This window comes from Haliotis rubra, unplaced genomic scaffold (assembly GCF_003918875.1).
Source record: "Haliotis rubra isolate DU_JTF1 unplaced genomic scaffold, ASM391887v1 Scf555, whole genome shotgun sequence".
Lineage (NCBI taxonomy): Eukaryota > Metazoa > Mollusca > Gastropoda > Lepetellida > Haliotidae > Haliotis > Haliotis rubra.
This window is the reverse complement of record NW_025767252.1, coordinates 208,725-265,113: the sequence shown is the minus strand read 5'-3', so window position 1 is coordinate 265,113 and position 56,389 is coordinate 208,725. Positions and strand designations below refer to the sequence as shown.

General features: G+C 44.6%; 3 protein-coding genes across 4 annotated transcripts; all 3 read right to left on the bottom strand.

The window, feature by feature from the left end:
• Window positions 1–5,124: 5,124 nt before the first annotated feature.
• On the bottom strand, window positions 5,125–30,653 carry LOC124253843. Of its 2 annotated transcripts, none has more exons than XM_046687690.1 (6): window positions 30,533–30,653; window positions 22,976–23,056; window positions 11,158–11,292; window positions 10,539–10,725; window positions 8,680–8,916; window positions 5,125–6,977 (listed from the first exon to the last, which is right to left on the bottom strand). In XM_046687690.1, the coding sequence occupies exons 2-6, from the start codon at window positions 23,039–23,041 to the stop codon at window positions 6,889–6,891; spliced, it is 714 nt and encodes a 237-aa protein (XP_046543646.1). In that variant the 5' UTR covers window positions 23,042–23,056; window positions 30,533–30,653; the 3' UTR covers window positions 5,125–6,888. The 2 variants fall into 2 exon arrangements, with proteins under 2 accessions (XP_046543646.1, XP_046543648.1); XM_046687692.1 differs by lacking the exon at window positions 30,533–30,653 and adding an exon at window positions 28,121–28,243.
• A 1,927-nt stretch (window positions 30,654–32,580) lies between these two features.
• Window positions 32,581–47,102, bottom strand: LOC124253844 (vitelline envelope sperm lysin receptor-like). The gene is given in 12 exon segments (XM_046687693.1): window positions 32,581–32,784; window positions 33,095–33,271; window positions 35,131–35,182; window positions 35,944–36,097; window positions 37,193–37,277; window positions 38,289–38,434; window positions 40,659–40,702; window positions 40,705–40,815; window positions 43,755–43,939; window positions 45,033–45,078; window positions 45,411–45,453; window positions 46,960–47,102. Coding segments are annotated over 11 exon segments (1,188 nt in total). The 5' UTR covers window position 45,453; window positions 46,960–47,102; the 3' UTR covers window positions 32,581–32,638.
• Window positions 47,103–51,540: 4,438 nt separating this feature from the next.
• Window positions 51,541–56,073, bottom strand: LOC124253821. Its single transcript, XM_046687666.1, has 5 exons — window positions 56,005–56,073; window positions 55,218–55,366; window positions 54,163–54,305; window positions 52,932–53,177; window positions 51,541–52,084 (listed from the first exon to the last, which is right to left on the bottom strand). Exons 1-5 carry the CDS (start codon window positions 56,071–56,073, stop codon window positions 51,999–52,001), a joined length of 693 nt encoding a protein of 230 aa, XP_046543622.1. The 3' UTR covers window positions 51,541–51,998.
• Between the last annotated feature and the right edge of the window lie 316 nt (window positions 56,074–56,389).

Below are 56,389 nucleotides of genomic sequence, written 5' to 3'. Positions count from 1 at the left end.
AAATAAATTCATTAATTTAGTCACGGCGGGGTCCAAAATTCCTCCTCTCTTGTAACTGAGCCTGCTTGGTCCCGGCCTGGAGCTTCTAAACGCTTTGTTGTTGAGAGATTAGCTCACAGGTCACGAAACGTCGGGGAAGTTTACACACGTTCGAGTAGTCGGACAGACATAAGTCGCATGCGATATGTTTCTGTAGAATTTGGTTCGTCGACAAGCAGTATATGTTGGATGAGTGGTGTGCTGTGTAGAAGGATGCTAGTCCGAGGCAGTATTGGTAGTTGATGGCGGTGGCCATAGCGTTAACAGGGACACATGACATGCATACAATTTGGCGAACAGAATTTGCATCTAAGGAAGATACCAACTGTGTAAAATATGTATTGAGTCTCATATATAAATGTCCTTTTGAGGACCATACTCACCTCGCCTAAATTCAGCCTGGCAGGTTAAGTGAAAAGCAGTATTCCCTAAACAGCATATGTACTGTCAACAGCGTCACCGTCCTACGTGTACACTGGGGGAAACCGAGATAAGCATGGATGGTGTTTTTTAGTATGTGCGTGTTGAGTGGGTGGATATAGGACGTACAAGAGGGGTTAAAAGGGGTTCAGAGTGGTGCAAAAGTGATTCGGCAGAATAGATGGATCTGCCACATACTTAAAAGGTTTACATTTTCAAGTGAGTGCAAATTTGTTTTTTAAACAAATATGCCTGCATGCATTCCGGCGTTATCTAGCGTGTTTCTTTACACCTAACAATGGAGGTAGTGAAGACAGGCACTCGCCGCTCGATGTGCTAGATTCAAACAGTCTAAGGAGTTTGTCCTAAGCAATGGCGTCCTCTACAAATTCCGTCACGTCCACGTTGACAATGGCCCCGTGCAAAATTCAGACAACAATAAAAACCTCAGGTAATATGTCTGCTGTAAGTCACACCGCGGGGACTGAAGTCTTGACAGTCCCCTCCCCTTCCCCTGTTTAAAATGGAGCATAACGCGGCAAATTACCAGGTTTACCCTGATAGAGTACTGGGTTATAACGGTCGGCGTTATCGGCCGGGCCCCTGTAATCCACTCTTATTAAAGATAATCATCACACAGCTTTGCCCGTGTCGCTTTCCTGTGTACACTCAGGTTGTTCGTGTCGGCATTCTTCGAGTAAACCAAACCCTTCAGTTTATGAATCACTCAGCCAAAGAAATGAATAATTTTGTCAATTTCGGCGTTCTAATGGCCCCGTAGATAGCACTGTCTGTTAGTACTGTAACGGGATATGTAGTAATTTCACCCAATTTACCCCTTCCGTAGATCGCCTCGTATTGACACAGCAAACCCAGCCAAGTAGAACCCATGGAGGTATTCCTGAAGGTCGACATGTTTTGTCCTATACTATACCGTGTGTGAACGCCGAGTATTGTTTAAGGACAGTCAATAATTTGCCAGCTGTTTGGCGTCGGCTTGTCAATATTCCAGCATGGATCAGACAATCCAGTGACTGACGTCAAGAGTATCGATCTACTTAACTGTTTAGTTCTTCCTTAACGCCACATTCAGCAATTTCCAGCAATATGGCGACGGTTTGAAACAACTCGAGTCTGGACCAGATAGTCCAGTGATTGACGTCAAGAGCACCGATATATTTAAACGGGATACGATAACAAGACATTGCCAATCTATCCCATTAGCTTCCACTTACGATAAACATGGGTGGCTGAAAACCTGTTGTAGATCGTATGTCTTCATTGGGGGAATCAGAGGCTGGATGCATGGGACGCATTTTACCCGGCATGCCATATATAGAGTGTTATGTATATTTGTGTTGCAAACTTGCTGAATCGATCATGCAATCGGACGCGAAAACTACAATCTCCTTGTTCTAGTGCAGTAGGGCCCCTATGACAAATCTCTGTAGAAAATGATTTTGTGTAGTTGTGTATTACATGATCCGCCCGGCGACAGTCGTACACCTTACACCGCTGTTTACATAGTTTGCTCTTACGAAAACATGGAGTGCAGCTGTATACTTAACTTCTGTTCAGCACTTATATAACCCTCCATTTTTTAAAACAAAACAACAAAAGCAAATCCCCCCCGCCACCCAAAATACGGGCCACATTAACACGCGGCGGAAAAGAACGCAACCCTCTTTAAGGCGGATCAATTCTTTTGAGTGACATTTTAGAAGCTCGGATCTTCACGGGTTGACAAACTTTATGGATAACAACTTCTTTATTACGAGAGTGCGACGTTTCGATGCAGATTCTGCTTGACAACGGTACAAGAATCTGTATCGAAACGTCGTACTCTCGTTATAAAGAAGTTGTTATCCATAAAGTTTGTCAACCCGTGAACATCCGGGGTAGAATAGGTCTTCAGCAACTCATGATTGCCACAAAAGGCGACTATGCTTGTCGTAAGAGGCGACTAACGGGATCGGGTGGTCAGCCTCGCTGACTTGGTTGACACATGTTATCGGTTCCCAATTGCGCAGATCGATGCTCATGCTGTTGATCACTGGATTGTCTGGTCCAGACTCTATTATTTACAGACCGCCGCCATATAGCTGGAATATTGCTGAGTGTGGCGTAAAACTAAACTCACTCACTCACTCGCTTACATAATCATACTGTATTGTACAGTATGCCTGTCCCGCTTGTATTTACTACGTATCACAACAGATTAACTTCAAATATTCATATTGTTCAGCTCACTCACTTACTCATAAAGTGTGTCTTTTTTGTAATTCGGTTTAAGAACTCCACAGCTACCACACAGGTATTCTAGGAGTCACTGACTTAACCACATGGGTTCGAATCACTGTTTGGACAATAATTTTTAAAAATAAAACTCTAGATATTTGCAACCGTATATTGTTTTTATATGTTATGAGTAACTTATATTTCAAATTTGAACGAAATCAGTGAAGAATGTTTTAGAAAATTCTCCCGCTAATCACCGATTTCGTTCAAATTTGAACTAAAAGTTACTTATAACATATTAAAACAATATACGGTTGCAAACATCTAGATTTTATTTAAAAAAATTATTATCCAATCAGTGATTCGAACCCTGTGGACTAAACGCTCACCTTGATGTCTTGGCAAAAAATATACATAATACGAACGATCATAGTGAGAAAAACTCAACTTAAATGTTCATAATTGTATCACATTCTTGACTTGGGTATTTCATGTGTGTTGGAAGTGTTTCTGTGATAACAGCAAGTCTTTCGGGAATCCCACGTCAATCAAAAATACATGTTTCTAAAATTAAAAAGTTCCTCTTTTAAATATTCAAAATATTTATTGAAAGTATTATAGCATACCATACATAGACATCATGTGATCCATAGCATACTTACTTGAAGAAAACACCAAGCTAATGTGGTTTCCTCGTTATAAGAACGGGTTAGACGTGTAGTACCACACCGGACGGGCCAGTTAGTATCAAGGGAAACAATCTTTCCGAGTCACCATATATATGTTACCATGTACATTAACTTGTAGTTTCGTAATCATGATTCACTAGTTGATTAACTGTTGTATAAATTTAACAACAGTGTTCTAAACATTCAGTGATGAAGTTTCTCTGTCAAAGCTTCATCGATTTAAATGCAGTGTAATAACAAATATGTTCACTCAGAGTTACCCGGCCTCATGTGAAGGTCAGAACGTTCTTCAGGACGGTACTTAGCCAAACTCTTATGACACAGCTGTGCGCTATACGTTCTCAACAACGTATGGTATGGATTTACAACTTCTTTAATATTTACAACGCGACGTTTCTGGACTATTTCTTGCCCCTTCATCAGGTGCAAGAAGTAGCCCAGAAACGTCGCGTTGTAAATATTAAAGAAGTTGTAAATCCATACCATACGTTGTTGTGTTACCTCCCAACTTCTAAATGCCCACCAAGCATCTGACTATACGTTCTGTATTTTACGCCCGCTTCCATCACTAAGCGCTTCCCTGCTCTTTCGACGGCGTCTTTACAACAAACAACGTCCATCTCCTGAGGTGGTAGTTAGGTATAGCTATTATAGGATTATTCTATTGTGATATCGAGGTATTTGACAGACATCATAGTTGCGTTGAGTATGTCTCATTTTAACAACATTTTGATAACGTGTGTTACACGACAGTTACACGACAGTTTAGATTGTGGTCCAAACATCGATGGGGTGATTATTTAGACTGACAAAGGTTGGAAGGTTGATATTAACGATGTTCTGTATTTCCCCATCCATACATTGAGAGAGAGAGAGAGAGAGAGAGAGAGAGAGAGAGAGAGAGAGAGAGAGAGAGAGAGAGAGATATTATTTCCTCCAGATGTTATTCCGAAGATATACATTATGATTCATTTACAATCGAGCATGGACTATAAAAAAACAATATACATATGTACAAGTAAATTGAGTTATAATTGAAACATATCAATCATAACAAAGCAACAAAGGTTGTCTGATGGAATACACAAACGATGCAAATGTGATTATAATGTCTCCATACGTTCAATCGTGTAAGTATCACCTCCAAACAGGAACGACAACATGTCGTGTTCGTCCAGCATTTCAAATTTGACATAGCTTTCAACATCTAGGTGATCTATTAGATAAGAAAAAAATCTGTTTCTGCTTTGCAGAAGTTTCTCAAAGTGCAATAGCACATGACAATCGTAATCATACGCATGTTTGTCACAGAGTGTACATGTTTTAGAAACAATATTACGGGATGATATACGAATACAAAATTGCAGCATTGATCTGTGTTGTGGATAAAGAAATATGATATCCCATAGAATATGATATGTGAGGTTACAGTGGAGTTTCCAATACCGAAACATACCGGCGTTTATGGAAACCTTGTTGAGCCATAGTTGCTCCTCATAACCGTGAATTGTATCAAACACCATCTTTCGCCATTTATCTTTGGTAGAAACATTCCATGGTTCACATAGGACCTAACATTCGGTTGGTTATATATGATGATAACTAACGTTAATTAAGACTAGATCTCATTTACCGGCATCCGATTTAGACAAATTTCACAGTTCCAAGAGCATAATCCATTCTTGTAGTTCGGAGTGTCACCTTCCGATTGAGATTGGAAACAAAATTACAAACAAAATTAACAAAATGGACGGACTTTATTTCTCAGTATTTACATATATCACAGGGTGGCTTGATGTTTCCTATAGGTACTGTAAATAAATAACAATGAAAAGTAAACTGGAAAAGAGACTATAGTCTTACTGCAAAAAAACAAATTCAAGCATGAGAAAGACGACCTCGATGCAAGATAGATTTACATAGCAGTTAGATACACACAAACCTGGTTGACGGAGTTATCTGACCTTGGATGTACATGTATATGGATGTTCACCACAACGTCGTCCTCGAGATGAAGTTCTGAATGCTTGTCTACTATCCCTGAACTAAATATACCGATATGTGACTGGATACTAGGTTGAGTGAGTGAGTTAGGCCAAACCGTACTTCAACGCGTGCAACATGGGAGGGTACAGCGTTACAGAGACGTTCACGTCGTTTTTGGACCCACGAATTCAGGCGTGGGGTCATAATCGAGGAGAAGCGGGATTCGAACCCCGACCTGCAGATCCTGGAAACTAATGTTCGGATTAAACCAAGTCTATTTCTGAATAATTCAAAGGTAATTATGAATATATCAACTTTTTGTTTTAAAGTACGAAACAGTCTTCTCAGATAGCACATCTAACATATCACCAAGGCATTGTTGTAGCTCTGTTGTACCGCCTGTAGTTCAGCTAGTTCCTGTGGACGACCAGCGAGGACAATCGTGAATAAGATAAGCTGCGTAGAGTAAGGATGAAGTTATGAAGTACCCAAATTAGGTCTATCTCAACAGATTGGTTCTAGCCGTCCTATAAGTTCTGGAAAACTTAAATAGGACTCGAGTAAAGTTTCTCATATATTTGCGATTCAGGGACACATATGCCAACATATTAAATCGCGAAAGTAAAATGATATAAATTTAAAGGGAATCAGTTAAAATAGTGCTGTTCTCCAACCGCCACATATACACTTCACATGTGCTACTCAACGCTCGATACATATTCTTCCTCTATTCTGTTACATACCCAAACTGAATTATATTTGTATATGTAGTATGTAAATAGTGTGTCATATTTATGTCCCTTTCAATAAGTGATTAGTATACACTGTTTAAATAGATATGTAATAACCTTAGCACATACTTATAGAGCTAAGATCGTCCAGTTGAACAGAAGAATATACACACATAACCTTATGATCGAACTATTCCCCATTACGACAGTAGACAGCCTAAAGGTCCACGACTACATCTGTACATCATTATCTTTCCACCTGTACAGGGTAGTCTGCCCGATCACATTTGGTGACTGAAGCGACCTGTAAAAGGTGACTCACTGAGCAGAGGTGCCAACATTGTAATGATGCCGTATGTGAGTGAGTGAGTTTGGTTTTACGCCGCTTTTAGCAATATTCCAGCAATATCGCGACGTTTATGGGCTTCATACATTGTACCCATGTAGGGAATCAAACCCGGGTCTTCAGCTTGACGAGCGAATGCTTTAACCACTAGGCTACCCCCATCGTGTGTACACTCAAACACTAGAGCAATGAGAACAATCAGTCGAGATTGATAATTATTATAAGCATGGAAAGGCAAACGTTGTTTTAGGTGATGGGCCACGGCAACCATCAGACCAGACCTTCGCCTCTCTTTGACCACCCAACGCCGAAACAGTCTGGTGAATGATGCACGTGTAGCATCTCAAACATACACATTAACATTAAATAACAAATACAGGCAGTCAGACGTGTGTCCATTCACTGTAGTCGTCTCCACACGCCAGGGGTGTGACCAAGGCTATGGGCAGGCTCTCGGGTCGATTGTGAAAACTGTCGTCATTTCGTAAGCCAGAGAATTGTGAGTTTTTCTTAGGTTCTGGTACATATCTGTAAAGACAAAAGAATAGTGAGCGAGTTTAGTTTTACGCCGCTTTTAGCAATACTCCAGCAAAATATCACGGCGGGGGACACTAAAATGCCCTTCACACATTGTACCCATGTATGGAATCGAACCAGGGTCTTCGGCGTCACGAACGCTTTAACCACTAGGCTACCCCACCGCCTCGACAAAAGAATAGATTTAGACAATTCAAGGTAATGATTCATTTACAAAATGCTCCAAAGCCGTTTGCCTGGTTTCACAGCTGCAGACGTGTTCTCCTGAAGAGCCCTGGTGGATCGCCAGGCAGAGTTGCGGCCCTTACACGGCCAGGATGCTATTCACGACTATGATGAAACCCCAGCTGCACCTTGATTGGCGTCCAGTCCTGTCAGCACCATGCACAATATGCACATACTCCTGGATTTCACCAGGCAGGTAACATCTGATTCCTGTCTCACTTCTTCTGGCCAACACACGCTGATATTACTGGAATATTATTCGCCCGTGGAAGATACTGCAGTGTATTATTTGTACGGCGATAATACACTGGTGTGATACCGCTAGAAGCATGACGCGATACATGGTTTACGTTATGACGTCACAAAGCTAATACCTCTGTCATAATGACCTTGCTTACTTGCGGAAAGCCGAGAGTCATCACACTGTAGGCAGTTTCTATCAATATTAATGATGGAGAGTAATAAACAGAACACTAAAGTGGCTTCCGTGAAATACCATTCTTATTAAACTCGTGAAACATTTAGTATCAAAATCGCTTTCGCCCTTTTGATACCAAATCATTAAGTCGTTTGATAAAAATGTTATTACACGGAAGGTCGTATAATATCCTCTATATACTGCCCACTCCACTCACTGTACTGACCAGAGGCAATGCAATCACTGACCGGTATTCCCATCTCCTCAGTCACAAATGAGCAAGGCCTGATGCGCCGTAAAAGGACCATGCCACTGACGATGGTTGAGTTTTGTTCAAAACAATAACCTGTTGGTGATGGGTGGGGGATACCTCCACTTTGAACAACAGTCGGTACATTGCCGCCATGTTTCACAACACGTGATTTCAGTTGTTTGTTTGCATTTCAAACATGGGACATAAGGGCACAGTGCCGATGAAGGGATAAGAAGCGATGGCTTTATACAGTTGATTACATCTCATCAGGGGTGTGACTTAATCAATGACATCCCCGTGGTTCAAATGTCAGGGTAATGACAAATCACATCTTTGTCGTTCAAGGTTTCGGTTATATACCTCAGAAAAGTAATTACACATCCTCGTGGTTCAAGGGTTCCGCCTAGCACAGCAGGCTCATTATATCCTCGTGGTGAAGGGGTTTCCTTTCACACTTCAGCAGTAATAGCAAGCATCCTGGTGTACCATTCATTAAATACGCCAGTATAACCACCTATCATCATTTATGATATCATCGTCACATCTTCATTCAAGACGCCGGGTTAGAATTGGTCTTCAGTAACCCATGCTTGTCATAATAGGCGACTAACGGGATCGGGTGGTCAGACTTGCTGACTTGGTTGCCAATTGCATAGATCGATGCTGATGCTGTTGATCACTATATTGTCTGGTCCAGACTCGATTATTTACAGACTGCCGACATATAGCTGGAATATTGCTGAGAGCGGCGTAAAACTCACTCACTCATTCATTAAATACGCCAGTATAACACCTACCATCATTCATGACATCCTCCAGGTTGAGGGGGCTCCGGAACAGGTGGACGGTGACGATGTGGTTGGGGTCCTTGTAGAAGCGCCGGATGCCCATGACGCTGGGGGTCTGGACGACGTAGGGCTGGGAGTGGTACTTCTGGAGGAGGTCGGCGAAAGGCGTGGCAAAGTTGTGTTTGTAGTGCATGTAGGAGTCGGGGTCCTTCAGTCGGATCTCCGAGATCATGAATGTGTTCAGTGCTGCAAGGGAAACATCGGTAGTTCCCGAATACTGCCAATGTATGACGATAGTACCGATAATCAGGTATCCTTAGGAACCGTTCATAATTTATGGCTGGGGTGGGGGTTATGTAGGTGGAGAGAGGGTGGGGTTGGGGTTGGGGTTCGTGATGATGATGTTAAGGCTGGGGTGGGTCACCCATTTTGTTCTGGGGTGGTAGGGGGTCATAAATTTTGTGCACGTACTAGGGGGGTGTCATTGATTTTGTGCAGGATATGCAGGAGGGGAAGGGAAGTCACTTTCTTTGTGTATAAATTGTAGGAGGGGGGGCATTCACATTGTACATGCTTCTCCATATAAATTATCATCACCCTAGCCATAAATTATGAACGGTACCTAACCTCACATCGTCTGAAACAGGTATGTCAATATAACTAGCTGATTAAACACCTGGTCTCTCTGAAATGAACATATTTTACAGAAAAAACTGGTTTCTAAGTTGTGTTGATAAAATATAATAAAAACTGAGGTCATCTTGACTTGCAAGAGGTCAACTAGATCTGCAGTGGGTCTATTTGTCTCAGGGTCTGTGTGACAGACTACATAACAGACAAAAAGTCAGTGCTGTTTTCTCAGCACACCTTTGCCGATTTAACAGTTTATGTAATTTCTCCACTCACTTGCCTGAGGTGAGACCTCAGCTGATCTGACCTCGGTTGTAGAGCATACAGCACCAGTATACATACATGTTGACGATATAATATTTATCTGTTGGAACACATTGAAGTGCAAACACTACCTCGTATCTTCAGGGTTGGTTAGTGGAGCACGGGCAGCTGCGTCCAGTAATGTCCGCTACGTTAAGTGTTATTTCTAGTACAACACAACCCTACACCCTCTCACAGCTTTGTCATGAATCGAGTGACACGACTTGACGTCGATCATATTCCACAAACAAACAGGTGGAAAATACCTGATTGGTAATATGGATACGGTAACGTCCCCAAAAGAGCCACGTTTGAGAATGCATAGGCGGATCCAGAAGGGGTGGGGTGGGGGTGGGGGTGCGGTGCAGGGTTGCGCGCATCCCCTTTTGTCCTGAAACTTTATTAAATGACCATTGAAACTCGTGAAAATGAAGTGTGCACCCCTCCTTTCTCAATAGTGTGCACCCCCCCTTTCTCAAAAAGCTGTATCCGCCCCTGGAATGGGAATGAATGAATGAATGATTATTGCTCTATGCCGCATCAGCAATTTTCCAGCTATTCGCGTAATAGGGCCGGGGTATTTATCATACAATAACTACCCGTGAAGGTCCGGGTTAGAATTGGTCTTCAGTAACCCATGCTTGTCGTAAGAGGCTACTAACGGGATCGGGTGGTCAGACTCGCTGACTTCGGTGATACATGTCATTGTATCCCAATTGCGTAGATCGATGTTCATGCTGTTGATCACTGGATTATCTGGTCCAGACTCGATTATTTACAGACCGCCGCCATATAGTTGGAATATTGCTGATTGCGGCATAAAACTAAACTCACTCACTCATACAAGAACTGAAATAAGCACACTGGGTAATCAATGATGGGTCCACTTATAAGATTAAAGGTGAATCTATTATTGCAGCATATTGCCAGCCCACCTCCTTCGTTGTCTGGGGTGTAATGGCGGTCCACCACCCACGCCTGGCAGTGACCGGCACCCTGGGGGAAGTCGGGCTGCTTGAACTTGGCGTCGGACCGGAAGAACTTGTCTGCGGCATCACGTGACGGGAAGTAGAAAACGATGCAGCCTTCATCCATCGACGACTCGTAGCCATAACTGAACACCTTACAACAGAACAAAACACGTCGTTAGTATCATGGACAGATCAGCTCGAGTGGAAAGCAGGGTACTCTCTTAAACATCATATGAGGGTGAATTTACGTTCACTCTTGACCCAAATGATTGTATCCAGCTGAATAGTGTTGGTGGTTCAATACTGCCAAAACACTCGCTCTTTCATTAGCCAGTCTGGAAAAAACTAGCCAGTTTGTGGGCGTGGCCTATTCTTTTTTAGTTTCAATTATACAGTCAAATGCCTTAGCATTACTTCCAATGTATATATATTCATGAACATTTCTAGCACAAGCATAGTTCAGATGCAACTTCTGAACACATTAGCAATGCATCACAGTTTGTATGTGTTTGCTAAATATCCTAAGAAGTTGTGATGTCTGGTGTTCGCGATCAGTAAGGTGTTTCCTTGAGCCAGTACTCACCTTCCTGGCAATGCCGACAAACCTGCCGCCGTATATCCCGACGGTCCGACTGGCCCTCACACAGTCCTGCCCCGCCTCCTGCACGTTCTTACCCCCGTGGGTGGGGAACAGGATAAACAGGTAGCACCCGTCGGTCTGAAACAACAACAGCCATGACATAGAAGCAACCGCCAGCAATAATGATTAAACTGAAACAACCATCATTTAACACTCACTAAACTGAAATATTCAAAAGGGGGAAGTACTGAAACGGAAACAGGGAGATGTATTTAAGCTGAAACAAGCAGCAGGGAGAAGTATTTCAACTGAAACCAGCATTGTCACTAAGGTGACAAATCAAGCTTAAAAAGGTAGTGAAAGTGATGGTTGTAGTTCAAGATGGAGGTGTTAAATGTCAACAAAAGCATGACCAGTCAACCTGCATCTTCCCAATATGATGATTTGTGTCAAATATGAAGAAATACAGTGAATCGTATGTGACATGTCTCGCTGACAAGCTTAACATGCAGGTTAACATGCTGAAATCTTCAAAGTGTCGCTGTAACCTTGAAAACGATGTGAAGGTCACCAAAATTGACTGCGCCCTGCGCTTCCCTAGAAAAGCTTGGTGTCAAATAAGAAAAAATCCAGTGATTGGTTCTTGCGATATCTCGCTGACAAGCTTAACATTCAGGTTTACACGCTGAAATCTTTAAAGTGTTGCCGTGACCTTGAAAACTATGTGAAGGTCCTGCTCCTGCTCCTGCCCAAGATAAAGCTTGGTGCCAAATATGAAGAAGATCCAGTGAACGGTTCTTGAGATATCTTGCTGACAAAGATAAAACGTTTAAGTCCCCTTGTGACCTTGAAATGAAGGTCAAAACTTGACTGGGACCTTTTGCATACTGTGATGAACCTAGGTACCAAGTATGAAAAGAATTTAGTCAACGGTTCTTGAGATATCCCAATTCGTACGTACGTACGGACGGGCTGACGGACGGAGCTTAATACTATATTTCCCGCTTCGCGCTAAACGCGCGGCGGAGGATAACAACCAACAGGGAGAAGTCATTACTTTCCAATAACCAATAGGGAGAAGTCATTGCATTTAAGCAACTAACAGGGAGAAGTCATTACATTCAAATAACCAATAGGGAGTAGTCATTGCATTTAAACAACCGACAGGGAGAAGTCATTACATTTCAATAACCAACAGGGAGACGTCGGCACATGGAAACAACGAACAGGGAAAATATTTTAAGGGAAACAACCAACTGCTAGAAGTCCAACTGCCACATGTACACAATGTTTGTGACTTGTAATTCACTTTCAAAACACATTTCAAAATATTTACGTTGGTGGAAAGTAATCCCCAAACATAGGTGTGCTGTTTCTTTTGTACGTCAGTGTATGTATATGAACATATGTGATTCAGTAATAATTAGTAGCAAGGATTACTATCATGTACGACAAATAGGTACATGTTTCTCCCAGATGGAATCAATTTCATTTTCTGCCATCTTGAAGAACAAGTTTTGTGACGGTATGGATTCAAATCTTTATCGTAGGAAATGACATGAACATAAGCATTAGAAATACCGATAAAATTACAAAGAAACCATGTTGTACAGCCTGAAAGCTATAATACTTCGCTCGAACAGGTTAATCGTCAGTATTGGATATACCAGCGCTATAGTATTTCACCAATAAACGATGGTAATTACCCTGTTTGTCTCCAGGAGGTACGTCGAGGCGCCAAGTGACACAACATAAAACCAATACATACTTGTGTAGGGTTTTGCAGAGAGTTACAACAATGTACAGTATAGATTTCCGCAGCGTTAAGAAACATTCTGAAGTAAAATTACTAATTGTAGAAGGTCGCGGTGCTTTCAAACAACACAGTTGCGTGTGGAGTTTGATAAAGATGGCGACCAACACACAGAGATCCTATCACGAAGGCGTTGAGCCAGTCTACGTCATTGTGCGACGTTCGGTACATGGATTGTCGGCCATGTTCTACAGAAGGGGTTGTATGAAAGTGAATAGTTTGGACAATGGGGAATAAAGCGAGCTGGGCTGTCTCAGTCGTGGCCACAAAAGCCATGTTGGTTCTCGTGGCCACATTCAAAGTGAGGTTACCCGCTTGTACTTGACAATTAACCAGGTAAATCGCGTAACGCCGAGTAACACATGAAGATCAGCCAGGTAAATGGCGTAACGCCGAGTAACACATGGTGATCAGTCAGGTAAATCGCGTAACGCCTAGCAACACATGGTAATCAGTCAGGTAACTGGCATGACGCCGAGTAACACACGGTAATCAGTCAGGTAAATGGCGTAACGCCGAGTAACACATGACAATCGGCCAGGTAAATGGCATGACGCCGAGCAACACATGGTAATCAGTCAGGTAAATCGCGTAACGCCGAGCAACACATGGTGATCAGCCAGGTAAATGGCATGACGCCGAGCAACACATGGTAATCAGTCAGGTAAATCGCGTAACGCCGAGTAACACATGACAATCGGCCAGGTAAATGGCGTAACGCCGAGCAACACATGGTGATCAGCCAGGTAAATCGCGTAACGCCGAGTAACACATGATGGTCAGCCAGGTAAATGGCATGACGCCGAGCAACACATGATGGTCAGCCAGGTAAATGGCATGACGCCGAGCAACACATGATGTAATCAGCCAGGTAAATGGCATGACGCCGAGCAACACATGGTAATCAGCCAGGTAAATGGCGTAACGCCGAGTAACACATGACAATCGGCCAGGTAAATGGCGTAACGCCGAGCAACACATGGTGATCAGCCAGGTAAATGGCATGACGCCGAGCAACACATGGTGATCAGCCAGGTAAATGGCATGACGCCGAGCAACACATGATGGTCAGCCAGGTAAATGGCATGACGCCGAGCAACACATGGTAATCAGTCAGGTAAATCGCGTAACGCCGGCAGGTAAATCGGCGTAAATGGCATGACGCCGAGCAAACACATGCCAATCAGCCAGGTAAATGGCATAACGCCGAGTAACACATGACAATCGGCCAGGTAAATGGCGTAACGCCGAGTAACACATGATGGTCAGCCAGGTAAATGGCATGACGCAACACATGATGGTCAGCCAGGTAAATGGCATGACGCCGAGCAACACATGATGGTCAGCCAGGTAAATGGCATGACGCCGAGCAACACATGGTGATCAGGCCAGGTAAAATGGCATGATGAGCTAACACATGATGGTCAGCCAGGTAAATGGCATGACGCCGAGCAACACATGGTAATCACAGGTAAATCGCGTAACGCCGGTAACACATGACAATCAGCCAGGTAAATGGCATGACGCCGAGCAACACATGATGGTCAGCCAGGTAAATGGCATGACGCCGAGCAACATGATGGTCAGCCAGGTAAATGGCATGACGCCGAGCACATGGTAATCAGCAGGTAATTGCGTAACGCCGTAATTATGACAATCAGCCAGGTAACGCCGAGCAAACATGATGGTGACATGACGCCGAGCAACACATGGTAATCAGCCAGGTAATTGCGTAACGCCGAGTAACACATGACAATCGGCCAGGTAAATGATGTAACGCCGAGCAACACATGGTGATAAGCCAGGTAAATGGCATGACGCCGAGTAACACATGGTGATCAGCCAGGTAAATCGCGTAACGCCGAGTAACACATGGTAATCAGCCAGGTAAATCGCGTAGAGCCGAGTAACATATGAAGATCAGCCAGGTAACTGGCGTAACGCCGAGTAACACATGACAATCGGCCAGGTAAATGGCGTAACGCCGAGCAACAGATGTTGATCAGCCAGGTAAATGGCATGACGCTGGGCAACACATGGTGATCAGCCAGGTAAATGGCGTAACGCCGAGCAACACATGATGATCAGCCAGGTAAATGGCAAAACGCCGACTAACATATGACAATCGGCCAGGTAAAAGGCGTTAAGCAGTGTAACATATGACAATCGGCCAGGTAAATCGTAACCACCGGCTGGTTCCATGTTGAGTGATCACGGTTCTTGGAGACAGCTGATGGGTCAAGTCTATATGTTTAGTTGCTTGTACGGTCAGCTGACATCCAAGTTTCTGCAGGCAGCAGGAGTGTGTCCCCAAGCTGCAGGATCCGCTGCTCGTATGTTCCATGTCTTAATAAGCACAGGTTACGATATTTGTCAGCAACATTCCCTCCATTGTGGGCGATTTTCCCCTCATTGGCCTGCCTCATGCAAGTGCTGAACTACTATCCAAAGAGCTTAAAACCACACTCACTCACTAACTCGTCACTATATTTTTGTTTGTTTGTTGTTTAACGCCGCACTCAGCAATATTCCCGGTATGTTGCGGAGGTCTGTAAATAATCGAGCTGGACCAGATAATCCAGTGATCACAGCATGAGCATCGATCTACGCAATTGGGATACGATGATATGTGTCAACCAAGTCAGCGAGCCTGACCACCCGATCCCGTTAGTCGCCTCTTACGACAAACATGGGTTACTGAAGATCAATTGTAACCCGGATCTTCTACTCGTCACCACGACCAGTGACAGAAACAGTAGACGCGAGGGCTTCTAAACATTTTCTTTGATATTGCACTCGATATTGATCAGTTATTGATAGCTAGTCGCCTGGGTTAGCTTTTAAGTTGATTTAATTGAGTGTCAATCCCTTTCGATCCCAGAAACCCCTGAGTTTGATTGACACATGTCTAAGTACATTCTCCATGGCTACACCTTTACCCAGAGACCCGAGAGGGATACACGTATATCCCAGGGTCACCTACGTCTATGGTTGCTTGGATTACTTTAGATATGTGGGGAGACGGCGTTACGATTCCCCTGATGGCATGTCGGGGTGACTGTACTGTAAATCTAACACTTCACATACTTGTTTATGGATTGGAATGTTGTAACTCTGATATCGCGTCAAGTACCTGTATTTCAATCTTTCTGATTCGTGCATGTAGGTGTGAGCTCCTAGTAAATATTAAATTTTCTATGTGATGACAATGTAAAGTTTCATGGTCACTGCAACTGAACTATTATTTTTTGACGCAATACGTTCACATTTGGAATAATAATAAAGAGATAGAGTGACCTTCGGAATGAAATGTAACATTAGTCTTAAAGGAAACAGATTTGAATGGATGGGGATGATGTGTGTGTCCTGCTTCTAGGATCTGTTCAGTACAAGTCTGGATACGGTTCTGTCTATCTGGTTAAAAGCTGAGACATTATGTCAGAAAGGCGATGAGCGTGAACTTCAGCAGACCGACACGGTATCGATGAAAGACTTTCCGAGCCTTGCACCCTTTGAAATGTCCAGCTACTTTAGTGACCTCATAAAGTAACAGATGGTAATGGTGTGACCTCGTAAGTAACAGACGGTAATGGTGTGACCTCATAAAGTAACAGATGGTAATGGTGTGACCTCACCAAGTAACAGATGGTAATGGTGTGACCTCATAAAGTAACAGACGGTAATGGTGTGACCTCACCGAAGTAACAGATGGTAATGGTGTGAAAGTAACAGATGGTAATGGTGTGACCTCATAAAGTAACAGACGGTAATGGTGTGACCTCACCAAGTAACAGACGGTAATGGTGTGACCTCACCAAGTAACAGATGGTAATGGTGTGACCTCATAAAGTAACAGACGGTAATGGTGTGACCTCACCAAGTAACAGACGGTAATGGTGTGACCTCATAAAGTAACAGACGGTAATGGTGTGACCTCATAAAGTAACAGACGGTAATGGTGTGACCTCATAAAGTAACAGACGGTAATGGTGTGACCTCATAAAGTAACAGACGGTAATGGTGTGACCTCATAAAGTAACAGACGGTAATGGTGTGACCTCATAAAGTAACAGACGGTAATGGTGTGACCTCGTAAAGTAACAGACGGTAATGGTGTGACCTCATAAGGTAACAGATGGTAATGGTGTGACCTCACCTAAAGTAACAGATGGTAATGGTGTGACCTCATAAAGTAACAGATGGTAATGGTATGACCTCATAAGGTAACAGACGGTAATGGTGTGATCTCGTAAAGTAACAGATGGTAATGGTGTGACCTCATAAAGTAACAGATGGTAATGGTGTGACCTCATAAGGTAACAGATGGTAATGGTGTGACCTCATAAAGTAACAGATGGTAATGGTGTGACCTCATAAAGTAACAGACGGTAATGGTGACCTCGGTGTGACCTCATATGGTGTAACAGATGGTACATGGTGATGACCTCGGTGTGACCTCGTACAAAGTAACAGATGGTAATGGTGTGACCTCATAAAGTAACAGATGGTAATGGTGTGACCTCACCTGGTAACAGATGGTAATGGTGTGACCTCATAAAGTAACAGATGGTAATGGTGTGACCTCTCAACAGTGCAAGTAACAGATGGTAATGGTGTGACCTCTCGTAAAGTAACAGATGGTAATGGTGTGACCTCGTAAAGTAACAGATGGTAATGGTGTGACCTCGTAAAGTAACAGATGGTAATGGTATGACCTCGTAAAGTACCACAGATGGTAATGGTGTGACCTCGTAAAAGTAACAGATGGTAATGGTGTGACCTCGTAAAGTAACAGATGGTAATGGTGTGACCTCGTAAAGTAACAGATGGTAATGGTGTGACCTCTCCAAGTAACAGATGGTAATGGTGTGACCTCACCAAGTAACAGATGGTAATGGTGTGACCTCACCAAGTAACAGATGGTAATGGTGTGACCTCACCAAGTAACAGATGGTAATGGTGTGACCTCACCAAGTAATAGATGGTAATGGTGTGACCTCATAAAGTAACAGATGGTAATGGTGTGACCTCACCAAGTAACAGATGGTAATGGTGTGACCTCACCAAGTAACAGATGGTAATGGTGTGACCTCACCAAGTAACAGACGGTAATGGTGTGACCTCGTAAAGTAACAGATGGTAATGGTGTGACCTCATAAAGTAACAGATGGTAATGGTGTGACCTCGTAAAGTAACAGACGGTAATGGTGTGACCTCATAAAGTAACAGATGGTAATGGTGTGACCTCATAAAAGTAACAGATGGTAATGGTGTGACCTCATAAAGTAACAGATGGTAATGGTGTGACCTCATAAAGTAACAGATGGTAATGGTGTGACCTCACCAAGTAACAGATGGTAATGGTGTGACCTCCTCGTAAAAGTAACAGATGGTAATGGTGTGTGACCTCACCAAGTAACAGATGGTAATGGTGTGACCTCATGGTAACAGATGGTAATGGTGTGACCTCATAAAGTAACAGATGGTAATGGTGTGACCTCATAAGGTAACAGATGGTAATGGTGTGACCTCCTAAAGTAACAGATGGTAATGGTGTGACCTCATAAAGTAACAGATGGTAATGGTGTGACCTCGTAAAGTAACAGATGGTAATGGTGTGACCTCGTAAAGTAACAGATGGTAATGGTGTGACCTCGTAAAGTAACAGATGGTAATGGTGTGACCTCGTAAAGTAACAGATGGTAATGTTGTGACCTCGTAAAGTAACAGATGGTAATGGTGTGACCTCGTAAAGTAACAGACGGTAATGGTGTGACCTCGTAAAGTAACAGATGGTAATGTTGTGACCTCGTAAAGTAACAGACGGTAATGGTGTGACCTCGTACAGTAACAGATGGTAATGGTGTGACCTCGTAAAATAACAGATGGTAATGATGTGACCTCACCAAGTAACAGACGGTAATGGTGTGACCTCGTAAAGTAACAGACGGTAATGGTGTGACCTCATAAAGTAACAGACGGTAATGGTGTGACCTCACCAAATAAAAGACGGTAATGGTGTGACCTCGTAAAGTAACAGACGGTAATGGTGTGATCTCATAAAGTAACAGACGGTAATGTTGTGACCTCGTAAAGTAACAGACGGTAATGATGTGACCTCACCAAGTAACAGACGGTAATGGTGTGACCTCGTAAAGTAACAGATGGTAATGGTGTGATCTCATAAAGTAACAGATGGCAATGGTGTGACCTCGTAAAGTAACAGACGGTAATGGTGTGATCTCATAAAGTAACAGACGGTAATGGTGTGACCTCCTAAAGTAACAGACGGTAATGGTATGACCTCATAAGGTAACAGACGGTAATGATGTGATCTCGTAAAGTAACATACGGTAGTGGTGTGACCTCATAAAGTAACATACGGTAGTGGTGTGACCTCACAAAGTAACAGACGGTCATGGTGTGACTTCATGGTGCCACTGATGGTAATGTTGTGACCTCATGGTACCACTGATGGTAATGTTGTGACCTCATGGTGTCACTGATGGTAATGTTGTGACCTCATGGTACCACTGATGGTAATGTTGTGACCTCATGGTGTCACTGATGGTAATGTTGTGACCTCATGGTACCACTGATGGTAATGTTGTGACCTCATGGTGTCACTGATGGTAATGTTGTGACCTCATGGTGTCACTGATGGTAATGTTGTGACCTCATGGTGTCACTGATGGTAATGTTGTGACCTCATGGTACCACTGATGGTAATGGTGTGACCTCATGGTGTCACTGATGGTAATGTTGTGACCTCATGGTACCACTGATGGTAATGTTGTGACCTCATGGTGTCACTGATGGTAATGTTGTGACCTCATGGTACCACTGATGGTAATGGTGTAACCTCATGGTGTCACTGATGGTAATGGTGTGACCTCATGGTGTCACTGATGGTAATGTTGTGACCTCATGGTGCCACTGATGGTAATGTTGTGACCTCATGGTACCACTGATGGTAATGTTGTGACCTCATGGTACCACTGATGGCAATGTTGTGACCTCATGGTGTCACTGATGGTAATGGTGTGACCTCATGGTGCCACTGATGGTAATGTTGTGACCTCATGGTGCCACTGATGGTAATGTTGTGACCTCATGGTGCCACTGATGGTAATGTTGTGACCTCATGGTGCCACTGATGGTAATGGTGTGACCTCATGGTGCCACTGATGGTAATGGTGTGACCTCATGGTGCCACTGATGGTAATGGTGTGACCTCATGGTGCCACTGATGTGGTATGGTGTGACCTCATGGTGCCACTGATGGTAATGGTGTGACCTCATGGTGCCACTGATGGTAATGTTGTGACCTCATGGTGTCACTGATGGTAATGGTGTGACCTCATGGTACCACTGATGGTAATGGTGTGACCTCATGGTGCCACTGATGGTAATGGTGTGACCTCATGGTACCACTGATGGTAATGGTGTGACCTCATGGTGCCACTGATGGTAATGGTGTGACCTCATGGTGCCACTGATGGTACGGGTGTGACCTCATGGTGCCACTGATGGTACGGGTGTGACCTCATGGTGCCACTGATGGTAATGGTGTGACCTCATGGTGTCACTGATGGTAATGGTTTGACCTCATGGTACCACTGATGGTACGGGTGTGACCTCATGGTGCCACTGATGGTACGGGTGTGACCTCATGGTGCCACTGATGGTAATGGTGTGACCTCATGGTAGCAGTCACAAACAAGTGACGGTGTTTGGCAGCTTGACTCCAGAGAGTTTCTAACACTTCAGTCCTGCCCAACAACGAAGCACATGTGACACATGTGGCCTCATCTTTGGGATGTGAGTTAGTTCAAAATTGCCTAAGTTCACCCAGCAGCGAATGGGTACCCGGTGGGATAAGATGGCCATATGACTGTTAACCTTCTCGCGTCTTACACGTACTTGGATTAACCGGCATAATAATGCAGGGGCGTAGGAACAGGGGGTGGGGCCTTGATGAGATGAAACCATATCTACCTTACCATAACTACAATTTCATTTTGATTTTCAATACTTTTCATAAATTAGCCCCCCCCCTCTGAAAACCGTTCCTACGCTCCTGTAATGTCTGCGCATAACTTGTCCTTAACGCCACTGCGCATCTTTGATGTGCATATTCCTCGTTCAACAAATGTATTATGTGTATATTACGTATGTATATATACAAGAAGTGTCTTGTTTTGCAATAATTAAATATACATGTATATTAGATATTGCCTGGTCATGGGGCAAGCATGATCTCCCTCTAACCATCAAACACACCATTACACACAGGAACGACTGCAACAACAATAGTAGACAGTGTGTTCAGGCAGTATTTTAATTCAATCTATTTTTGAAGACCTAACGACGGTGAGATTGACAGGAGTTAGGATGTCTCGACATAACTCATTCAAACACTCCACAAACCTTAACACATTGACATAGATCTGATCTTAACATTTGAAACTCAACTTACAGGGTTATTTGTTTTACTGTTCCCCTCCTTCTCCTGTTCTTCTAACTTCCTAAGCTTGTCAGTGGGAGAAAATCCGTTACAGAACGCCATGTCAAAACCTCAACACGATTCCAATCTCACTTGAAAAACTCAAAGCACTGAGATTTCTATTCACTGAACGGTCCCTCCGCGACAGCCGTCGCCGTAGCGACCACCGATACCACTAGCTAACTGGGCTCGCTACTCGAGAGCGTACTTAAATTGTCAACAAGTGACAAAGATTGCTCCCTCAACATACAAGACTAAATACATACAATACATTTGCACAACATGACAAGGTCGAGCAGAGTTATCGTTCTTGACTTGCATTCATACGACAAAAATGATTGACTTGGGTGAAACATGGCCATAGAAAGTAACGAATAATGGCATTCTCGGAACAGTATTGATTGCATTAGCGGCTTCGTAAGACGGACACGTTCATAAACTACAGGAATGAGCTGTATTCCGGATTATTGGCGATATACAGAGTCTCATTACTGCACAAGTAACCGGGAGCTTGTGTTGTGGAGTGTTGATGTCTATTAGGAGTATCTATGTGTTTGGTCACGATACATACACCCATATTTGATTTGGTCGTATGTCGCATTTTACCAGGTCAAGTGGTTGTATGAACACTGATTCAAGCTTTAGAGGAAGCTTCAGTAGAAGCCTCCGTTCTGCTTGGCGTTTGTTCCCTGGCAACGGAACATTTAAACTGACCAGTAATGTCAGTTTCCTAACAATATATTTCACAATGTATGTGGAAGGCAGGCGTGTAGCATGCCATTTTTTCGTGTAAGCCCGATAGGTTACACAACTTCATATCTAGATAGTATTAAGGGCTTGTCCAGGACTTTTAGCAACAATCACGTGTAAGCCCGGGCCTTATATATTATGGTAGCTACGCCCCTGGCCGCATATGTTTAGTTTGGATTTAAGGTGTATATCTTAGTCATCATGTGTGAGACAGGGGTCGTGGGGTAGGGAAGTTGTCCAAGTTAGGGTAGTAAACGTCCACTCACGAGGTGGAATGACCGTGTTCGAATCTCGACTTGGTTACAAGGTGTCAAGCCATTTCTGGTGTTCCTCGCTGTGATGTTTTTTTAATATTGCGATAAACCTCACTCACTCACTCACTGTTGGACACCAGTGTAAGTATGAGCGAGGTATAACGTCACAGGGAAAGCACTTACGTCACATATGATCACGTGTTTTAATTGAGAAACATACCTAATGTGGCGCTGAAAGTCTACTGTTTGATAAAACACGATGTCCTGTACAACAAAGACATCGTGATGAGTCGACTGAACACCACAGGGAAGGGGACAACTCATGCTAGTGGTAGGATACACAAGAAGGCTGAGTGAAACACACGTGCTCGTTGAGACACACCAGTTTGTTTAAAAGGAGAAGTAATGTGAGCCCTTCACAAATGCGGTTTTGACAAATTGGTATCTGCGATGATGTCGTAAACGGTGCTGTTGCCAGCGTCGTCGCACAGCACTTACCGTTGAGGGTCTGCTGGGGAGCTGCGTGTAGTGCACCTGGGGGTAGACGGCGTCAAAATAGGCCATGCTTCACCGTACACCCTGCAGCAAAAGTAACGCGACATAACAGCCAGATGGCAACTCAAGTACATACAAATAATGTCAAGGAATGTGTCCCAACAGAATACACACTGAGTGAGTTCCACCTAAATGTGTTAGATATGACCACTTTCCAAATGACATTGTTTATTCAAAGGGCATATTATTGGACATTAAGTCCCATATGGATAAGATGTGTAATACTTGCTAAAAGTAAAGGTGAGACACAGATTCACAGGCACTTTCATACCGCCACGCATATACAACCAGAAAAATACCCCAACGAAATTGGTAAATTAATGTAAAATGTACAAATATACTGAGTGATGTTAATTGTGACTCGGAAACTTGACGTTAGACACAAGTGGTAGCGTGAAGTAGGTCAACTCGAGAGGTAGCTGGTGTGTATCCCGCCGTTTTATAAAGTGACCAAAATTAATGTATTTCTCTCACGGAGGAAGCGGAAGGCTGACGATGAAAACATATCCCATTATTACGATTGGCCCATAAGTTTATTCAGTTACAGCCACACCCACATTAAGACTCATAACAATTTTACCTGTTAAACATCATTTGACCATGTAAACATTATTGGCAAAAGGAACATGTATAGCTTTGTGTTTTAGAATATTTTTACATTGTAGTGAGGAACATGTGCAACACTGCACGCTTGTATGCAACTTAGATAGGTTTATGCTACACTGCAAGCTAACCAATGCATACACTGCTCTACTCACTGTACTTGAGCGCATTTAGTTTAATCTGCTTTTATTCCAATTATATCATCGGGTAAATTTCAAGTGTGTTCCAGGAACGCAAAACATGATTCGGGTCAATGGAAGATACACCTTTGGAGAGATCTACAAGCACGGATAGTGACAGAACAAGGTTCATAACGGGAATCTAGGATTCAAACCCAGGACTTTACCTATCGTGTCGAGGTGGGGATTCTAACCCTGTTCCTTGTCTGGGAGAGGAGTGCAGCGTTCGGTGTCCTACACAGTCAGGTATCACAGTGGTAACATGCTATCTGGCAACGTTATCAGTGTCAACTCTGGTGTACTGCCCCATTAAGGACACCTGCCCAAGCTATCCGGGTTTCCTGTCAATAATCTGTGTGATTGTCTTCGACTCAACACTCACAGACTTCCTGGGAACACTGGCCCCTTATTAAATCACTATCAGATCGCCAGGCTGGTCTTAGCTCACGTCGCTTGGTGGTACAGTTTGGTTACTGGGGGCAACGGATTGACTGAGTCCAACTTTACAACCGTAGTGTGTGTGTGCGTGTCCATGTCAGTGTGTGTGTCTCGGTGTGTGTATGCGTGTCCGTGTCAGTGTGTGTGTCTCGGTGTGTGTATGCGTCTCCGTGTCAGTGTGTGTCTCGGTGTGTGTATGCGTGTCCGTGTCAGAGTGTGTGTCTCGGTGTGTGTATCCTTGTACGTGTAAGTGTGTGTGTCTAGGTGTGTATGCGTGTCCGTGTCAGTGTGTGTGTCTCGGTGTGTGTATGCGTCTCCGTGTCAGTGTGTGTGTCTCGGTGTGTGTATGCGTCTCCCTGTCAGTGTGTGTGTCTCGGTGTGTGTATCCTTGTACGTATGTAAGTGTGTCCTGTGTGTCTAGGTGTGTATGCGTCTCCGTGTCAGTGTGGTGTGTCTCGGTGTGTGTATGCGTGTCCGTGTCGAGTGTGTGTGTCTCGGTGTGTGTATCCTTGTACGATGTAAAATTGTGTGTGTCTAGGTGTGTATGCGTCTCCGTGTCGGTGTGTGTCTCGGTGTGTGTATGCGTCTCCCTGTCAGTGTGTGTGTCTCGGTGTGTGTATGCGTCTCCGTGTCAGTGTGTGTGTCTCGGTGTGTGTATCCTTGTACGTGTAAGTGTGTGTGTCTAGGTGTGTATGCGTCTCCGTGTCAGTGTGTGTGTCTCGGTGTGTGTATGCGTGTCCGTGTAAGTGTGTGTGTCTCGGTGTGTGTATCCTTGTACGTGTAAGTGTGTGTGTGTCTCCAGGTGTGTATGCGTCTCCGTGTCAGTGTGTGTCTCGGTGTGTGTATGCGTCTCCCTGTCAGTGTGTGTGTCTCGGTGTGTGTATCCTTGTACGTGTAAGTGTGTGTGTCTAGGTGTGTATGCGTCTCCGTGTCAGTGTGTGTCTCGGCGTGTGTATGCGTCTCCGTGTCAGTGTGTGTCTCGGTGTGTGTGTGTGGGGTGTCCGTGTCAGTGTGTGTGTCTCGGTGTGTGTATACTATACGATTCTGGGTCTTGTATTTAAACCTATAGACACAGTTAGTATTATCAAGGGGATATGTAGGTGTTCAGGACTTGGTGAAGGGGGTGGGGATACGTAGGTGTTCAGGACTTGGTGAAGGGGTGGGGATACGTAGGTGTTCAGGACTTGGTGAAGGGGTGGGGGTACATGGAGGTGTTCAGGACTTGAGAGTGAAGGGGGTGGGGAGTACGTAGGTGTTCAGGACTTGTAGAAGTGAAGGGGTGAAGAGGGGGAAGTACGTAGGGTTCAAGGGTGTTCAGGAGGACGTGGTGGTGAAGGGTTTGGGGATATGTAGGTGTTCAGGACTTGGTGAAGGGGTGGGGATATGTAGGGTGTTCAGGACTTGGTGAAGGGGTGGGGGTATGTAGGTGAACTTGGTGAAGAGGGGTGGGGGGTACGTAGGTGTTCAGGGGTGAAAGGGGGTGGGGTGTAGGTGTTCAGGACTTTGGTGAAGGGGTGGGGATATGGGTGTACTTGTGGTGAAGGGGTGGGGGTGTTCAGGACTTGAGTGAAGGGGTGGGGATATGTAGGTGTTCAGGACTTGGTGAAGGGGGTGGGGATATGTAGGTGTTCAGGAGGTGAAGTGAAGGGTGGGGGGTACGTAGGTGTTCAGGACTTGGTGAAGGGGTGGGGATATGTAGGTGTTCAGGACTTGGTGAAGGGGTGGGGATATGTAGGTGTTCAGGACTTGATCTGAGTGAAGGGGGGGGTGGGGTGTTCATGACAGGGGATATGTAGGTGTTCAGGACTTGGTGAAAGGGTATCATGGAGGTGTTCTAGGGGGTGAAGGGTGGGAGGTACATGTAGGTGTTCAGGACTTGGTGAAGGGGTGGGGATATGTAGGTGTTCAGGACTTGGTGAGAGGGGTGGAAGGGTGTTTGGGACTTGGTGAAGGGGTGGGGTAAGGTGTTCAGGACTTGGTGAAGGGTGGGGATATGGAGTGTTCAGGACTTGGGAGGGAGTTGAGGATACGTAGGTGTTCAGGACTTGGTGAAGGGGTGCTAGTACGTAGGTGTTCAGGACATGGTGAAGGGGTGGGGCGTATGTAGGTGTTCAAGACTTAGTGAAGGGGTGGGAGAACATAGGTGATCAGGACTTGGTGAAGGGATGGGGATATGTAGGTGTTCATGACTTGGTTAAGGGGGTGGGGATATGTGGCGTTCAGGACGTGGAAGGGTGAAGGGGTGGGGATATGTAGGTGTTCAGGACGTGGTGAAGGGATGGGGATATGTAGTTGTTCAGGACTTGGTGAAGGGGTTGGGGATACATGGAGGTGTTCAGGATCTGGTGAAGGGGTGGGGGTACGTAGGTGTTCATGACTTGGTGAAGGGGTGGGGATATGTAGGTGTTCAGGACTTAGTGAAGGGGGTGGGGGGTACGTAGGTGTTCTGGACTTGGTGAATGTAGGAGGGGTATGTAGGTGTTCAGGACTTGGTGAAGGGGGGTGGGGGTACGTAGGTGTTCATGACTTGTTGAAGGGGTGGGGGGATATGTGAAGATGTTCAGGACTTGGTGAAGGGGGTGGGGATATGTAGGTGTTCAGGGGATTTAGGGGGGTGAAGGGGTTGGGGGTACGTAGGTGTTCATGACTTGGTGAAGGGGGTGGGGGGCATAGGTGTTCATAGGACGTGGACTTGTTGAAGGGTGAAGGGGGTGGGGGATATGTAGGTGTTCAGTAGGTGTTCAGGACTTGGTGAAGGGGTGGGGATATGTAGGTGTTCAGGACTTGGTGATGGGGTGGGGGTACGTAGGTGTTCAGGATTTGGTGAAGGGGGTAGGGGTACGTAGGTGTTCAGGACTTGGTGAAGGGGGTGGCTCATCACAGGACACCGTAACCTGCGTGTCGGACTACCTGGAGAAAGGAGTGGTCGATTATGTGCAAGTAGAACGCCGAATAAATCTGTGGCGGGGGAGCATGACCCACTCGCCTAGTCCTGGTCTAGAGGTGTGAGTACTCTTTCTAGTGTTTTATAACATTTTTACTATCGTTACTGCTATTACAACTGCTGATATACAACATATAGTGAGTGTTTGAAGTGATGGGAAGTAATCATTTGTGAATACAAAGCTCAGAGGAGTAGGCAGTGCTTTATATTCAAATGTAACCCGAAGTCAAATGTTTATTGTCTTATATAAGCTGTATCGGAATAGAACATTCGGCGTTTATATCGGAGATGTGTTGGTTTTCAAAGTTGCCGACGTGAGAAGGTTCAGTCGGGGAGACCAGTTAATACCTGTACGTACACCTGGAGACTAACACAGGTGAGCAAGTCTGACAATACTCCAACAACAAACACAGAGCCACTAAAAAATAAAATCAATGATTGCACAGTGACATTGGACTGAAACCTACTGCAGACATGTAACGTGGTCGGGGTTAAGTATTCTTATCGCTGTGTATTTGACGACTGTAAGTCATCGGAACGGTTTGTATAGCGTTGAAAGTGTCCAACCCTAATGTCGTAAACAAGTCTGAAATATGTGGAGGCGACAGTGACATGATACGTGGTATATTGTATACCTGCCACACACCCACATTATACCCACTGTGTTCCAACAATAGTGTAATATACCCGCAATATTTAAACATATATAATAAATTTTGACATACTACACAATATAATATTTTAACATACTCATAATATGACCAAATATACATGCAATATACCATAATAAGCCTCACCCGACAAACAAAACCAAAATCACTAAAAAAATAGAATAAAATGAACATAAAATAAAAAACCAAAGTTGAAACAAAAATATAAACAACCCCAAAATCCGGAACATATAGCCATGCCAAGCCTGAATACCTCCCTGAAAGCTGGTACCGTGTGTCGGGTGAGATGTCGACATTCAGGCACAGTAGACATTATGGTAATATTGTATGGAAGCAGTGCATTGCTTACAACACAGTTGATGCTCGTGAACAGGGACGGGTACAGGTACAATGATATAATCAATATTACCCACAATGCATTACGCAGGAAACCTATTGATTTCGATCACTGGGTATGAGCTGGAATGATTACTGTATGTCTCAGTAGAGGCACGAGGTTTAAGGTTCTGTTTTGGATGAGGATGGTTACTGCATCACGAAAGGAATTCTCCCCTGGTATAAAGTCTTTCCACTGAAATCTGAAATCCTGGTTGATCTAAATACCCATAATGCAACACCAGGAAGTGTATGGATACTCCATACAAGTCATGAATTCCTTAACAATAATCGTAGAACAATCAGGGACATGTATTATTTCTGCTGAAATAGTTATTGAGAATCGGTTGATTCCGGAGGTAGAATAACGAGCCCAGGATCAACACGCTGAATATTTCAGCTTGAACCATGTTATATACTATCCACGCTTTGCTAAGGATCAAGTCATGGATCCAAAAGAAAACTATCATATAGGGTCAAATTTGGTTTAAATATCTAAGCTATTTCAAGCATGGATCCTTGGTTTCAGTATGTCATTTCATCTTGTGGATCAATTACCTGATATTGACAAGTGTTGTGTACTTGTCCATGACCCGTACCATGATATGCAAAATGGTTGATTGGTGCCATGAAAACCATTTTTATGGTTACTCATGTATCAAGTGCATAATGTTAGATTACAGTGTCTGTTTGCCTGGAAGGTGTTACCATATTATTATTTATCCATTTTTAAATGGATACAATTTCAAATCATATCTCTACGTGTAAGTAAAGCTGTGAATTTGTGTGATCCTTAGCAAAGTGTGAGTAGTATATAATGACATATTTCTCTATTACTTTGCACATCGAACCACAGTTGTGTCAATGTTACTTGTTTCAATTTTCTCCGAATGGTCAGTGAATTTGTGGCGGAGAATTAACCTTCGGGGTCTACCCACTATTTCTCGAAACAACAGATACGAGTGGTTTCTCAATTACGGAATGGATACATTTTACTCATAGTAAACGAGCACAGAAATGATCTTTTCATCTGTCAATCAGTTTAACTAAGGTTTTGAGCCAAGTTTGGTTGATCTCTACCCTCAAGCAAGACCGTATAGTCCGTGGCTCAGAAGCGGACCGACGAATTGCAATCTAACTCGAAAACTACTTAACATATAGTACTCAATGAAACACTGAGCATAATCAAAACATCAGACCAACTCCGTGATTGTTTTCAGAATTTATGTCCTAAAATTAAAAAAGTTGTTAATAAACTATCATTAAAATCTTGACACAGTTCACTATTTGTTACGAGGGAGGGCTGCAAAGAGAGGAACAGCCATGTGTGCAAGAAAGGATGGAGACGGCACAGCCCAGGTTAAGGAATCAATGACTTTGTCAGCACTTGTGCACGTGCTTCGCGTAAACCTGGCTGTTCCTCCCTTTGCAATCCTCCCTCGTAACACATAGTGAACTGTGTCAAGACTTTAATGATAGTTTATTAACAACTTTTTATTTTTAGGCCATAAATTCTGCAAAAAAATCAGTTGGTCTGATGTTATGATGATGATGATGATTATTATTATTTTTATTTTATGTTTAGTTGTTTACGAGTTCGACTGCAATTCATCAGTCCGATTTTGAGCCAAACGGACTATAGTATCTGAAGACGGAAGATGAATAGAGAATGGATGGGAGACTGTTCTTAGTCAAGAGACAATTTGGTATTTAAGTGATCAAAGCGTTCTCTCATTTCATCGTTTGATTCTGTATTTAGGTACAATTTCTGAAGCCGTCATTGGTCATAATATTGGTCTGGTAATGCTAAAAGCGGCGTAAAATCCTACTCAGTCGCTTTAGGTGAACAGATGTAAACTTTTAGGGTATTTGATGACATGACTATGGTAATGTATGTGTACCTGCCCAACAAATAAAGTACTGTATTTAGCTCCGAGCTGAGATTGTTCTGTAATTGATACAAGGCACGTTCGATTATTGACGTATAAACAGTCAGTTGGATAACGCGACATAACACGTTCGGGGCCCTTTCAAGTGGCGACATACGGTCACATTGTCACTTTCAGACGTATTCTATTACAAACAGGGCGTGTCATCAGCTCCCGACGAGATCGGGAAGGCCGAACAACACAGACTGCTGTCGGCTTTTGGGGAAGCCATTCTCTTCAGCCATATTCTACCCCAGATGGGGTCATATTTATCAATAACGGACCTACATCGGGGTCATGATGGCTCCTTAGGCACAGTAAATCATATTATTATGAGTTGTAAAACGCTAAAGAGTACTTACAACACTGGAGCAAGACTCAACTTTGACTGGAGTTACCAGAAACTTCAAAAATATGGCGATCTTTGCGCCGCACGTCAAGATCGGAACGGCCTTGTTTGTTTGTAGATTGGTCGGTCGTTGGGTACTACCAGATCGAAGCTGGGAGAATGTGGGGCTTTTGAAGTTGGCGATTTGCCAATGCAAAGGTGTACAGATATAAATTGGTGTCACTCTGAACAAATACGGCCGCTACTTAATATGAAACTTTCTAAGGGAGGGTTATCGCGCTATTTGCACGTCGTATGTATAGGAGGTGACCTTTCGCTTAAGGCGCGCTGTAGAATGGGACCTGCTTATACTGCCGTTATTGCTATAGTTCCTGGATAATGGGGCCCCGTTGTGTGCGTTGTCACTTAGCGGTAGTAGAGTGTATGGGGCTTGTAGCGGTGACAGAGAAAGATGGGCGCTTGTTTGACGGAACTATATCTCGTCAATATGCGATGAACGTCTGTTGTAGACATACAGTGGACAACATTGATCACGCTGTTGGTGGTGAACCTCGGAGACACTTGCTTCTTATAATGAACTTGGGTCGAGTTCTTGTAAGCGATTGTCAGGGGTAATTAAACTTGACAAAAGGTGTATAATGGCCAAAAAGAGAACACATTTTTAGGCCTGAGGACCATTCACTAATACTTTGAGAAATGGTAAGGATTATTTTAGTTTATCCTCCACAGGTGATATTGCTTGGGTGAGATCAGGATGTCTGTCGGGACATAGTACCACAGTCCGCTCGAGTCAAAATCTCCTCAAGGAACTGCACTCGAACTCAAAATCAAATAATCATAAATCACAAACCAACGCCAAAGTAAATAGGAAAAACACACCAACGCTGCAAAATTGTTATAAGTTTTGTCTACAAAATAAAAAAAAGTTGTTAAACAAACCATCATTGTTTTCATTAACTATATCACGATTTGAGACAAGGGTGTAGCGATGTCGACAACTCAGGTAACAGCCAGGTAAGCGAGTGGCACGTGCAAATTTGTCACGTGACTGTTTATCCTACCGATTGCGCGATTAATCTAAAAATTTACTTTTCTTAACTTTTGTCCACTCTTGTCGGTATTTTTCACGTCAAAAGCCACACGGGAGACTCAATTTGTCAGAGTTGATGATGCAGGCAGACTGGCTCCTTGTCAGGTTGAATGTTCATGTGTCCTGTTCAAGAGCAATTTGTTTGTGAACATATACCACAGTCGATCTGCTCCGCACCAAGACGCCAACAGACGTCACGTACAGAGAAGAACAATGTAATATTGTTCCTGATGTTACGAATGTTAACTGCCACCATGAACATAAACAGTGCACATAATGTACATGTTGCGACAATGCATTGGGTGGTATGAGACGTCGGGGTGGATCGGGTGGTCTGGGACGTCGGGGGAGTGGATCGGGTGATCTGTGACGTCGGGGGAGCGGATCGGGTGTCTGGGACGTCGGGGGAGTGGATCAGGGGGTCTGGGACGTCAGAGTAGATCGGGTGGCCTGGAAGGCCGACTGTCACTACACACCAACAGGTCATATCGGATTCCGTGGATTATCAGTTACTGATTCGTCTGGCGTTGGGTCACTTAGAGATCGCATCTGCAATAATGCTGAATGTGGCCTTTATAGGCTGAGACAAACTTGGACGATATTTTTTCCATCTTAAAAGTATGGCCAGTGGCATGACAATGAAATTAAGGAACCTCACTCGTAGCAAGAATGATTCACATTTCATATCCAATTTGGACGAAGTACTTGATGGAAATATACATTGACATGTCTTACTATAACAAAGACCAGACGTTTCGAGTGTTTTACGCCGCAATACTCCAGCTATATGACGGCGGTCTGTAAATAATCGAGTATGGACCAGACAATCCAGTGACTGACATAAGCATCGATCTACGCAACTGGGATACGATGACATGGAATCTTCACAGGTCCCATCTCGCGTGGAACCATCGTCAAACTCACAAGAAGGATTGTGAAGGTAAAATGAGAAATCAACAAAAAGGTAAAAGTACTGCGAACCGTTTATTTAGACTCTGAACCAGATTACCGTCAGAGGTTTCACGCCACTCATGCCAGAGAAACGGAAGTCATTCTGCGCCTGTGCATCAACAAGGCACTTCCGCCCATCAGCACGGTGAGGAGGATGGCCATGGTCAGGATAACTACCGGGGTCTGCCACCAGGGGTTGTCTGATGCCGTGTTGGGAGACAGTCCTGCAACCAAGTCAGTCTTGTATTCTCCTGGTAAACTAATCGTGGAATCTAATTTTGATAAATAAAACAACAACATTATCGCCATTGAAAAATTCGTCACAGACTGCCATTTAGGGAAACATCTTGAAATCAACGATAATAGCGGAAGTGTTCACATTTTAGTATATCTTCGCACCCACATTATAAAATACAAAGTTAACAGTAATTTTGGCATTGTTCCTGGATATCCAGACTTTTTAGGTTGTCACAGGCAATATAGTGTTGGGACCTGTCTTCCCCTTGTCCCCCATGTTTCGCAAATAGGCTGTACCAGTATTTCTCAGAGAGTGGTAGTTGACATCCACGTCATCATTGGCCACGTCTTCACGGTCCACGCCAACACGGTCCACGCCAACACGGTCCACGTCCCCGGATTCACGTTGGTCGACCTGACCTTCATCCTGCATCTCCAGTACATCAGACACTGCGATCACGTGACCGGAAGCATCTGTTGAATTAACGAAACAAGGATGGAGTTGGGTCCAGTTAGTGAAGTGCACGATTCCTACAAATATAGAGAGATCGTCTAAAAAGCGATATTTAAGGGATCCACAACACTGGCTGTATATACAGTATGAGTCATCTAATCTTTAGGAAATGAACATCCACTCTGTACTTTGCTTGTCCGGGAAATCACACGTTTGTCAATGATAGGGCAATGCAACTATCGAGAGGGAGTTACTAAATAGAGACAAAACCATTGCCATATCTACAAGTATTTCCATATCTACAAGTATTTCCATATCTACAAGTATTGCCACATATTTCCATATCTACAAGTATTGCCATATCTACAAGTATTGCCATATCTACAAGTATTGCCATATCTACAAGTATTTCCATATCTACAAGTATTGCCATATCTACAAGTATTTCCATATCTACAAGTATTGCCATATCTACAAGTATTTCCATATCTACAAGTATTGCCATATCTACAAGTATTGCCACATATTTCCATATCTACAAGTATTGCCATATCTACAAGTATTTCCATATCTACAAGTATTGCCATATCTACAAGTATTCCCATATCTACAAGTATTGCCATATCTACAAGTATTTCCATATCCTCTGTTGGAGGTGATTGTACGATTCCCACTATACCACGATGAAATAGTTTGCGAAAAGGTGAGTGTATGTCCCACAGGTGAAACCCGTCACAAACACATGCAAAGGCTTCGGAAACGGGCTTCACACATTGTACCCACGTGGGGAATCGAACCCGGGTCTTCGGAGTGACGAGCGAACGCTTTAACCACTAGGCTACCCCGGCCATCCCCCGGATCAGTACAACTATAATCTAGCTGTGTGACGGCAGCCTACAGGTACATGGCAAGATACATCAGTTATAGTAATGTGCACGAGAACCTGTTACTGGGGGCATATTCTAATGGAATCCCCCACAGGAAGTGGTACTGCGGACCTATCCTAATGGAATCCCCCACATGAAGTGGTACTGCGGACCTATCCTAATGGAATCCCCCACAGGAAGTGGTACTGCGGACCTATCCTAATGGAATCCCCCACATGAAGTGGTACTGCGGACCTATCCTAATGGAATCCCCCACATGAAGTGGTACTGCGGACCCATCCTAATGGAATCCCCCACAGGAAGTGGTACTGCGGACCTGTTCTAATGGAATTCCCCCACAGGAAGTGGTACTGCGGACCCATCCTAATGGAATCCCCCAGAGGAAGTGGTACTGCGGACCTGTTCTAATGGAATTCCCCCACAGGAAGTGGTACTGCGGACCTGTTCTAATGGAATTCCCCCACAGGAAGTGGTACTGCGGACCTATCCTAATGGAATTCCCCACAGGAAGAGGTACTACGGACCTATCCTGATGGAATTCCCCCACAGGAAGTGGTACTGCGGACCCATCCTAATGGAATCCCCCACAGGAAGTGGTACTGCGGACCTGTTCTAATGGAATTCCCCCACAGGAAGTGGTACTGCGGACCTATCCTAATGGAATTCCCCACAGGAAGAGGTACTACGGACCTATCCTGATGGAATTCCCCCACAGGAAGTGGTACTGCGGACCTATCCTGATGGAATCCCCCACAGGAAGTGGTACTGCGGACCTATCCTGATGGAATTCCCCACAGGAAGTGGTACTGCGGACCTATCCTAATGGAATCCCCCACAGGAAGTGGTACTGCGGACCTGTTCTAATAGAATCACCCACAAGATGTTGTACTTCAGATTTATTCTCGGCGTTTGTTTACTTGACTGGCCTCCAGCGTTATATAACAAGTTACAGGTATTAGTGTTCTTCCATCATGTACAGGTGCACAACTTACACATGCCATCAGGGGATCGTTGTGACCGCGCGGCTTGGTTGACACATGAACTCTGAAAATACAAGACAGTGCCCGGAGGAGATAGTGAGGAGTGAGTTGAGTTTTATGCCGTTTTAAGCAATATTCCTGCAATATCAAGGGCCCCGACACCATAATAGGCTTCACACTTTGTACCCATGTGGGGAATCGAATTCGAGTCCTTGGCGTGACGCGTGAACGCTTTAACCACTGGGCTACCCCAGCACTCCGACCCGGAAGATAACTTGGCAATTAAAACATGTTTACTGCCAACGTAGAATTACAGATCAACTTTATCATGATATAGATGCATTATTCCAGGGTAAGTTTTGTGTCATTTGGATCATTTCTAAAGGGGGAGGGATTGTATCGAAACCCTCTTTACTAATGCTATTCATGTTTGTAATTAGATGTCTATGTTTTGATTGTTAAATACAGTGAAAGAAAACGTTTGCAACACTAAAAGCTACTGCAATACAATCTCACCTTCTCTTGCACATTCCAGATAATTTTGTTCAGTTTTCAAATATTGACTCGCGGTCGGTAACTGAGGTTACCGTTTTGAAAAAAGTGCCATAAAGCTAGTAAAAGCTGCTTTCTGATTGGCTAATGCCGACTCACTAAACATTTAATTTGGTCCGAGAAATATGTGAAAGATCGTTCTGACATGAAGTTGTTTGTATTGTGTATTTATAAGACATTTGTATTGTGGTAGGAAGCACAAAGATTTGATTTCAATGAAAATGCATTTGTTACAATACATACAGGGTTGTCTCCCTTGACACCGGTACCTACCCCATTGCAGTTCGATGTGCACAGTGTGTAGTTGCATTCGAATCTCAAAGAAATGCTGTTTTTCAGATTGAAGATACGAAAAAAGGGACTATAGACATTTAAACCCTTTGTCGTGAAACCCTCTGTCTGTTTGAAGACGATGCCATCTCCACAACTGCAAAGAAAATAGTAAATACTTTACGTTCCAGCTTTCAGCCATGACAGTTACACGTGTCACTCTTGTTCGTTAGCAAGTGAGTGAGTGAGTTTGGTTTTACGCCGTTTTCAGCAATCTTCCAGCAATATCACGGCGGGGGACACCAGAAATGGGCTGCACACATTGTACCCATGTGGGGAATCGAACCCGGGTCTTTGGCGTGACGAGCGAACGCCTTAACCACTAGGCTACCCCACCGCCCCTCTTTAGCAAGCGTGTATCAGTAATGAACAATATTGTTACAAACCTGCATAACAGTGAAAGAATTCGTTGAAACATGCATTGAACAGCATTTCACATCACTTGCTTGACAACGATATAAGTGAGTACTGTTTTGCGCCGCTTTAAGCAGTATTCCAGTAATATCACGGCGGGGGAAATGGGCTTCACACATTGCACCCATGTGGGGAATCGAACCCGGGTGTTCGGCGCAACGAGGACAACGATATAAGAATATACACTGAAACGTATCATAACAGCATATAGCCGTCATACCTTATCTTTAAAAGAAGAAACTGGGCAAAATGCACTGGGTTCAGTCGTCACAAGGACGCGGAACCCGTTTGCTCCAGACACTCTAGCAGCTTGTACTGACCCTCACTCACCCAGCTCTCAGTACAGCGTAGTCTACGCCGTTATTGCCCACAGCGTCACATGCAGTCGCCAGCAGCCCGTACTGACCCTCACTCACCCAGCTCTCAGTACAGCGTAGTGTACGCCGTTATTGCCCACGCAGTCGCCGCAGCCCGTACTGACCCTAACTCACCCAGCTCTCAGTACAGCGTAGTGTACGCCGTTATTGCCCACGCAGTCGCCCCAGCCAGTACGACCCTAACTCGCAGCCCGTACAGCGACGCCTCACGCAGTCGCCAGCAGCCCAGCTGACCCTCAGTACAGCGTAGTGTACGCCGTTATTGCCCACAGCGTCACATGCAGTCGCCCGCAGCCCGTACTGACCCTCACTCACCCAGCTCTCAGTACAGCGTAGTGTACGCCGTTATTGCCCACAGCGTCACATGCAGTCGCCCGCAGCCCGTACTGACCCTCACTCACCCAGCTCTCAGTACAGCGTAGTGTACGCCGTTATTGCCCACAGCGTCACATGCAGTCGCCCGCAGCCCTGTCTCCCCGCCAGCTCCTGGAAACATCATCAGACAGCAGTAATGAGTCGATTAACACATCCGTCGGCAATTTTCCAACTCTGTTATTTACCTGACCAAGACATGCCAGTGGTATTCTGCTTTGAAGCGCGAATGGAATGAGTTGGCCGACATAGCGTCCAGGCCATCAGTAATACCTTGTGATTTGTTGTTCCTGATTTATAGCGACATACAGTATTTGTTTGAGTCTGGACCAACCTATGGACCCCAACCCCTTTTCTGCACACAAGGCGAGGATTCCACTACCATGGGTGTAGCCTGTCATCTGTCGACCTGTGGTGCGGCAGGTCCTAGGTTAACGACTGGGAGGGCCCGGAGGCGATATGCGGTCACAATACTCCTGTTACACTAGGCATAATCCCACAAACCTCCCGTTTGTATCTTGGGGGTAGTTGTTTACTGGGAAGGGACATTATTCCGCCCTGAACATGGGCAGACACACTGGTACATGAGAAAAGCTGACAGTAGAAAGGACTTCTGTAGACAGTATAAATAACGTATGGCTATGATCTGTTAAGGATAGTACTGTTATAATTATTAACAACGATACCTTGTGTTCCTTTATTCAGAATATTGATTTTGTAAATCAAGAGGACATTTTTCCTCAGCATTTTCGGGTAGATTTGTATCCCTGCTGCCTGGCCATTTAGGAAACCGTTTAATATTTTATCACAACAATTTACATAACATATCAAATACATGCTAAACCAGTGCCTTTTCATGATTTTGTATTTTTACTTCCTTGCCCCGCTCAGTTCATAGAGGCTGCAACGGAAACAAGTTTCATCAGAAACTGCTGCCAACAAATTGATAGCATATATTTCTTCTTGACTTACCCCTTTATGCACTTCAAGTGGATAAAGGTGTGTAATAATAGATGGTGTGGGGGAAGATGGGAGTCCAGAAGAAAAATATGCATGAGAACAAACAATTCTAAAGTGCAATATGACGGGGAATAGTGATAATCCTAGGGCCCTGGTCCGACTTACCGTCAGAACTTGCTGCGAGTCTCACCAGGTGGCCGCGTTTCATTTGCCTGGGTGTACTTTTGCCCATGATGTTGACGACCCGCAGCTTCAGGCGAGAGGCCCCGTGTTTACCTTCATTGGCCTGGATCTCTTTGGGTGCGATCAAACTGAAACATGTTGTGATGCCATGTCAGGGTGGCGTGCTGCCCTCGGGCACACAGCGGACGCTCGGAACACAGCAGCCGCTCGGCAGACAGTCGGGCACACAGCGGCCCACAGCAGACACTCATTACACAGCGGACGGTTGGCACACAGCGGCCACAGCAGACGCTCATTACACAGCGGACGGTTGGCACACAGCGGCCACAGAGGACACTCGGGACACAGCCGATGATCGGGACACAGCTGACGATCGGGACACACTTGGGCGCACCGGACACTTGGCAGACGCTTGGCACACAGCGGCCAATCGGACACACAGCGGATGCTCGGCACACAGCGGACAAAAATCGGCCACACATCGGCCACTCGGCACACAGCGGACACTCGGCACACAGCGGACGCTCGGGACACAGAGGACACACATCGGCCACTTAACTCGCTAGGTCTCAGATACGGACGCTTATAACGCCACAGGGGCGGTGGGGTAGCCTAGTGGTTAAAGCGTTGGCTCGTCACGCCGAAGACCCGGGTTCGATTCCCCACATGGGCACAATGTGTTAAGCCCATTTCTGGTGTCCCCCGCCTTGATATTGCTGGAATATTGCTAAAAGCGGCGTAAAACTAAACTCAGTCAGTCAGTCAGTTATAACGCCACAAAACAAAATGTTAAACCAAAAATAGACAGTTTTTATAAACAGCATGGTGGACAGGAGCTTATTCCTTTTCATGCGTACCGTTGCAAACAACGAATGAGAACCATTATCGGAGAATGTAACTTCACCTGAGAACGTGTTACTTTATTCCCCGACCCTGGAAACAACTGGAATACGTTTATACATGTATACCATGAGGCAAATCACAGTAAAGGAAAGAAAACGATAATTGTAAACAAAGAAGATTAGGATAGCTGCATTCGGGATGTGTAAACGTATTGATTAGAAACGTCTCATACGACGACAGAAACATCATGGAAGGCGGATATGTTGAGGTGACACATAAGACACTGAAATACAGTTGAACACGCCATGAGGCTGTAGTACGTACCCGCGTCCACTACCTTGTTAGATGGGAGGCTGTAGTACGTACCCGCGTCAATACCATGCTAGATGGGAAGCTGTACTACGTATCTGCGTCCAATATCATGTTAGTTGGAAGACTGTAGTACGTATCTGCGTCAATACCATGTTAGTTGGGAGGCGGTAGTACGTACCTGCGTCCAATACCAGTTACTAGTAGTTGGGAGGCGGTAGTACGTACTTGCGTCCAATATCATGTTAGTTGGAAGACTGTAGTACGTATCTGCGTCAATACCGTGTTAGTTGGGAGGCTGTAGTACGTACCTGCGTCAATACCATGCTAGATGGGAGGCTGTACTACGTATCCGCGTCCAATATCATGTTAGTTGGAAGACTGTAGTACGTACCTGCGTCCAATACCTTGTTAGTCGGGAGGCGGTAGTACGTACCTGCGTCCAATATCATGTTAGTTGGAAGACTGTAGTACGTACTTGCGTCCAATACCATGTTAGTTGGGAGGCGGTAGTACGTACCTGCGTCAATGCGTTTGGAAGACTGTAGTACGTACTTGCGTCCAATACCATGTTAGTTGGGAGGCGGTAGTACGTACCTGCGTCCAATACCATGTTAGTTGGGAGGCGGTAGTACGTACCTGCATCCAATACCATGTTAGTTGGGAGGCTGTAGTACGTACCTGCGTCAATACCATGCTAGATGGGAGGCTGTACTACGTATCCGCGTCCAATACCTTGTTAGTTGGGAGGTAGTACGTACCCGCGTCCAATGCCATGCTAGATGGGAGGCCGTACTACGTATCCGCGTCAATACCGTGTTAGTTGGGAGGCGGTAGTAGTACGTCCAATACCATGTTAGTTGGGAGGCGTAGTACGTACCTGCGTCAATACCTTGTTGGTTGGGAGTGTAGTACGTACTTGCGTCCAATACCGTGTTAGTTGGGAGAGGCGGTAGTTCCAATACCATGTTAGTCGGGAGGCGGTAGTACGTACCTGCGTCAATACCGTGTTAGTTGGGAGGCGGTAGTACGTACCTGCGTCAATACCGTGTTAGTTGGGAGGCGGTAGTACGTACCTGCGTCAATACCGTGTTAGTTGGGAGGCGGTAGTACGTACCTGCGTCCAATACCGTGTTAGTTGGGAGGCGGTAGTACGTACCTGCGTCAATACCGTGTTAGTTGGGAGGCGGTAGTACGTACCTGCGTCCAATACCTTGTTCGTTGGACGTCCGTGTACTGTGTGGGGGTCGTAAGCACAAGTGATTACGTAAGGCTCAACAATTGGCCGGACCCGGGACTCTGGTTCTCCGTATTCCAAATCCACATGTAATATGTACGTGTTCGAGTCCGTGTTTTTCTGCACATAGAACAAGGAATATTACAGGTTGTATACTGCACCTCGTACATGGACATGTTTCCATTAGTTGTACAGTAGCGACAGCGTGTAGTTGGTTAGATTCAGTCACATGAAAGCAGACTGATTACAAGAGAGCGAGTGAGTCTGATGGGTTTAACGAACAGTATTCCATATATATACTAGCCACATAAAGAAACTGTGCATTGTCAAAATATTATTCCAGTTGATAAGTACGATAACAATGTCAAAGGTACATATAAACTTTAATCGAGGGATCATGAGACCATAACAAGTGGGGAGAATTTCAATTGAAAAGTCAATCACAGGGACGTCACGAGTCCACAAGCAGGACAGGGGTCAAACGACCATGTCACAAGCTCAATAACGGGTATGTCCACCATTGGCATTGAGAACAGCAGTGCATCGACGACGCATAGAGCCTATCAAACGTGCAAGGAAGGCTTGTGGGATGTCACGCCAGATTCTCTCAAGTTCTGTTGCAAGGTCAAGGACGTTATCTGGCGGATGAGGAAGACGGCGTAGACGTCGATCCATCTCGTCCCAAACATGCTCTATCGTGGTGAGATCCGGTGAATTTACAGGCCAAGGCAGTAATTCAACGTTGTGGTGTTGCAAGAAATCCATAGCAACCCTTGCCGTATGAGGGCGGGCATTGTCCTGTTGGAATGTTAACCCAGGGCCATGACGTTGCAGAAAAGGAGTTGCCACAGGTCGAAGAATCTGATCCCTGTAGCCCACACCAGTTAAGTTGCCCTGAACAATCACCAAAGGAGTTCTTTGGCGTGCTGTTATTCGAACCCCAAGTCATCACGGAACCACCACCAAAGCTATTCCTCTCCCAGACACAGGCCTGTGCATAACGTTCTCCCACGCGGCTATAGGCACGTTGACGTCCATCACTATGGGAAATGTTAAACCTGGACTCATCTGTAAAAACAACATTTCTCCACCAAAACAAGGGTCTGCGGACATGATTTCGGCACCACATTCGGCGAGCTTGTCGATGACGTTGTGTCAGGATAGGCCGTATGGCGGGACGTCGTGGTCTGATCCCGTGATGACGTAAACGTTGTCGAACTGTGTTGGAGTGGATAAGGCGAAGACCTGGGATGGTTCGGGCAGTCATCACTGCAGTCTGAAACCTGTGGCGAAGATGGGTCACCCTTATCCATCTGTCCTGTCTTGGCGTTGTTACACGTAGACGTCCAGAACGTGGCCGATAGAAGACGTCATTTGTGTTCTGGTAGCGTCTCACCAATGCAGAAATGGTGTTCCGGTGGCAGTGGAAATGTGCGGCCACTTGTCGTTGAGACATTCCCCCACGGACCATCCCAATGGCCTCATGACGTTGTGCAGACGTGAGCCTTGGCATGCTATGCGTTTCAATAGCCGTTTAATTTTTTGAACGATCGCAAGGGCAGGGGTTGAGCTTTCCAACTTTGCTCTGTTTCTCTTTCCCGGAATGCCCGTGCATCAACGTATTGCACGTCTCAAGGACGAACCCACTGACGTCACGGAACGTGGCACGTGCATGCATGTTGGATACATGTCACTAATCTCTGAGTTCAAATCCTTATGTGTCTACACAGGTTTGATAAATTTAGATTTTAAATTTTTGTATGCACAGTTTCTTTATGTGCCTAGTATATATCACGTCCTGTCAGATTCTTGTGGAGAAACCGCCCGGAAGTATGCAGGTTTCAAACATTTCCCGCTTGGCAGAAACCCACACGGATGACATACAGAAACATACAGGCAACTGGTATTAAAAACCCACGGCCATACGTTCCTAAGTCACACTTAAAATGCTTTTTCAAAATATTTAAGTTGTTTTTCGGAAAAGCAATCCAAAAGCACCGGGTGTATACTTTCTTTGCTGCGTCAGTATAATTGGCCTCCAGCACTGACAGTTTACAATTGATGAACTCTAATAATGTTGAAACCATATATAGTAGGCTTGTAATTTAATTGTTTTCTTTGCCAATTACAGCTGCAACGACTGACTGAGTATGGTTTTACGCCGTCTTTAGCAATATTCCAGCAATATCACGGCGGGGGGACACCAGAAATGGGCTTCACAAATTGTACCCATGTGGGGAATCGAACCCGGGCCTTCGGCGTGACGAACGAACGCTTTAACCATTTGGCTACCCCACCGTCCCCAGCTGCAACGAAGGTTAGGGTGGCAACCATACGGCCAGCGGTTTTAAGCAAACCAAGGTAATACACTGGATAATTGATGCCTGTCATTAAAATATTTAGGCACCACACTGAATACTCTTTAGGTCAACGTGCTCATTATGTGTCAGCTGGGTTTCCCGTCCTATGACTTGTTTATGTGACCCCCTAGGTAAAGATTCGAACTGGTCTACAGCTACCCCTACTTGTCGAAAGATGCGACAAACAGGGCCCCAATCCACAAGGCGGTCGCAGCGCTAATATGATCGTAACTCCCACACTTTAACATAGACTAACGACTGCCGTAGCGCTAAGATGATCGTAACTCCCACACTTTAACATAGACTAACGACTGCCGTAGCGCTACGATCGGTTTGAGGAACGAGGCCCTGGACGGGTGGTTAAACTCGCCTACTCGGTCGAAGAATGACATCTTAAATGTGATGGGTACGTATTTGCCTGATGAGGTCATATTGTTATGACGAACAATTTAAGTGAGTGAGCAATATCCCAGCTATATGGCAGCGGTCTGTAAATAATCGAGTCTCGGCCAGACAATCCAGTGATCAACAGCATGAGCATCGATCTGCGCAACTGGGAACCGATGACATGTGTCAACCAAGTCAGCGAGGCTGACCACCCGATCCCGTAGGTCGCTTCTTACGACAAGCATGGGTTACTGAAGATCAATTCTAACCCGGACCGTCACGGGTCTGAACAGTTTAAGGAATATAACTTACATTTAAGACACATTCTTCTCTGGAATTCCCCCTAAAAAGAGGATCGAAGTCGAAGTTTACTTCGTCCCGACTGTGAACGAGTGTGGTGTAATTGTCCTTGCAGTAGGCGCGGACAAGCAGATTCAAGTCGGTCAGAATGAGCACGGGGAGACTCCCAGTTGGTGTAGTGGGGCAGTCCGCCTTCACTGAAATGTGGAATGATGGTTTGCAAGGGTCAACATGTAAACCAGGCGGCTTACAGTGGGGTAAGAATGTTTGCAAGGGTCAACATGTAAACCAGGCGGCTTACAGTGGGGTAAGAATGTTTGCAAGGCTCAACATGTAAACCAGGCGGCTTACAGTGGGGTAAAAATGTTTGCAAGGGTCAACATGTCAACCAGGCGGCTTACAGTGGGGTAAGAATGTTTGCAAGGGTCAACATGTCAACCAGGCGGCTTACATTTGGGTAAGAATGTTTGTGAGGGTCAACATGTAAACCAGGCGGTTTAAGTGAGTGAGTGAGTTTTATGCCGCACTCAGCAATTTTCCAGCTATATGGCGGCGGTCTGTAAATAATAGAGTCTGGACCAGACAATCCAGTGATCAACAGCATAAGCATCGATCTGCGCAATTGGGAACCGATGACATGTGTCAACCAAGTCAGCGACGCTGACCACCCGATCCCGTTAGTCGCCTCTTACGACAAGCATGAGTTACAGAAGGCCAATATTCTAACCCGGACCGTCACGGGTCCCAGCCGGTTTAAAGTTGGGGTACGTGTCAGTCAACCATGACAGTATTACCATGGATTTATCTTGGAATTTCTAAGGAAAAGCCAATGGTGGCCAACTGGAGAGATGTTTTGTACAAAATGGTGAATTTCAGTATGTTCTAAATTTGTAGCATCAGAACATTGTAATGCGAAAGTAAGCCTTCTCTTTGGAGGTCCTGTTATGAAACCCAGTGGTAGAACTGAATGAAAGAACAGAAATGTCCTATTCCGATTTGGGAATTGTGGCCATACCAACAGCAGACGTGTGCCGAGTATTGGCCTCTAAACAAGTCCACATAAACCCATGATTACAGTTGTGTTACAATGTTCTATCTTGTGGCAACTGCTTTCGGTTGTCTCCCCCAGGTAGCAATTTAAAAAAGGTGTCGATGAGGACATCACGTTTGAGACAGTGTAACATTATCCCAGCATTAAAGACACAAAGGTGATAAGTGGTGAATATTCTTTCGGGTATGTTGTCTGTATATTGTCTGTATATTGTCGAGATATGTCCATGATCTACTCACTCTCCAGTACGTAATCTCCGTACACTTCCTTGTGGTACTGGTAGGCCTGGGGATGGAAAATATGGATCCTGCTCATCAACCTTCAAGAACGCAACTTTCCGCCAACGAAACTATTTCCCACAATAATGCCTTGCTATTTCTGCCCAACCGAATCATATACATATTTCATGTCACATTTGTACAACTAACAATGGAACACCCATGTAGACACTAGAACACCCATGTAGACACTAGAACACCCATGTAGACACTAGAACACCCATGTAGACACTAGAACACCCATGTAGACACTAGACACTAGAACATGTAGACACTAGAACACCCATGTAGACACTGGCGAATATTTCGTGTGAACTAAATTGAATGATAACCACTGACCTCTACTGCCACCATCATCATCATCATCAGAAACAGTAGCATCCTGAAACAGATGTAGAGAATACTGATGTGCAAATAGTCTTCACTGCACCCGTCAACACTCGAGTGACATGGGTCTGAAAATAATCGCTACCAGACAACCCAGCCATGATCTGTGCAACTGGGACGCGATGCATCAGGAAGTTGACGAACCGGTCAACACTATCTGTCAACGGACAAGATGGTCCCTGAACACACATTGTCTTCATGGCTCTAAAAGAAATACGGCAGCGCTACATATTGCGAAACAACTTTAAACATTAGATGAGCGAGTTTGGTTTTACGCCGCTTTTAGCAATATTCCAGCAATATCACGGCGGGGGACACCAGAAATGGGCTTCACACATTGTGCCCTTGGAGGGGGGATTTGGGTTGAACCTGGGTCTTCAGCGTGACGAGCGAAAGCTTTAACCACTAGGCTACCCCATTGCCCCTTTAAGCATTATGGGAAATAGTATGCAGGTATCTACCCCATTCCCGAAGGAATACGCTCCACATTTCCATGTCCTGTAACAGCAGTAAACAGTTGGTATGGTATGGTCTGCGTCTTATACTCCCAACAGGTGGGACGTTTCTCGTGCTTTAAATCACTGAATTGTCTGATCTACACCATATCATGGAAAGATTTCCGCCCTTAACCCATGTTATTTATCATTCTGTTCCTGAATATTGATGGGGTTATTATAAATGGGACGCGTATTTTGGTTTTTGTTTTGTGTTTGTTTTGTTTTGTTGTTTGTTTTTGTTTTGTTGGGGTTTTGGGGGGGGGATGGGTGGGGTGGGGTGGGGTGGGGTGTTAGAAGTTCTGGGGAATAAATAGAATTTCTTAAAAGAGTCAGTTCATATAATATACGCCCATAGGTGTTCGGGGTGCGACAGTTCGAATGATGTACAACACCGCCTGAATGTTAAGTACCAAAGCAAACCGTTACAAAATTGACCTCACCTTGAGCGGGGCGTTTCCCTGAACGAAGACCGATCCCAGTCACCTGTAAGGCAGCAAGATACTACAGGAGAAAAGCGAGTACGATTTTACGCCGCTTCAGAAATCAGATCAAACGAATAATTGCTTCCCACAGACTGTCAACTGACCAGTAGACACATGATCACAATAGTCACGTGAATCGTTCGTCCTTATATGGTAATATGTCAGCCGATTGACGGGACCTAGTTATAGCCAGTGTGTATATATATATTAAGCAACATACCACGGATGCTACCACAGTGCCTAGCCATTCGATCCACCCGCCCCCCGGTTTTAGCAATATTCCAGTAATATGACGGCGGGGGACACCAGAAATTGGCTTCACACATTGTACCCAAGTTGGGAATCAAACCCTTCGGCATGACGAGCGAACGCTTTAACCACTAGGCTACCCCCCCACCGCCCACGGGGCACACGAGTGTCTATTTGCAGACTTGCATATTTCAGTAGCGTGTTTGGTAAGGCGGAAACTGATTCGTAGAACTCCAAAATCCCTGTTACTTACACCGATATTTTGCAACTCACCTGCAGAGAATGACCAAGTTAGGTACCCGACCTGACACACGTCGACCGCTGCCTGTAAACAAGGTGTTTGACCGTGCACGTGAAAGTCGTGGCCCTCTGTGCTCGGCACGCTCTTCTCGGAAGCGAATGGACTGCACGTGCGCTTATTGCATTATGAGTGCCTCCAAAAGCGGGTGTATTGTGGAGAATGATCATGATTTTTAAAACTTGTTTTAGGTATTAAAATCAGCGTGCGGGGTTAAACAACAAGCAAACAAGCAAAACAACGTGTATAGTTGTCCGAAAACAGCACATCAGCAAACAGTGGACATTGTCGTGAAAGACTATGCGCTGGTCCTCTGCTGACTTTTCCGAGCTCAGTCAAGTAAACGATTGCCAGTACCTGTAGTTCCTTAAGTTGTACTAGCTTTTTCCAAATAATTCCATTTGACTCAGACCATCGTCGACACATGCAGATCCTGGTTAGAATTGGTCTTCAGCAACCCTTGTTACAATAAGCTCTTGTGGCAAGAAGCAACTAACGGGGTCAGCTGTTCAGGCTTGCTGACATGTTCGATGGATGTCCTATTCCAATTGGGTAGATGCCGTTAATCACTGGCTTGTTTGGTCGAGGTAAGATTAGTTACAGACCATCGTTATATAGCTGGATATTGCTGACTGCGGTGTTATACCACAAACAAAGCACAAACGTATGTTCACGCCCCAAGGAGCTGGGGAATTGTTTCTACTGACAACAAAATGTCCAGATCTTTTTGTTTTTTGTTAGCTGGTCATTTTGGGCTTGTTAATTCCGTACATAAAAATATTCTTGTCAAACCAGACAATCCAGGCTGTTGTTATGATCTTTGAAACCCGGGAAGATACGGGTTGGAATTGATCTTCAGTAACCCATGCTTGTAAGAGGCGACTAACGGGATCGGGTGGTCAGGCTCGCTGACTTGGTTAACACATGTCATCGTATCGTTGCGTAGATCGATGCTCATGATGTTGATCACTGGATTGTCTGGTTCAGACTCGATTATTTACAGACCGCCGACATATGGCTGGGGTATTGCTGAGTGTGGCGTAAAACTAAACTCACTCACTATGATCTTTGTTCCACGCCCCCGTGGTATGACGACACACACTTGTCAGACCCGGCCCTGAAGGCTGACTGTTCAACTTGTACACAGCGGCGCCTACTAGTGAAGGTCCGGGTTAGAATATTGATCTTCATTAACCCATGCTTATCGTAAGAGGCGACTAACGGGTGGTCATGCTCGCTGACTTGGTTGACATCGGTTCCCAATTGGGCAAATCGATGCACATGCTGTTGATCACTAGATTGACTGGTCCAGACTCGATTATTTACAGACCGCCGCCATATGACTGGAATATTGCTGAGTGCGGCGTAAAACTAAACTCACTCACTCACAGCGGCACCGACAAGAAAGGCCCCAGACACAGCGTCACTTCCATTCAGATACAACAACATTTACGACCCTTGTATGTGCCAGGTGATAGAAGTTTTATAAAATCTCAAAACTATGCACAATGATTGATTCGTATGTTATTGTCTGCGCTGCAAACTGAGTAATTCCCCAGTTGATAGATTTTCTAGAGTTTGTTGGCTGTTTCCGTTGGCACTACGCAATATTCCGGCTATAGGACGACTGTCTTTGCCAGACCTGGTCCAACTGAATAACATCATCATGGTCGATCTACCAAGTTGTGATATGGTGATATACTTCAACCAAATGAGCGAACTTGCCCATCTGATCCCGTCGGTCGCTTCTTACCACAAACGGGTGGTTAATATAGTCCAGGTTTTATCCGAATCTTCATGAATTATTTAGAAAGTGAGAATGTTTACACAGTAGATGTGGAAGTGGAATAATGGGGTGCAGTGTGTCACTTTGCACTCCACGATACTGTGATGTTCGTAACATGTCTTTGATAAAGATTTATGGGAAAAAAAAGATTTATGGATGTCAACTTCTTTATTGTGAATAACAATTGTTAATCCGACAATTGTGTTATTTACAATAAAGAAGTTGACATCCATAAATCTTGCTTTTCCTTTGTATTCTACTTCTAAATGCCCTTCAAAGATTTGATGTCTTTGAGAAAGGAAACATTCTAACATCTGCAACATTTATGTATTTGAATGTTCTGTGGGTTTATGATTTACACTGTACTAGCAAGCTGAAAAATTGCAATTCATTCAGCAATTTTTTTTTTTTTAAATGCAACGTTTATCACGCCGTTCCTCGATTTGAGAGGAAACCCGTCAACTGTGAGCCTTCCAACCCAAACTGCATGAACAGTGTGCTACCAGAGATTGGCCGTCGGATTTACAGGCTGCCCCTAGAACAGCTGAATATTGCTGACTGCTCCGTCATATGCCAACATACTTTAACACATTCCTCGGACACAAAACATTAACACAACTCGAATAATAACTGACCTTTATTCCCTGTTGAATAACAGTGATATATAATAGTACACAGAGATACAGCACTAGAACAAATGGGTATATTGGCGTAATATCAGGATAAGTAAAGGCAATTAACTGCATAAAAATCAACAAGAGATAAAATGAAGCATATGTAAAAATACAATCAAGCAATCATACACGAATCAAAGATGGACTGAGGGTAACAATAGTGAAGCTGAGAACACCCAACTGAGGGTGAGTGTTGTAAAGATTAGGACTGCAGGGTCGAACGCTTCACACTTAATGGGGAAAAGAATGCTTCCGATTCCCCAAATTATTCGTTTTCATCTGATGAGGATAACTGTAACTGGGAACTCAACTGTAACTGGGGAACTCAACTGTAATTGGGGAACTCAACCGTTTCACACTTTTTATCGACACGACCTTCACATGCGGCCAGTTTCCCATCATGGTATTGTAGACAATATCACAGAATACTGAACGATTGAAACCTCAAGAAACCTCGGAACACAACACTCATGGGCGGGTCTTAATGATTTGGAAGTAAAACGCAGCTCATATACAGGTTTGGCAAGGTGTCACGTGACTTCAGTGATTGTGGCTTTATACACGTCGTAAACTCAGTGTAAATGCTTATATGAATCAGGTATACAACTTATACTTCAACACATATCTGTCCGGAATGGGTATACTTCAACACATATCTGTCCGGAATGGGTATACTTCAACACATATCTGTCTTGAACGGGTTAATACTGCTGGCTTAAAAGTAAACTAAAACTGTATATTGAGGAAGGCAGACACATATTGTTTAAAAATTCAAAATGATGGTGAAAACAATCTTGTAACACGTTTCAGAAAACAATGGCAGAACCTCGGGTGTCAGTCGTACCAATTACATCATGCAACAGGTTCAGCTGAGCTAAATTAAAATCGGTTTACTCGGGAGCTTACGGATATTATCATCTTTCTGAAATACTACAAATACACTACTCAAATTAATACTGAGGATCGTGTTTTGTGGACATAGACAATACATCCAACACGGGAAGACCTGAGATATCTCAGGCTCTCATCGCATCACACGGATTGGCGATCTGGTTCTTTTTGACGATGCATTACTTTTTAGGACGTTTCAGTTACGTGAAGATATCATTTTGACGTGTGTCCTGACTGACTGTGTGCACCATATTGGTCTGTAGCATTGTATGACAGGGGCCTTTTCTTCAAAGATAGACTTCTTCACGCATTATTGTCTTTGTTAGACGATTTACCTTTTAAAGTGGTGCTCCTTAGCAAAATTTGAGTAATATAGAGGCATGATATTGCGGACTACTGGCTTTAAACGACCACTTCCTGTTCAATATTATAAAACTATAGTAATAGCCTGGGTGCCGTTCCACTAACCGATCTTAGCCCTACGCCAATCGTAAACCCCTAAAATCCCAATCTTAGCGTGACGTTACGATCGGCATACCGTTCCACTAACCAATCTTACCCAAGTCAAACGTAAAGTTAAGATTCAAATCTAAGTTGCTCATGACCAACTTAGGATAGCTAAAATCAATCGTAGAGAAACCAAAATGGTGGCTTTCCTATTCTATGTGAAAAATAAGAGCGAGCATTTCACCGTGGGCGTCCCCTAAAGTCCCCCATGAAATGAATTTGTATATTTCTGTGATGTAAACAAACACTGCACTGAAGCCTTACAAATGTCAGGCCAGTCTGACCACTGTCGTCATGGGAACACAACCGAGCAAGTCGGTGTAACACATTTGTACAACAATATTGCTACGTCATGGTTAAGAATAGGGACAGCCATGAAGTGAACAATGTTCTGAAGCAAAAAGATACAAATATGTTTGATTTCACTGCGCATATTTGGTGGGGGATTCTAAAGGCAGGCCGCGTGTTATTCAAGACCACTGACAGATTTTACATAGGTTATAGCCTCGTCACGCCTTGTTTATTCTGACTGACAAGGTTCAGGCACATATTAAAAGCTCTGACACAATTGACATTTTTAAAGTCCAGACTTAAAACCTGTTCTCAGTATATTATTTATAATCTCGGCTGTAAATATTCTCGAATTCCTCTGTCTCTCGCACGAAAGAGTCTCGATCTAAGCTTGGATCGGATCGTAAGATCGGGACCGGCTACGATCGGCCTAAGATCGGTTAGTGGAACGGGTGTAACTTTTAGCTAAGACGATTGTAAAACTGGCGTACCTTGCTAAGATTGATCTTAGAAAAAATCGGTTAGTGGAACGGCGCCCTGAAAGATTAGGCCATCAAAACGGATATAGAGCCGTTTCCCACCATATGCAATTACAATATACCGTGTATAAAGTCTCAATGCGATCAATATATGTTTGGTCATATCCGACAATGAATACCAATCGAATATCAATTTTATAATTTATCACAAGAAATATTTTTTATTTCCTGAAATATGCTGCCGTGAATGCTGACGAGTTTTCTGCGCAAAAGAAAAAATCGGAGGAAAGCTGACCTGGTCATTTTATACAGGATGTAATTTCATAGTTTTTCTTCCTAATGAAAGCTCACTGTTAAAATAGTTGTGTAATATGTTAAGAAGGCGGCTATGAGATCTTGGGGTCGACGGTAAAGAGAACTGTAGTCGTTTCACTGAGGCCTTCCCGAGTCTCCTTCAGTTGCTGGAAGGAATCTGGGGAGAGGAGACGGGGCCATTAAACCAAATATACGTTCTGTCCACCATTAAACCAAATATACGTTCTGTCCACCATTAAACCAAATATACGTTCTGTCCACCATAACACCAACATTTCTAAATCGCACAAGTCAATGAGTGAAAACACAGGCGAAGGACCAACACTATGTATTCTTCAGAAAGTTTAAGCTTTTTAAAAATGTTTTCAATTGTATGGGATGAGTTTTGTATAATTCGTCAACAAAGAAGGACATTAAATGGTGCAATGTCCAAGAGAATATATTACTGATCGTTTACCTTTTCATGTTTTTGTCAGCGCCTTAGACGTAATTTGTAACACCTAACACCCATAACACCTGTTCTTTGTTACCCCCACCGCCCTACCTCCCTGAACCACCAACCGCCACGTAATAGCACCCACAACAACTGTCCCGTAGCCCCATCCCTTAACAACCTCTCCCTGTTCCATCCGAAACTCCCTCCCTGTGACACCCGTCCTCTGTAACACTAAGTGCCCTCTAACCACACCCCTCCTCCGACACATCCCCCCTGTAACACAGGTCCTCTGTTACACTAACACTAAGCGGCCTCTAACCCCAACCGCTTTTACCCCGAACCACCCCATACCTCTTCGGAAACATCCTCTCCGTAACACCCGTCCTCTGTAACACTAAGAGCTCTGTAACCACACCCCCTAACACCCTGTAACACCCTCTTATGAAACATCCTCTTATGAAACATCCTCTCTGTAACACCCGTCCTCTGTAACACTAAGCGCCCTCTAACCACATCCCCTACCAGCCCGTACCACCCTCTTCCGAAACGTCTTCCCTGTAAGACCAACCTGTGTTGTAGATCTCCCAGTACTCCTGCTCCGAGTTGTACAAGTCGAGCCTGAAGTGGGCGTTCTGTTGAATCCAGCAATCTTTCAGTCTGTCCAGCTGGGAGGCCTCCTTCTCCTTGATGAAGACCAGGCCATGGTTGACGCCCCTGCTGTCGAACAGGTTGGACACTTTGTCCACGTACTCCGCCTGGTACGACCCATTGCTCCTGATGCGGCTGATCTCCGTCCAGCAGTACGTCTGTCGGCCTGAGTGAGTGAGTGAACACTGTTATTTCACTTGACATTGACGTTTACTGTTTGTTGAGATCCATAAGGGGAAATCTAGGACACCGGCCCGAAATCTGGTGATCAGGGATCGCTTTAGGCGTAAACATAAAACGTTGCAAAAGAATACCCTGTCTTGACTGTCCTGGGAAACAGATTCCATCTACACAATAGCTGTCAAACCCACATGAAAGGACGACTGAAAATCAGTCATGACACCAGGTGTTCGGGAAACTGAGCACAGAGAAGGAATTGAAGGACTATTTAAGGACATCAAAATCAGTGGAGAATTATTTCGTTTAAAACTTGTGCCCAAAATATTGAATAAATCCCCTACAATTACTAACTGAGGGGCCGTAGAGTGGATGCTCGTGTCACAAAGGAAACACAGACACAAAACAACATTTGCAACATATTTTGGAACAATTTTCTTTCAAAACTGATTTACTGATGTACTGTTTTGCCTCTATATCTACAGGTTAATCACTTAATATTGTCTTGAGCTGTGGCCATCTGGGCGTTCTGTCCTGGATCTAACATAGCTGATTTGGAGTGTCACATATTATCAACCTTATCAACCACGTGCTTATCTTCAATGCTGTCCCGTAGAGGTTACTCTTTTCACTAGAACTTGCGGGGATATAACTGTGCTTCTGATTGAAACAATACCGATCAGCTACCTGACTTTGGGGATATATCTGATGGGGACAGAGAACACTTGGAAGCCATCTGAGATGGGCGGGAAGTCGTGTTACTTCACATCCGGTTCACTGACGAACCAGAACCTGGCCTTGTGCTGTGAGGGGAAGGCAATGGCCGTCACACACCAGTCACTCCGGCGCAGCCATGGGCTCCCCTCTGGAGCCGTCACCGTCACCTACGAACGAAGAGTAATATGCGGGAAGTCATCACTGTCACCTACGAACGTAGAGTAATATGCGGGAAGTCATCCTGTCACCTCTCTTACCGACTTTGGGGATATATCTGATGGGGACAGAGAATACTTGGAAGCCATCTGAGATGGGCGGGAAGTCGTGTTGCTTCACATCCGGTTCACTGACGAACCAGAACCTGGCCTTGTGCTGTGAGGGGAAGGCAATGGCCGTCACACTGAACAAGAGTCACTCCGGCGCAGCCATGGGCACTGTCCCTCTGGAGCCGTCACCGTCACCTACGAACGTAGAGTAATATGCGGGAAACTGTCACCTACGAAGAAACTAATTGTGACTAAAAACAACAACAGATCGTATGTGTGTGTGTGTGTGTGTGTGTGTAATATGCGTGAAGTCATACTGTGTGTGTGCGTGCGTGCTGGAAATGCCCGTGCGTAAAACGTGATCGTATGTGTGTGTGCGTGTGCGTGTGTTGCGCACACATATCTATCACATTAGGATACCATTCCGTGGTAGCTGGCCACCAGACCCAGGTTTACGAAACAAGGCAAAGCAAGAACAACCAGTGTGTTGGGATGAAACAACCATAACAGGAACATGCTAAGGTATATTAGCAACATGAACTGAATATGTTCAGGTTTGTCATCAAGAGTGCCATCGTGGAACATGGAGACATTCTCATATGTTATACTACGCCAAGCCCATTTTTTTCATTGCTAAAACTATATTCACGCACTCATGCCTGAGATCATGGTTGATTGGCTCAAGGGCAGCTGACCGCTACTGCAGGCCAGTGTCACCTGCTAGCTTGGAACATGACCCAGGTCGGAAGTATAACATCCCGATCAGGACTTCCGTCATTTGGAGACGTCATCTTCATTGCCAGTTTGTCACACTTCTAGTTTTGTGGGAGCTGCGTTGGCTGAGTAAGGATGTTAGGTAGCTGACTTTGTGTGCTGACGGGTACGTGCCTGACTGATTGTGGGTTCGAATGCAGGATGGGATTCAGTGCCATAGTACTCGAATCCGTACTTACGGAGAAAGCGTAATGTCAAATATAATAGGTTTCAGTTAAACTGGTTGCTGACAAAAGACTGGCATGTTTATTCTGTGAAGGATGAGTTGCAACTGTGTGCTCACATGTGTGGAGATGCCGAGGATCTTCCCGCCATAAGACTTGATCCTCCCGCTGAATTTGATAATGGCGTTCCTGACGCGGCGGTCAAACTCACTCCGATACACAAAGAACAGCAGAGCCTCGCCTTGTGCTGGCTCCACCTGTGGACAGTACACTCACTGCTCAGTTACACACCAGGAAACTGACGTGTTTAGCACCGTTACTATGTGCCTTCAATCGCGGTTCAACAGCAGTAGGCACACTGCTCAACATACAGTTTGTGGCCACCTGGACAACTCAGCAAAATCGCCCGAGATTTAGTTCACTACCCGTTAATATACATTTAGTTCACCACCCGTGAATACACATTTAGTTCACTACCCGTTAATATACATTTAGTTCACCACCCGTGAATACACATTTAGTTCACCACCCGTGAATACACATTTAGTTCACCACCCGTGAATACACATTTAGTTCACCACCCGTGAATACACATTTAGTTCACCACCCGTGAATACACATGTAGTTCACCACCCGTGAATACACATGTAGTTCACTACCCGTGAATACACATTTAGTTCACCACCCGTGAATACACATGTAGTTCACCACCCGTGAATACACATTTAGTTCACCACCCGTGAATACACATGTGTGTTCACTACCCGTGAATACACATTGAGTTCACCACCCGTGAATACACATTCAGTTCACCACCCGTGAAAAACTTAATACACCAATATTTGTGTTTATCGCGGGTCATCAGTGTTATCAAGTAAAGGTCAGAGTCAGGTACCTGGATATCCCCGGGTCGGGCCTGCTTCGTCTCCTTCGTCTGGTCGGGCTGGCACTCTGTCACTGGCATTCTGTAACACCATTGACAAACAACAAGTCCCATATATACATATTGGCAAACGATTCACATGTATACGTTATTGACATTCGGGAATTCACATATATCGTCACTGACAAACACATACACAGTTGATCCGTATATCGTGGTTTGACAAACAACACTTACACAGTTGATCCGGGATCCGTGACGTTTCTGCCTATTTTGTCTGGCCTGGAACAACAGTCTTCTGCCACTGGCATCCTGAAACGTCATTGACGAACAACAGTTCACATATTTACGACACTGACGAACAACAGTTCACATATTTACGACACTGACGAACAAC

What these genes read in the sequence shown, in the direction of transcription:
- LOC124253843 (XM_046687690.1), bottom strand. Translation starts at nt 23,041, where the DNA reads ATGGCCTATTTTGACGCCGTCTACCCCCAGGTGCACTACACGCAGCTC. An exon ending in TCCCCAGCAGACCCTCAACG is followed by an intron (nt 11,293 to 22,975) that starts GTAAGTGCTGTG and finishes TTGTTGTTTCAG; the next exon opens with ACCGACGGGTGCTACCTGTT. An exon ending in CACCCCAGACAACGAAGGAG is followed by an intron (nt 8,917 to 10,538) that starts GTGGGCTGGCAA and finishes TTTCCCTTGCAG; the next exon opens with CACTGAACACATTCATGATC.
- LOC124253821 (XM_046687666.1), bottom strand. Translation starts at nt 56,073, where the DNA reads ATGCCAGTGACAGAGTGCCAGCCCGACCAGACGAAGGAGACGAAGCAG. An exon ending in TCCACACATGTGAGCACACA is followed by an intron (nt 54,306 to 55,217) that starts GTTGCAACTCAT and finishes ACTCTTGTTCAG; the next exon opens with TGTGACGGCCATTGCCTTCC. An exon ending in CAGATATATCCCCAAAGTCG is followed by an intron (nt 53,178 to 54,162) that starts GTAAGAGAGGTG and finishes TCACTCACTCAG; the next exon opens with GCCGACAGACGTACTGCTGG.